General features: G+C 32.9%; 2 protein-coding genes across 4 annotated transcripts; one reads left to right on the top strand and one right to left on the bottom strand.

The window, feature by feature from the left end:
- The first annotated feature begins 26,593 nt into the window (after window positions 1-26,593).
- LOC127729343 (rho-related protein racA-like) lies at window positions 26,594-54,400 on the top strand. 3 transcript variants are annotated; one of them, XM_052237103.1, is made up of 11 exons: window positions 26,594-26,667; window positions 31,809-31,995; window positions 40,446-40,614; window positions 41,062-41,195; window positions 41,723-41,825; window positions 47,029-47,210; window positions 47,906-48,077; window positions 49,795-50,055; window positions 50,752-50,855; window positions 51,764-52,009; window positions 54,032-54,400. In XM_052237103.1, coding segments are annotated over exons 1-11 (1,767 nt in total). In that variant the 5' UTR covers window positions 26,594-26,665; the 3' UTR covers window positions 54,239-54,400. The 3 variants fall into 3 exon arrangements, with proteins under 3 accessions (XP_052093063.1, XP_052093065.1, XP_052093066.1); XM_052237105.1 differs by having other exon boundaries at window positions 26,602-26,667; window positions 49,822-50,055; XM_052237106.1 differs by lacking the exons at window positions 26,594-26,667; window positions 31,809-31,995 and adding an exon at window positions 32,929-33,015.
- Window positions 54,401-54,881: 481 nt separating this feature from the next.
- On the bottom strand, window positions 54,882-59,477 carry LOC127729342 (uncharacterized). The gene is made up of 3 exons (XM_052237102.1): window positions 58,793-59,477; window positions 57,962-58,111; window positions 54,882-55,621 (listed from the first exon to the last, which is right to left on the bottom strand). The coding sequence occupies exons 1-3, from the start codon at window positions 59,070-59,072 to the stop codon at window positions 55,425-55,427; spliced, it is 627 nt and encodes a 208-aa protein (XP_052093062.1). The 5' UTR covers window positions 59,073-59,477; the 3' UTR covers window positions 54,882-55,424.
- Window positions 59,478-72,089: the final 12,612 nt, after the last annotated feature.

Raw genomic sequence — 72,089 nt, 5'->3', positions numbered from 1 at the left:
TCAGGAAGACAATCATTTTCTATAATGCAACGAGGGGTATTTAAAGTTCGAAAAGAAATATGAGCTAAATACATTAAGAACTTGCTTTTATCGAAGATAAACTTATATATCTTTAAAAGTCATGTTGAAATGCCAACATTACCTTACTCCTAAATCGGTGGCAAAATTGAAATACCTGCGTTTAGCTTTCGCATGAAATTCACGAGCTAGAAATAATATAGCCGTGTGTTAGGTAGGTGCATCAATTTTATGATTAATCAGGTCACTGTGTCAACGTATATTTGTTCTGCTTTACACAAGTTCCAATTGAAATTTTGTTATATACTATGCCATAATATCTGTTCCAGTTGGAAAAAATATTCTATAACCTTTATTCCGTAAGGACCAAATTCTCTGAAATATGTTCCAGTGGAAAGGATATTACATAATATTACAGTCTATTTTTTCCACTTGAAACTTATGTTATGAAGGAACTTCTATTTCGTGACAACTCCACTATTATCGATAACTGACAGATTAATGTCTTTTGTACACCTGTGTATGAGATTAAACGGTAACTACACAAACCAAACAACAATAACAAACAAAAAGAAAACAATATAAAAAAACATCTAATGGTCAAGTTTATGTCAAAGATTAAAAGTTTCTTCGTTTCTTCGGATTAACGAAATCAAGGGCAATAACTGTTGCCTTTTCATGCTTATTCACTCCGCATTTTGATATTTGCAGGAGTTTTGTGAGACATGGGGAGGAAGATTGGCGACAGTTTCAAGTTTTTCCGAGAATGAATATATGATCAGACACCTTAGTGGTAAGTTAGATTAATCAGTGGGGTTTATAAAGTTTGTTGAATTTAACTTTCCATTTGTTTTTCTGTTTCCAAGGCTGATGTCTGCCCTTAACAACATGTGCATTTTTATTTCTTAGTTTTAATAACAAAGCATACAGGGAAATGCAAAGATGATTTTATATCTTCTGAATAGTATTGACAAATGTTTCGTCTGACTTTTTGACATACTAAATTGTTATCAAAATAGACAAAATCACATTTTTGAGAATCCATTACTAGTATATATTGAGACGTTTCACTCTCGTGGTCATCGATTAGTAACATGCAACAGATTTATCGAGAAAATATCATATAGATAATAAAGGAATTACACAATTTATGATTGAAACGTTGTATTTACATACATAAAATTTGAAGGATTCCAAACACGTTTTATTCTGATACTTTTAACTTTAATTATCAGTTACAATTATTCAAATGAACGTCGATTTTTCAGTGTAAGTCTTATAATCACATCATTTAATTCTAGAAAAAGGTATTGTACTTCAGTGTGTGAATTTAATGTTAAAGCATATCTTTTACATCTGGTTTTATAAACCATTCCAATCCCATCTTAATGTAATATAGATTATTCTAATGGTTAAAAATATATTGTTCGTTTATTCTTGACACTTTATCCCAAAAATGCACCAGAAAGAAAAAGCCTTCAATTGACATGACTGTTCTTCCTCTCAAAGTCCTATCGAGGACTTCTACACAGAGCAAACACCTACAGCAAACTGCAAGTTGAAAACCATGCAATACATCGGTTAGATCTGAATTCCCTGCAAGTTTTCGATAGTGCTATATTTATGCCATTTATAACGCAAATGCATTATAATACCAACAAATAACATGGTTTCGATAGGGCTATAAATATGTTATTAGGAACACAAATGCATGGTTATACAAACAATACAAACTATGATGAGCTATTAAATCTAACATATATTTTCATTATTTACAAAAAAGTTAAACGACGGAAATACCGAACTCAAGGGAAAATTCAAAATGGAAAGTCCCTTATCAAATGGCAAAATCAAAAGCTTTAACACATCAAACGAATGAAAAACAAATGTCATATTCCTGACTTGGTATAAATCTCACGGTAAAATATAGAACTAATAAAAAAGTAGACAAAATGATGCCCCCGTCTCCAGTCTGAGGTAACTGTATTATAACAAAGTCAATGTAGAACTTTCTTTGATAGAATTGTGTCTAGGAGACACAAATGATGCCCCGCAGATGCAAAGTGTTATTTTGAAATACACAAATTTGAGCATAGGAGCACATAGGTCTATGATTCACTGTAAGAGGAGTCATCCGGAAACGCTATGCACCTCTTAATCAAGTATATACTCAAAAAATGGCAAAGTTCAACTATCTCCCAAAAGAGCAAATATTATTAAAAATCAAAACCCTGACCACATGCACCTTCAATATATGTACAAACAGCCAGCAAAGTGAAAAATTCCTACATTGTAGCATTTAAACTGTAGGAGGAGTTATCCGGAAACACTCTACACCTCTTATGCAAGTAAATACTCCAAAAAATGACAAAGTTCAACTATCTCCCAAAAGAGCAAATATTAATAAAAATCATGCACACCTTCAATGTATGTACAAACAGCCAGCAAAGTGAAAACGTCGTAGCATTCAAACTGTAGGAGGAATTATCCGGAAACGCTGTGCATCACTTATGCAAGTATATACTCCAAAAATGACAAAGTTCAACTATCTCCAAAAAGAGCAAATATCAATAAAATCAAAACCCTGACCACATTCACACTTTCAATATATGTACAAACAGCCAGCAAAGTGAGAACTTACTAGCTTTTAAACTGTAAGAGGAGTTATCTGGAATATCTATATACCCATAATGGGACGGACGGACGGGCGGACGGACAGACGGACAGGGATATAATAATATGCCCCCAACTTTTAGTTGCGGGGGCATAAAAAAGCAAAACACCCAATGAATCATTTATGCACACAGTTGGACAATACTATATCTGAGCATTGACACACTCAGGTGCTAAGATATATGAAGATACAGCAGACTATTAATAACAATTCAACAAAGACTGTCATAATTTGTCCGACAGCCTAAATTCAAATTACAAAAACAGTTCAAGTATCAAGACTAGTAGGTCAGATGTGAACGGGAGAACTTTTTCGCTTTCCCTTTCCTGTGACATTACATGAAAAACTCAAAGCCTCATTTGTCTGGTTACGTCAACAAAGCCAAAGTTCGGTATACAATATGTAGGACAAACAGGACGGGTTTTTTTTTTTAGATGAACACAGGAACATCAATACTGCTTCCGAAAATCTAAGAAATTCAAAAGTATAATTTACCAACATTTAGGTAAACACAATCACAATATTAAATGTATAAGATTCCAACCACTCGAAACGATACAGGAACACCAAGGGCAATCGCATAAACAATTTGAAGATTCCCGTAAAATTAACGAACTGTCTTGGATTAAACGACTGCAGACAGCATATCCCCTGGGTCTTAATGACAATATACTGGGACAAGGGAACATATCTTAAACTTTTTCTGTCGGTATCATGAAATTAAAATTGTTGATAAACGACAACGTAATAATAGGTTTCATGGCAAACGTATCAATCGAAATCAATGAATTAAACATCGTATAAACTATACACTCTCCTATATATAGTTAAAAACAATGGTAGGCATTAATTATTATGTAAACTGGGTCAAATACCAGTTAGTAAACTACATGATATTTTCCAGGAGTGTGACACAATCTCGTTCTTCAGCCCAGTCTATGAATATTGGCGTATAATTACAGCTTTTTGCCACCATAGGCTGTTCCCGCGTTTCGATATTTTTACTTTAAATCATCGAGAATTTTCTAATTTTAATGCGGAAATTTACACAAAGGAACTTACTTTAAATGAATCTCACACAGACAGATGTTGATGAATGCAGTTTCACAGGGGAAAACCCTATACAAATATGTAATACAGAGACATAGGGGCATTATGTTTTTCGTTTTGTGCGTCCGATCGTTCGTTAGTCCGTCCTTCCGTCCGTCTGTCCGTCCGTCCGTTCGTTCGTTAGTCCGTCCGTCCGTCCGTCCGTCCGTCCGTCCGTTTGTTCGTTTGTTCGTCCGTCCGTCTGTCTGTCCAGCTTCAGGTTAAAGTTTTTGGTCAAGGTAGTTTTTGATGAAGTTGAAGTCCAATCAACTTTAAACTTAGTACACATGTTTCCTATGATATGATCTGCCAAATTAGAGTTTTGACCCCAATTTCACGGCCCACTGAACATAGAAATTGATAGTGCGAGTGGGGCATCCATGTACTATGGACACATTTTTGTTCGTTCTAGATTGTTAATTTTCCATTTCGGATGGAGATCTTCCTTTGCCTTCTTCTTACGGTGTGTATTATTTACAACTGTTCGCTATGCCCGTGTCTGTAGCCGTATGTAGATTTCAATGAACGTAATTTATATATGTACAACTGGTCCATTACAAAGACAGGGATTTCGTTACCACAAATTAATCAAATCTTTACCAAACGTTTTTCATAGATACATAGTTTGGTATGGATATTTGGCTGTGCCTGTAGAATTCTGATTACAAATAGGATATCACATCCTAATTTATACGGTGATGTTTTTCATAGAGCCCATAAATTTATATACGATCCGTGTAAACTAATTGATCCTTTGAATAAATTTATTCTTAAGAGTAATCATGCAACACAACAGTAAAATCTTCAAATATTGTTTTTATCGGTACTTATAAAAATAAAAAGATGTGGTATGATTGCCAATGAGACAAGTCTCCAAAAAGACCAAAATGACACAGAAATTAACAAAGATAGGTCACTGTACGGCCTTAAATAATGAGCAAAGTTTTGTTTTTGAAAAATTAAAACATAACTAAATATATATTGCTATATATGTACAATTATGAGAACTCATAATATTACCTCATGTCGATACTGTTTACTTATGTTTGGGCATTGCACAAAGTCGTGCGTTTCTCAGACTGTTTAAGACGTCTTTACACTAAATTTGTTGATGTGCACTGATTGCTCTTTAGACTGGGAAAACATGATTTATTCAAAAGTTGTAATTTGCTTTGAACTAGCTTTTAGTAACTGCGAGTACTCTTATCTCGGTGCTTTGCATTTTAAGTTTATATGTTAGTTGTGTTTGTGTCTCGAACTGATCGTTTGAGTTACGAAAATTGCAACTGATTTTTTTAGTTTGTTCTTATGTTGTGCTGTTACACCACTTTTCCGGGTTAGAGGGAGGTTTGAGAACTCACAAAACATGTTTTGTAATATCACACTACTGTCCCAGGTTCGGGTGAAGGTTGGCGCCTGTTAAAACGTTTAAACACGCTGCATTTTTATGCACTTGACCGAAGTCAGGAGCCTGTTGTTCAGTGGTTGTCGTTTGTTGTTGTGGTTCATAAGTGTTTCTCTTTTACGTTTTTTGTATAGATTAGACCGTTGGTTTTCCAGTTAGAATTGTTTTACACTAGTCATTTTTGGGCCCTTTATAGCTTGCTGTTCGGTGTGAGCCAAGGCTCCGTGTTGTAGGCCGTACTTTGACCTATAATCGTTTACTTTTTATACATTGTGACCTGGATGAAGTTGTCTCTTTGGCACTCATACCACATCTTCTTATTTATATTAACCCCGCCACATTCTGGATGTGCCTGTCCTAAATCAGGAGCCTGTAGTTCATTAGTTGTCATTGTTTCATGTCTGTCATATTTGTTTTTCGTAACTTTTTGTAATGAACTATGCCGTTAGTTTTCTCGTTTGAATTTTTTCACATTTTCATGTCGGGGTCTTGTATAATCGACTATACGGTATGGTTTTTTCTGCTTGTTAAAGTCCGTATGGTGGCTTATAATTGCTTATATCCACTTCATTTGAACTCTGATGGGTATACGTAGTTGTCTCATTGGCAACCACACCGCCTCTTCCTATTTGTATTATTCCTATTGACGTTACAGTAAAGGTTTGAGCGCATGGACTTCAAGCAAAGGGAACACTTTCTACAGCATCAACACAGCACGAGAGAAGAGAGCACATAACCACAAATCCACAAAGAAGGTTAACTTATCGAAAACACGAACAAATGTATTAGTTAACAATTTTAATAGACGATGGAACTTGTAACAGATTGCAACGAATGTTGATTGTTGTCTATTCCATTCGTTTTATACAACCAGAACAAAACCATTTTTGTGGGGGCTGCTATCAGCCGTTTGTTAATTTACATGTCCAACTCTGCCTTTAATGCATTACCTCTAAACTATTCACTTATTGTTTTGCCGTAGCCCATTATGCAAATGCATCCTTCGTTAGATAATTTAAATTAAGTCATCACACTCACAGTCCTTGCCCGATACATATGTACAAACAGTAATTACTACAACTAATGATATTAATTACATGTTGTGCTTACTGTTATTATATCGTATCAATACGAATGTCCCTTTTATAATCTTTTGAGAAAAGAGTTCTATAATACAATTTTGATAAGTAGTAAAAGTTTCGAAGTGTTAAACACAAGTTCGATTGGCTTTTTATTCAAGAGAACCTAGAGATATTGGAAAATATTGGAACTTATATAAATAAATGTTTTGAACTTGAATATATCAATATTGTACAAAAATGTTAATTTGTAATCAATTAAGTATATTTGCCTTATAATATTTTTTATGATCTGTTTTATTACTGCTTTTTAACGTACATGTTTATGGATCTGGTCCGACTGTGGTCTTAGATCATAAAATTATGTTGATTATATTCATTTTTATATATGATTGTATTTTGAAATCATTTGTGTCTCTAAATGATGAAAAATTCATTTTAATCAATTCCTTGCTCATCCTGAACCCTTTAATTGGAATAAAACTATTTTTTATCTTTATATATCATATTTCAGGTGCATATTCAGCATGGCTAGGAGCATCCGATTTGATATCTGAAGGTACTTGGGTATGGAACAATTATTCCCAAGAAGAAAAGCTGTTTCAACCAACTTTCTGGGGACCGAACCAACCAAACAATTATAACGATCAAGACTGCTTGCAATTCTATGATTTTTACGACGGCCTTGCATGGGATGATGAAGAATGCGAGTATCAAGGTCATTTTATGTGCGAAAAGTGAATATAATATATCATTGACTTGATCAATTTTCTGGTTATAATTTAATATCATGGATTTCACTTGATCTTTCTCTTGTATGAAAAAAACCATACACCGAAATGAAGTGCAGGACATGGTTCTTTTACAATTTGCCGTTGTCTAGTGATGTAAAAAATAAAAAGATTTCAAAAAGCAATTCTTTAAGTAACACACAAAAAAGTCTTAATACATGTATATATAAAAAAAAAAATGAAAACAACACGTTATAAGTTTTATGCGTCCGAAGCACTTTTCTGGATTTACCTTCATTAGGAACGCTCAAAGCCGAATATGAAAAAGCCAATCAAGGATGAATAAAACCCAAACAGTTGAAGTGCTATATACGTAAAATTACATACAAAAAAACTTATGTCAACTTTGCCTGAGGGATTGAAATCTTAGTTTCTTTAGAATTACAAAATTTATAAACGGACAATTTTAGAAAGGTTTGTTATAAATCATGTCAGTACCGAAGTACTGGCTATTGAGCTGATGATACCATCAAGGACTGATAGTCCCACAGCAGAGGTATTGACCCAGTGATGCAAAAACAATGAAAATTACTCGTTATAAGGTTGTACATAACACTACAGGGAGATAACTCTTTAAAATTCAGCTAAACATGTTAATCACGTTCTATTGTTAAAGAAATATTAAGCTTCTCAATGATCAAACTTAGTGTTTGTCAAACTGCTATATATCCAATGATTTTTTCCCGATAAAGTGTGTGGTTCAAGTTTTTTTTATTTTTTTTTTATTTTGTCAAAGGATCAAAGTAAATATTTTGTAAAAATTTTATGAAATTTAAACGAGTCAAATTAATTTTAGTTAAGGTGTTTGGTACCACCATAACTGTATGCGTCCGAAGTGCTTTTCAAGATTTACCTTCATAAGGAACGCTCAACGTCTAATACTCGAAAGCCAAAATACAAATACTAACAATAAGGCAGCTACATTTCCTCATTGTTATAAATCATTCAACCAATCAAAACGCTTTGTTTGTGTTTGCTCACCTCATGTTTCTCTTTTGTTGGTTCTCACATCTGCTTTATTGATTTATATTGTCTCGTTGGTACATCATTCTCTGGTTTTACATTCCATTTAACATAGATAATTTAATATATTAATATATTATTAATACCATGTCAGTACCGAAGATACTATTGAAGTTTAAGCAAGCTAAAGAGGAAGATAATGAAAATTGTTTTTTAATGTGGATTTCGGCTTTTTCAATACTTACAAATTCCGCCGGTTGAAACAACAGTTTATTATAATTCGGACGAAGTCATAACAGTCGGAAAATCAATGTAGTTTATTTTCGACTTATGAGTTTGAATGTCCCTTTGGTATCTTTCGCCTCTCTTTTGAAAATCGTTGACTTCGTTTTTTATGACAGTTGCGCCTGTGCATTACTCTGTCCTTGTTCTGTTGACGGCTTTTACCATGTTGTAAGTCATACGATTTCCAATGCTAATTTGTATATCTGATTACCAAAAAGAATAGTGACAACAATACAGTGAAAATAAAATTCGTAATACGGAAAAACCTTCCTCATTTTATTATCAATTCTGCATCTTTATATGTCTTTCTCCGTCAATCAGTATTGAATAGAACACTTAAAAAATAAACGACGGGTGCAACTAATGGGGCTTTTTTGCCATGGCGTCTAAAGTTTATCTCGACATAATTCTCATATGATTTGCATATTAGAGAATACGTTGATATGATTGGTTGAGAGGACTTCCGGTAGTTGTTCTTGACGTTGTTTATTTTTCGATAGACGACGTTGACCGAACTTCTTTTCGTAACCAATGTAAACAAGATGGCGGCGACAATGACACAATCCGGATCGACGTTAACAAAATTTATTTTCAATTCGCGTTAATAGGTCTTAATAGTTAAATTAAATAATAAACACAAAACATTCGTTTGAATGATAATAAGAGTTTTTGTAGTTAATTTTTTATCAGATTGCAAATTTCATGGAGTACATATTTTTGCGTTAACCAACAAATATATTTATGCGCCAGGCCTATTCAATGACACAAATATACAATTTACGTGTGATAGAGGTTATGAGTGTGGAAAAATAAATTCCTTATCTCCAATTTTAAAGAATTATAAGGATTAAACGCATTTTTAAAGGAATTTATTGGTGTATAAACTGTACCAAGTCACTCACAAACATATCATAAAAGTCCTTCGGACTTTTATTTGTTTATGAGTGAATTGGTCGAGTTTATACACCAATAAATTCCTTTAAAAAGGCGTTTAATCCTATATTATTAGTTTTGAATGCTCATTTCTGTCTCTTTATTTTACAAGTGATGCATGTAAAAATGGACAGTTTTCTCACATGGTCAGTGCTTCCAAAAAGTGTAATTAATTGTCATTACAGTCTTGCTTAACACCAGACGCTAACAAAACTCTCTAAAAGGGTAGTTATGATGGTAACAGACACTCAACCTCGACAACACAGTTTGAACTTTGATACTGAGGTCTAGCGACATTTCTTTGGTTTTTTCTATCTACTTGTACATTTTTACTTTACCATGATTGGTCATAATTATAATTATTTATTTACGATCTTAGGCTTTTCATACGGCAGTCTGTAACAAACACATATTTGAATTTCAGTGGATTTAAGGGTTAAAACCCGATTACCATCGGTTAAAAGAAAAAGTTAATATGCTTGTTCACTGACTAATATGTAGGAATAAAGTTCAACTTTATTATCTGACATTGGTGAAACTATATAGGTGCGATCTTGTGAAGATGTGAAGCAATTACTGTAAAATAGTAAAATAACGCTCCTTAGTACAGATTGAAGATCGATTGTTGGAATGATTATGACAAATATTTCATGCATATTCAAAACGACAAGAAGTTACCAATTCATTAACTAGCAGGCTCTGAAATGAGTTTGGAGCTAGAATACGCGTGGATAATATATAAAATAAGAAGATGTGGTATGATTGCCAATGAGACAACTCTCCATAAGAGACCAAATTACATAGAAGTTAACAACTGAAGGTCTCCGTACGCCCTTCAACAATAAGCAAAACCCATACCGCATAGTCAGCTATAAAGCCCCGAAATGACAAATGTAAAATAATTCAAACGAAAAAACTAACGGCCTGATCTATGTGCAAAACAATGAACTAAAAACAAATATGTTACACAAAAGACAACCACTGAATTCCAAGCTCCTGACTTGAGACAGGCACATACAGAATGTGGCCGGGTTAAAATAGTTTGCTGGCGCCAAACCCTCCCCATAACCTGGGATAGTGATGTAACATTACAACATAAGAACAAACTGTAAAAATCCTTTGCCAACATTGGAAAACAAGGGTAGTATAAATAATGTCTTAAATGTGAATTCAAAACATGTTAACTTAAAACCTTTCAACTGAAGTGGTTTTAACATGCAAGATCAACCCCGACACATTCTATATGTGCCTGTCTGAAGTCAGGAGCCTGTAATTGAGTGGTTGCAAGTTTTTGCTGTTTATCATATTTGTTTTTCGTTTATTGTTTTGCATAGTTTGTATTTATATTATGCCGTTACACCACGGTCCCAAGTTAGGGATTTTCATTTTTTCATTTTTTTCATTTCGGGGCGTTTTATAGCTGACTATGCGGTATGGGCTTTGCTTATTGTTGAATGCCGTACTGTGACCTATAGTTGTTAATTTCTGTGTCATTTTGTGTCTTGTGGAGAGTGGTCTCATTGGCAAACATACTTATAATTATTTGCCCACTTTAAACATTTGCTACATTTACAAATTGAATATCTATTCAAATCATTCACAACAACTCTTTTCCTTTTTTCTCACTCAATATTTTCTTCAATCGAGATAAATGCCTGTACCAAGTCAGAAATTGACGGTTGTTTTCCATTTGTTTGATGTGTTTGACCTTTTTATTTTGCCATTTGATAAAGGACTTTCCGTTTTGAAATTTCCTTGGAGTTCGGTATTTTTGTTCTTTTACGTTTTTCTTTAATCGACACATGACAATATACCATCGTATCAAGTAATGTGCTTATTAGAGATTTACAATAAATGTAGGACATCCACCCGAGTCCGAATACGAGTCAGAGTCAGACAGTTTAAATGACTGGGGCGATCTCAAAATAAAAAAATTATTGTAAACATTGTACTTTAATCATTTTAAAATTAATTGAAAAGTTGATTTAGGGGATTGCCAAAAACAATGACTATCACAATTTTTAACTATTGCTCTACGTGTGTGACGAGGAAGCCTCTAACGAGTTCCAATGACTTTATAACATTTCATTTGGCCAATAATATCTTCAACGGATACTCGGTATTTTGCAATGAGTCCGTTGTGTCTCCTACATTTTCTCTTTTTTTTTTGTGACCGGCTTTCTGGTTCTCTGTTGTCTGGTGTATGTCGTGTATGGCTGATGAAATATTTCAACCTCTTTCTCTCGACGAGGATCCGGAGCCACCTACCTCTGTATGAGCATTAAAGGAACCTGAACTTCAAAAATTGAATAATGGGCCTGACATCTGAAATATAAATGCAGGGAATGCTACAGCGAAAGCTGAAGAAATTACCACAGATAATACTACAGCCATAACTACAGATAACATTTATGATGTTCTTGGAAATAGTGAAGCTATAGCTACAAGACACCCACCGCTAATAAAAAGTAACAAAAAATCTTTAAATCAATTGCTTCGCAGTAATAATGAAAGATATGAAACATTTATTACATATAGGTTCCAAAATTGTTTAAAAGCCTCGGAGTTGATTTAGATCATTCTGGCACCCGTAAAACAATCATACAGAAAACTTAATGTCTATTCCAAAAATAAATTAACATTTTTTTTGCCTGTATGTACAATTCTTGCCAGGTTTTTATATAATTGATATCAAAGGTGTATATCAGGAGTGTCCCGGACACTTCGAAAATCAGTGTTGATCAACTACTTTTATAAGAAATATGTCTCTTGAAATGCAAATTTTATAGAAAATTGCATTGTAAATGCTCTCACGTGTACAATTCTTGCCAGATATTCATAAAATTTGGTATTGCCCTTGGATAGATAAAATATGTGAAACGTGGGGACATCGGAACTATGTTCTTTTATTCTCACCAAAACCAATGCTAACAGGAGTATGCATTACTACAAAGCCCCTTAAGTGCCATGTAAATATAAATATTTTCGTTTGACGGAGATTTAATCTGGTGCGTCCCAGTTTGAAAATCGTGCACACGACTTTAAAACTCGTACGCTTGACTATGAAACTCGTGCGTACTACTTTAAAACTCGTGCAAACGACTTTAAAACTCATGAGCATAACTTGCAAACAAAGTTTGACTGTCTCTATACGAACTTGCGCACGAGTTCGAAAGTTGTGTGCACCATTTTGAAAGTTGTGAGCAAGAGTTTCAAAGTTGTACGCACGAGTTTCAAAGTCGTGCGCACAATTTTCTATTTGGTGCGCACCAGATTAAATCTCCGGCGGAACATAAATATTTATATTCCCATAGCAATGAAGGGGCACCGTACTATTCTCTAAGACTTTACACAGATGAAACAACTAGCCCCAAAAATTATCATATAACTGGGGCAATAAATATTTGTTGTTATTTTTTTTTTTAATTCTGAACATATCTGTAAGCGAGCTTACACAAAAAAGCGCACTTTCTGTCCTTCAGTCAAAAAAAGTTAATTAATTTGATAAATGGTTTTGTCCTATCACCACACAGTAAAATCAATTAGCGTGCACATTATTTTGAGATCACCTCTATAGCTTACCTGTATAATTTGTAGTCGTACTCGTACTCGGTCTCCGAGTCTGACAGTTATTGTAAATATCTACTAGTTTAGGCTAAAATATAGTCTGTAATATTAAATTCAAACACGGAAATTAAAAATAGTAAGCTGATTATCATTGAAAAGAGGGAAAATCTATCAACATTATATAACGTACATACCAACATTTGAATAAAAGAAACTGATCCTTTAAAGATCTTTTGAATATTAGAATAACATACATCACACATATTTCCGACAAAGGCATTTAGTACATCACCTTTATATTAATACAAAATTAAAACCGGATTTGCAGAGGATCAAACGATATTCTATTTATATATTGTTTAGATGTTAGTTTTAACATTGATTTAATTCTGAGTATGTGAATTTATATCTTGAGCTTCTTAAAACACGCCGTAAAGTTCATAGACTTACATACCTGTACAAAATTAAAAATCATCTTTTCCCAGATTATCTCTGTAATTTTCATCCAATATCCCATCATATCACTATACTATACTATAATTCTTTCCTTCTAGCTACGATTAGAGACTGGAATAGCTTGTCAGCTGAACTAATTTCAGCAACATCTTTGGCGAGTTTCAAAAGGTTGTTAAAGAAGAATCTCAATTTGTGTAGTAAAAAAATATATTCATGAGGGCATGGTTATGAGAAAAAGATTCAAAAGATTCATACTAGAATACGCTTAGGGCTTAGTGCCCTTAATGACCACTTGTCCAAATATATTCTTACATTAAATAGGTTTTGCGGTTTCTGCCCAGGTAAACGTATTGAAAGCACTGAGCACTATTTAATTCATTGCGTCCGTTACACGAACTATCGGATTACTCTTCTACTTGGTATTAAGAATCTGATTTGTCCAGATATAGATATAGCAATGTTGCAGGCTCTATGTCCCAACTATCAAAGCAAAATTTTAATAGATGGTAGTGACGATTTGTGTGATGATACTAATTTAGAGCTGTTTGAGTGTGTGTTTCGATATATCAAATCTTCATACAGATTTTCTCGATAGCTCAATAACTTATTTGTACTATATTTTTCCTTGTAATAAAACATATTAGGTATGAAACACATACATACACTTATATTATATTATTTTCATTTATTATTTTTTTTCTTTCTTTCATTTGACCTGATTGTACTCAAAATCGTCTATCCATAAATATTATTCTATATTACTGAATCCAACATGTTTGTAAAGTCGTGCGCATGTGAGTAAGAATGACCGAGTGATTGGATGGGTGTGTAGTCAAATTACATTCGTATGTCTTGTCCTGTACATATTGTCTTGTCCTGTACATATTGTCTTGTCCTGTACATATTGTCTTGTCTTGTGTTAAACATGTTTGTAAACTAAAAAAAATCTTTGTTAATTGTGAATCTGTATATATCTATGTTGAGGAGACCCACACGTAGCCTCTGGCTGTTGGAAATCCTGTTTAGATAAATAAAGAATTAAATTATATTCTTCATATAAAATCTTGCAAATATATGAAAGATTGTAAACAATAAGTTTTCGTTGTAACATCACAATACTGTTAAAGTAGATATTCATGTAGAATAAAGTGTTAAAAATATATTGCTTTCCTCCCAACATTGAAAATGACTACTCGTGGTTGCAAAAAAATACTACTTACACCTCCCCCCCTTTCCACCCCCAAGAAAATGCATGATTATTTGAAGAAAACTTCCACTTAAACTTCACTTTACCAAAGTTTTCCATACCAAGCCTGATGCTGGTCATCAAATAAAACTATTAAAAAAAAACAATCTGAACCACTAATTAAATTGAATTCTTATGGAACATGCAGATCTATACACTATCAAAGGGAGAAAAGGGTGCAATTTCATCAATGTCATTCGTTTTGGAGAAATATACCTCATTTGGAGATATTTCATGAAATTGCAATCCAATCCAAGGGTGGATTCATTTTACACCTTAATTTATGTTTTGTTTTTTGCTTGACCCTTGTCCTATAACACAAACATTGTGTGGCGATATTTACATTTTCTTTAATTTTTCGTATTTTCTTTTTCATTCATTCTGCTATTTGCTATTTGCTATTTCAGCTTTTATAATCAAGCTTTCATGAGCTTCAAAATAAAAAAAAAACAAGAAATGAAAATATCAGCTTTAAAGGGGCATGAGCTACGAGATATGAAAAAAATTGAAATATATGTTTTTTTTTGTTCAATCATTAATGAAAGCAAAATCGTGAAATGATAATTCGCTTTTAGCAGCCAGTTTGGTTCAATTTTGTCAAAATAAGCTAAGAAACATCGCTGATTAATTATTCACTTGCAAGTGAATAATTCGACCTCACTGAATCCGTTTTTATGTGACCTTCAATTAAACCCCTTAGCTAGAGATTGATTAGGCATAAACTAGGCGTGTTCAGCTATTAAAAGGAAAAGAATGTCAACAATGAAAGTGAAACAAAAGTAAAACATTTGGTTGACTGATTCGATCCACAAAAACTCATTCTTACACAGGAAAAAAACGATGATTAACAATTTTTTTTACCTACAATATGTAATCAAACAGACCTAGAAAAATCCTATTGCACGTGTTTGCTATCTATATCTATGTTTATATCGGGTTATATGACCGTCGGCAGTCTTGGAGGTCACCTCGATGGTTAATTTGAGGCGTCTAGACTAAAATACACACGGAATTCTGATACATATTATCAAGTTCATACATCGCAAATTGTTTATTTAAAACTTTTTTAAAAGAGGGGCGAAAGATACGAAAGGGACATTCAAACTCATAAGTTGAAAATAAACTGACAACGCCATGGCTCAAAAAGAAAAAGACAAACAGACAAACAATAGTACACAAAACACAACATAGAAAACTATAGATCGAGCAACACGAACCCCACCAAAAACTGGGGGTGATCTCAGGTGCTCCAGAAGGGTAAGCAGATCTTGCTCCTCAGTAGGAGTAAAGTTAAAGGACATTGCTAACTTCTTATCTTTCTTCCTAAGAAGTTCCTGTATGAAGTCAGCCTCATAATAATAATAAAGAAACAAGTCGGCAAGAAGAGGGCACAATTGGTTTACATTGGAATGCCGACAGTCTGTTGAAAAACACGTCCTCCAAACGTAACAAGTATGGTGTCAATCAAGAAATCAAGCATCTTGATAATGGCAGTTTCAGAGAATTTTTTGTTTGAATTAGACTGATTCTTTACAAAGTAGGTTTTATCCCTAAAAGACAAGATACTTGTATCTACGTTTGCCATTCTTTTTAATGAAACAAAGTAATACCAACTCTTTCAATTTGTCTTTTAGTTTGGAATGGGGAATACTTGTGTAAAGTGTAGAAAAGTCAAATGTTTTAATACTATTGCAAGATGAGAGAGTCTTAGATTGTATGTACTCTAAAAGATCTTTGGAATTTTTTAGTATCCACATCTGATTCACGCCTCCTCTAGAATAGGCAGTTTCACAATAACTTTGGAGCCCGGCTTTGATTGCTGATAAAATAGATGTTACATGTAATAATTTCGAAAGAGGTTTCGTGGAGCACTTGGAAGACCCAGCAATATACCGTTGTTTGTAAGGACACTTATGTAGTTTAGGTATCCAATACAGTGATGGAAGATCCAGTTCTTCATCTTTGGTTGAAATTCCAAAGGATCATAGAACATACCTATGATTATCCAGGAACGTAAACGTCATTGTCATTCCATCTTTTATTTAATTGTTCATTTGTATAGACGTCTTTTTCTACTTTATATACACTAAACAACGCATTCTTCGATATACGATCACGAAATTGGTTCCGAATAATTTTGGCGGATTACCTCTATCAATCAATTTTGCTTAATCGTGTTGCCTTAAGAAGCGGGATAAGGCGAGAAAGGTTCCGAATAATTTTGGCGGGAAGAGGCTCGCGAGGGTAAAAAAGGAATGTCCAAAATGGTAAATACCACGGCACAGAGGGGAATTTGAGGCATAAAATTATTCACCGGCAGAGGTGAAAAACTGGCAAATTCGTTTGAAATGAGGGAAAAGGGTTAGAATATGTGAAAAATACACTGGCTACTAACCAATCAAAATCCGGCATTCTAATATAAGGAGCAATTATACAAAAATGTTAATATGTAACCAATTAAGAATGTTTGCCTGTTGATATTTTATATGATCTGTTTTATTACTGCTTTTTAGCGCACATGTTTATGGATCTGGTCCGACTGTGGTCTAAGATCAATTAATTTTATTATTCAATTATGTTGATTATATTCATATTTATATATGTTTGTATTTTGAAATTATTTATGTCTCTTAATGATGAAAAATTCATTTTAATAAATTCTTTTCGCATTCTGAACCCTTTAATTGGTATACAACTATTTCTATCTTTATGTATATTTTCTATATTTCAGGTGCACAATCAGTATGGCTAGGAGGATCGGATTTGATATCTGAAGGTACTTGGGTATGGAACAATTATTCCTAAGAAGAAAAGCTGAATCAATCAACTTTCTGGGGACCGAACCAACCAAACAATTATAACGATCAAGACTGCTTGCAATTCTATGACGGCCTCGGATTGGATGATGACGAATGCCAAATACAACATCATTTTATGTGCGAAAAGTGACATATGAATTTATCATATGACTACACATTTTCTGTTTTCTCATTGGCTTAAAGCATAGGAAATCCTCTTTGATGAAATAGTATATTCACCGCGGCAAAAATCACGAGCGGCTAATATAAGATTTGGAACAGCGTCCGTGTAGTTGTCCTCGGTGAATATCATATCTCTGGGGTTGATAAGTATAGATTATTACATGGCATTTTTCATATCAGACCCTTTATCGGCCCTAGGTCATGATATCAGCCCAAGAGCTGCAGGCTCGAGGGCTGATATCATGAATGAGGGCCGATAAAGGGTCTGATATGATAAATGACATGTAATTATCTTTTTTATCATATACTTCAACAGAAGAAATACAGACAAGAACTATTAATTAAAATTTTGTCTTTCCATGAATTTTTAGATAATAATTTACAGACAACCAAATACAAATGTCTTAACTTTTATTGTTTTTATTGATATTACAAGCATTTTATTTATCTTGTCACAACAATTAACATGTTCTTAGTTTGAAATTTGCTCCTCAACTATTTTGTGGAAAGTCTTAAATCACTTGCGGTTTTCCGTTTTCGAACAAATTTCCGGAAATGCACGACGTTGCATGCGATAAACGTCACGGAAATTAACGGAAAGGCATGTGATAACATTCCGGAAGCAGTCAATAAAGGTTCCTTTATCAGCCCGCTGAGGAAATTCTTAGAAATCTGACAAATAAACCTAGTAATCCTTTCATAGCCTTTTAATATTTTTAAATGTTATTGAACTGTAAAATTTTAGTAATATTTTATACAAGTATATGATAAACTGATTTATCATATACTTAGAGTAAATAATTTATAAATTTTCCTGTATGATAATAGCATTAAATTTCCGTGAATTACATATTTTCCGAAATGGTGTGTAACAGGCTGATATGAAAAATTTATCACATGCCTTTCCGTAACGTTATCGCATGGCATTCCGGCGTTATACTCGGCAAATTCCGGAAAATACACCTCAATGTAACGTTTTCAGTGAAAAACATAACAAAGTAGGGTACAAAACAATTATTAGGAAAGGAAAAGGAAAAATATATTATGAAAGATGTAAAAAAAACAAAGTTTCCAGAATAATTTAGAAAGTTACTTTACAAATTTTGACTTTTCCAAACAGAGTTCATTATGTTTCGTTGATTTTTTTTATCGTCACTATAAAAATATATTATACTGTTGTTATTCTCCTCTGTTGAGGCATATGATAGAAAGATTTCATATCGGATGTATTACATTTGGCGTCCGACGTCCGTAAACTTTTCGCTTTTAGAACTTCAACTTGAGAACCAGTTAAAAGGATCAATTAATATATTAAACTGTTATTTTTCTCCATTGTTGAAGCATATGATAAAAAGATCATCACATGTCATTTTTCATATCAGATGTATTATCAGCTCTCGATCAATATCAGCTCTCGAGCCTTCGGCTCTTGGGCTCATATCGAACCTTGCCCTTATAATACATCTGATATGAAAAATGCCATGTAATAATCTGATAGTATCAACTTCATCAAAAGTCAATAATTGTATAATGTTATATCATTGACTTTATCAATTTCCTGGTTATAATGTACTATTATGGATTTCACTTTGGATCTTTCTTTTGTATAAAATAAAACCATACACCGAAATAAAAATTAAAATAAAGTGCAGGACTTAGTTCTTTTACATTTTGCCGATGTCTAGTGATCTAAAAAATAGAATTTAAAAAGCAAGCCTTCAAGTAACACACAAAAAATTCTTAATATATAGAAAAAAAATGAAAACAACACGTTATAATTTTATGCGTCCGAAGCGCTTTTCTAGATTTACCTTCATTAGGAACGCTCAAAGCCGAATATGAGAAAGCCAAGGATGAATCAAACTAAAACAGTTGAAGAGCTATACAAGTAAAATTACCTAAAAAATGACCAAATCTATCTAATGCCGACTTTTGCCTCAGGGATATGAAACCTTAGTTTCTTTAGAATTTCAAAATTTATAAACGGACAATTTTAGAAAGGTTTGTTATTGCTGTCTATGTACTGTCATTTGTTTTCTAATGGTGTTGCCGGTTTGTCAAATATAATTTTCTTGACAACCACTGCAAGTGATGATATATAGAAGATTTTCCGATGCACATGTCAAACTGTTCTTGATTTTAAAAATGTGTCCGGATTTAAAAACGAATTCTGTTCCTTCTGATAAACAAGATTCACAATTTGCATTTGGTCGTCCACATTTTTGTACCTTTGGTTGACTATTTTCAGTTTGGAATGTGGCGCGGGTCAACAACTTTTTTAACGATTTCGGTTGCCGTTTGCTTTTAATTACTTTATGTGAATTAAATAATTTCAACATCCTCTGATCGCTCTGTAAAAATGGTAAAATTGTTATGTATAGTGTTGAAAGCTTCATTATTTCTGAGGTTGTGAGTTGAAATGTACGGTAAAACGATTTCTTTTGAATGCATGTGATTTAGTTTTCCTTAATTCCTGTAAGACAGAAGATTTTGCTCTGGTTATACCGTCATCAATTATTCTCTTCGGATATTTTCGGTCCAAGAGCATGTATCTTAATTCATTTAATCTTGTATTCCTTAATTCTGGATTTGAAATGATAGTACATATGCGTTTAGCTAGGTTATATGGTATATTTACTCTCAGGGAATATAAACTCTAATCTGTCTCTCTTATCTGTGAAACAGTGAAACCAGTAGGAAACTATATATATATAAGGTATATAGTTTATCGGAATTAGGTGTAGAATACAAAATAAAAAAACGCGTACTGAATAGTTATACTGCATGTTGAATGTTAAACAAATACCTGGTACTGGAAGAACAGTAGAGCAGGGGGAATCCATAATGTAAAAGTACTTCAGGTTTAATTAGGCAATGTGCACTGTGACGTTCACTGCTCAGGGAATATAAACCCCAAACAGGCAATGTACACTGCGACATTCACGGTTCAGGAAATATAAACCCTATTCAGGCAATGTACAATTTGACGATCACGGCTCAGGGAATATAAACCATAATCAGGCAATGTACACTTTGACGTTCACGGCTCAGGGAATATAAACCATAATCAGGCAGTGTACACTGTGACGTTCACGGCTCAGGGAATATAAACCCTAATCAGGCAGTATACACTGATACGTTTACGGCCCAGGGAATAGAAACCATAATCGGGCAATGTTCACTGTGGCGTTCACGGCTCAGAGAGTATAAACCCTAATCAGGCAATGTACACTGTGACGTTCACGGCTCAGGGAATATAAACTCTAATCTGTCTCTCTTATCTGTGAAACAGTGAAACCGGTAGGAAACTATGGAGAACATTTTTGAACAATTTGATGTTTTAATAGACAAAATGTGAATATTCATATTGAATTTAAATATTTGGTGCATTTTCAGTCTTATTTTTTCCCTATTTAATGCACAGCGTGGACTAAATTTATAACTTTTCAATATATATATAAATAAGGACACCAATGTTAAATCTGCAAATTTGCGGAAGCAAATTTTTGTTCTTCCCTCGAGGGGATTCGAACTCATGCTATTGGGATATCTAGACAACACTGCCTGCACCGTGTCCAGCGCTCTAGACCACTCGGCCACCTAGACTAAACTATAAAATTCAGCTTTCAGTGGCCTAGTGTTACCTTTCCTCGTCAGTGCAATCTAGAGTTGTAACACAGTACATGATATATTAGGCATGAAGATGGAATTGATTGAAGATTAGCTAACTATCTGTCGTAAACACTACAAAAGTCTAAAAGTCTGAAAAGACCAGTTTTTGTCTTAATTTGCATGAACTTTTACTCGACATTCTCCAAAAGTATGACTTGTGTCTTAATTTTTCTTGACAAATTCTCATTTATATTAAATTTGTATGAAATTTACTCGACATATTCTCGACATTCTGAATATGGTCTTAAAATTTCTTGACAAATTCTTGACATTTGAATACTGTCTTGAAATTTCTCGACATATTCTCGATATTCTTATTTTTTCTTTGTATGGCTTGACATATTCTGAACATTTTGAATCATGTCTTAAATTTACTTGACAGTTCTGAGTTTTACAAATCATGACCAATATTCATGATATAACTTTAATCTTTATTTCTCTTTATATGATATACTGTTGTTTCAAGTTACACTTCTTTACAACAAAAATAAAAGTTGGGCATGTAAAATAATTGAAAATTTGGGTATATAAATATTTTTACAAATGCAAATATGGCTATGAAATCTAAAATATAAAATAATTCAAATGTGGGTGTGTTGATATAAAACAATTTCAATGTGGGTTTTTAAATAATTACAAATTTTGATTCCTAAATCTTATAAATTAAATGATTCAAACCAATCATACTGTAGACATATTTCATTCTACATTCATAATATTCAATGTTGATATGGTAAATAATTATTATACCAAAATGTGGTTTATATAAATAGCAAATTATGATGATATACAAATCATTAATTTAACAGAAGAAAAATTTGTGTAATGTCATCTGTTGGAATATATTAAGTATTACACATGGACAGGATGTTCCCCATAAAATTAAGGTATTCCACACCCTAGAGTACACACAACTGTCAAATAGAAGTTATTGCTTTACCTGTAATCAGCCATACAACTTATCAGTTGACCGACCATGCCACTACAATTTAAAAAGTTTGTTGATAGATGAAAATAAAAATCATCATTTTGATGAAAAAAAATTGAATTTTCTTCATCAAAATTACGAAGTTAATTATTTTAACATAAAAAAAATTGAATAATTCCCAAAGATTAAAAGAAAATTATTATCTACTCCAGGAATAATAACAAAAATGTATTTATAATGGGTCTCATCAATGATTTCTATAGAAATCATCGGTCTTATGAAATGGTTCTCACGCAGACTTGCATAATATAGATCTAAACATTTTTTTCTTTTCAGGAAGGAGTTATCACAAATATTTATTTTTGATAAAAAATTATAAAATTCAACACTCAAATTTGAATAAAAAATGTTTTTGGGTTGTTCTAAAAAAAAGAATAAGGTTTTTGAATCAAGATGGGAACAAATTCTTTGACCTAAACGAAAGCCCCCCTCTTTTTTTAACCTCACAAACCCAAAAGATGAATTGTGGGGTCCAAAAGAGATACAAGACACCTATTTTAGTAAAGCAAATTTGACTGGCAGTTTTGCGAACAGCAAAAATCTAAATGCTGTTTGTCAATACCTTCGACTTATATTCCAAGTGAAAACAATTACTTAAATGTTTAATAAAAATAAATCAAAATTAAACTACATGGGGGATTATTCAGGGTATTCCAACTTAGTTGCACCAAAAGGGTATCTTACTATACCAAATTAATCCTTGATTCTTCAAAGTTTAGTTTAGCCATAATAAAAAGGAGTATACAACAGCAATAGAATGTCATAAAAAGTGTAGAATAAGTCTGTTTACATTTCAGGCGAAATTTATACTGTTGAGATAGTGTCAAGACATATTTAAGACTGTCAAGAATGTGTCGAGACATATTCAGACATTATTTAGAATGTCAAGAATATGTCGAGACATATTCAGACATTATTAAGAATTTCAAGAATATGTCAAGACAGATCGAGACAAATTTAAGACAGTCAAGAATTGGTCGAGACTAATCCAGACTCTTATCAGATGATACAGGAAGTGTCGAGAAATTTTAAGACAATGTTCATACTGTCAAGACACTTGTCAAGAAAAATCAAGAACCTTATTAGACAAATTCATACTATGTCAAGAATTTTTAAAAATTATTCAGACAAATTAAGAATGTCGAGTAAAAATTCATGCAAATTCAGACAAAAACTGGTCTTTTCAGACTTTTTGACATTTGTAGTGAAAGGATCGTAGGATGCAGTCACAGAAATAATTATTTGATAAGTACGTCTAAAGAAATGACAACTCTACGACAGATCCATCCATTGGATCACCAGTGAATATCTCAGTGGCGGATCCAGAAATTTTCATAAGGGGGGGGGGGGGGGGGGGGGGCACTGACTGCCTAAGAGGGGGCCCGCTCCAGTCATGCTTCAGTGATTCCCTATATAATCAACAAAATTTTTCCCACAAAAGGTGGGGCCCGGGCCCCCTGAAAAACCGTCTAAATCCGCCTCTGTATCTGTTTTCAACCGTGTATCACCTTCACCGGTGATCCAATGGATGGGTCTGTCATAGAGTTGTCACTTGTTTAGACGTACTTATATATTATATATATATATAAGGTATATAGTTTATCGGAATTAGGTGTAGAATACAAAATAAAAAAAAAAAACGCGTACTGAATATTTATACTGCATGTTGAATGTTAAACAAATACCTGGTACTGGAAGAACAGTAGAGCAGGGGAATCCATAATGTAAAAGTACGTCAAGTTTCAGCCAGGGTATATAATGTGACATTCACTGCTAAGGAAATATAAACCCCAAACAGGCAATGTACACTGCGACATTCACGGTTCAGGAAATATAAACCCTAATCAGGCAATGTACACTGTTACGTTTACGGCTCAGGGAATATGAACCCTAAACAGGCAATGTACACTGTGACGTTTACGGGTAAGGGAATATAAACCCGAATCAGGCAATGAACACTGTGACGTTCACGGCTCAGGGAATATAAACTCTAATCAGGCAATGTACACTCCGACGTTTACGGCTCAGGGGAAATAAACCCTGAACAGGCAATGTACACTGTGACGTTCGCGGCTCAGGGAACATAAACCCTTATCAGGCAATGTACACTGTGACGTTCACGGCTCAGCGAATATAAACCCTAATCATGCAATGTACACTGTGAAGTTCACGACTAATGGAATATAAACCCTAATCAGGCAATGTACACTTTGACGTTCACGGCTCAGGGAATATAAACCATAATCAGGCAATGTACACTGTAACGTTCACAGCTCAGGGAATATAAACCCTAATCAGGCAATGTACACTGTGACGTTCACGGCTAATGGAATATAAACCCTAATCAGGCAATGTACACTGTGACGTCCACGGCTCAGCGAATTTAAACCTTAATCAGGCAATGTACACTATGATGTTCACGGCTCAGGGAATATAAACCATAATCAGGCAATGTACACTTTGACGTTCACGGCTCAGGAAATATAAACCATAATCAGGTAGTGTACACTGATACGTTCACGGCTCAGGAAATAGAAACCCTAATCAGGCAATGTACACTGTAACGTTCACGGCTCAGAGAGTATAAACCCTAATCAGGCAATGAACACTGTGACGTTCACGGCTCAGGGAATATAAACTCTAATCAGGCAACGTATATTGTGACGTTCACGGCTAATGGAATATAAACCATAATCAGGCAATGTACACTTTGACTTTCACGGCTCAGGGAATATAAACCCTTATCAGGCAATGTACACTTTGACGTTCACGGCTCAGGGAATATAAACCCTAATCAGGCAATGTACACTGTGACGTTCACGGCTCAGGGAATATAAACTCTAATCAGGCAATGCATACTGTGACGTTCACGTCTCGGGGAATATAAACCCTAATCAGGCAATGTACACTTTGACGTTCATGGCTCAGGGAATATAAACCCTAATCAAGGCAATGTACACTTTGACGTTCACGTCTCGGGGAATATAAACCCTAATCAGGCAATGTCCACTGTGACGTTCACGGCTCAAAGAATATAAATCTTAACAGGCAATGTACCCTGTGACGTTCACGGCACAGGGAATATAAACCCTAAGCAGGCAATCTACACTTTGACGTTCACGGCTCAGAGAATATAAACCTTATCAGGCAATGTACACTGTGACGTTCACGGCTCATGGAATATAAACCCTTTCAGGCAATGTACACTGTGACGTTCACAGCTCAGGGAATATAAACCCTTATCAGGCAATGTACACTGTGATGTTTGCGGCTCAGGAAATATTAACTCTCATCAGGAAATGAACACTGTGACATCGACGGCTCAGGGAATATAAACCCTAATCAGGCAATGTACACTGTGGCGTTCACGGCTCAGAGAGTATAAACCCTTATCAGGCAATGTACACTGTGACGTTCACGGCTCAGGCAATAGAAACCCTAATCAGGCAATGTACACTGTGACGTTCACGGCTAATGGAATATAAACCCTAATCAGGCAATGTGGACTGTGACGTTCACTGCTAATGAAATATAAAACCTAATCAGGCAATGTACACTTTGACGTTCACGGCTAATGAAATATAAACCATAATCAGGCAATGTACACTTTGACGTTCACGGCTCAGGGAATATAAACCCTAAACAGGCAATGTACACCGTGACATTCACGGCTCAGGGAGTATAAACTATAATCAGGCAATGTACACGGTCTGAGACCTCAATAACATATAATATTCAAAATAGACATGTAATAAAAACTTATCATAGTAGGTGTTATATACATTCTTCTCAAATATAACAAGTATCATGTTAGTAAAGGCCAAAGTGCACCAGGAAAGTGAATTTTGACAAATATACAGAAAGGCACAATATGACCAAGAGATTGTACCTTCAGGAGAAATATCTACTTAATTTTTGTAGCCAATGCAGATGAGACAATATTATGTTGTGCTCTTATACCATAATAATTAGAAGGAGGAGGGGCACTTATTAAGCGCTCACAGACATGTTTAATCAACGCAACATTATTAGGGAACGACAAGTTGATATTTCGGGGGGAATTTTAAGGAGGAGGATAATAGATTTTTTCGGATAGAATATTCAGTTTCCCCTTTTTGCGAGTCTCGCTATTTTTTGTGCTCAGTTCGGGCTTTGATTACGCCCACTGCAGTAGAGGCAAAGTGGTGTTAACAAATTACTTGTTGCAGATTGTGTATTGAATATAAATCATTATGTGTCTTGTCCGAAATATTTGCAGATGGTCGTTAAGCAAATAAAAATAAATCAATTATTATTCATAATCCAAACTAATCTATAGTAAGAATTCAAAGAGTGTAAATATTCGAATTTTAGACATGATTTTGATATACTTTGGATCGATCCCTCTCTCTTGTATCACATTTAAAAATAGACAGTATGACTTTATAAATATTCTATTTATATCACGATTATACGATCAATACAACATGTACACAACACGTATATGTGTGTATTGTACGATAAGTGATATGTTCTGAAATGTATGTATATTTACTTTATCAATTGATTTATTTGTGTTTTAATGAAATAGTCATTATTTTTTTCTATAATCTTTCGTCTTTCTGCCTTACTCATGTATAATTCTGCTGGCAGTTGTACTATTTTTTCGGATGAAATACTTTTCTAATATTCACTTGACCAGTACACAGGTATTTATTTTAATATGATCCTGTATTTAGACATTATACATACACATGGAAGAATTATTTGTTTTTAAGATTCAGATATGGGTCATTTTCTAAAAATGTCAAATTTTCAGTACACCTATATGTTATTTTTATTTATTTTTTAATGGAAAATGCAATTGTAAGTGTTTTAAGTTTGTAGGAATTATGAGGGTAGGAATGCCCTTTACCGTCAGGCGTCAGACGGTCATTTTCGTCTACCGTTAGATTCAAATTGGTTAAGATATTATCGTGATTCGTCAAAATATCCTTATCGTGATTCGTCAGAGGTCTCAAATAATTATTAACCGTTACCGTTAAATGTTATGAAACTTATACACAATGCTTATTACCTCCAAATACAGATCAAGTTTGATTTTTTGTAGCATCACTCTAACCGTTCTAGAGTTATGCCCTTTATAAATGGAAAAATTGCAAAATTTTTAGTTTCCTATCTCTAACTTAAGTTTGCCTCTACCAAATGTTATGAAACTTATATACAATGCTAATTACCACAAACCACAGATCAAGTTTGAATTTGTGTAGCGTCACTCTAACTGTTTTAGAGTTATGCCCCTTTATAAATGGAAAAATTGCAAAATTATTAGTTTCCGTTCTCTAACTTAAGTTTGCCTCAACCAAATGTTATGAAACTTATACACAATGCTTATTACCACAAAACACAGATCAAGTTTGAATTTTGGTAGCGTCACTCTAACTGTTCTAGAGTTATGCCCCTTTATAAATGGAAAAATTGCAAATTTTTTAGTTTCCGTTCTCCATGGAAAATAAATAAAACGAACGAGACCGAAAGACGAACTTGGCAAACAACAATTTACAAAACACAACATAGAACACTGAAGACTGAGCAACACTGCAACACGAACCCGGCCAAAAACCGAGGGGTGATCTTGTATACTCTGGAAAGGTGAGCAGATCCTGCTCAACATGTGGCACCCGTCGTGTTGCTCATTCGATTAATCACATTCCGGGAAAAGTCGAAGGGATTGTAGTTACGAAAACTGGAACATATCCATCGTTATCATATCTGTGAAACGGATATTCCATAACGGTCAACCAGGTCGTGATGGCGTCCGTAAGTTTTACTAAGGGATGACTTAAACTTCACCACTTGGAACTCTTGGTGTAATAGCTTCATTTTGAGCAGCAATCTTCTATCAAGGAAATCATGATAGAAAACGCATGCATTGGAATATCATTTGAACTGGGATGTATATATTCAAATTGAAGGCGCTGCTGGAATGTTACTACATAGAAATGGAAAGTTTACAATTGAGAAGCTGAAATCATCTCTTTTGTCATTACGTTTTGTTCTCAACCGATCGACCCTCATTGTCAATTTCTGGATGTAAGTCAAGATATGAGGCAGACTTAACTGTATCTGTTGTATCCTTTCTTTCAAGTTCGATGTGATAAATACGTTCAACATATTTACCAAACTTTGAATTGTTTAGTGAGAGGACATCAGCTATATAGCAGAGTAAAGTTAAGGATAGTGCTAGCTTTTTTTTCATTTTTCTGTATGAAGTCAGCTTCATATGAATAAAGGATTAAGTCGGCAAGAAGAGGAAGTTTGTTCCCTTACGATTGCCCATTGTTTGTTGAAAAATGCGTTCTCCAAACGTAACAAATATGTTGTCAATCAAGAAACGAAGCATCTTGATAGTGCCAGTTTCAGAGAATGTTTTGAATACCAGAACGGTAAAACCTATTAAGACTTACCAATTGGTATTTGCTACTTTACCGTCAAGCACGAGACATATAATGTACCTGTTGAAAATTCTACTCACTAGTCAGTTTTTTGTTAGTGATATAAAGGAACACGAGAGAACTTGTTAAGAAGTCACATCAAATGTAGTATTGTAAAATAAAAGTTTTAATACATGTAATATGTGGAAACCTTACCGTACCGTTCGGTAAAATATCTCCAATTGGATAACCGAAAGTAAATATCGATGTAATAACATATTCATTAACCCATGTGCGAACAACATTTAAAGGTTGCAATTTTTGTCCTAGTCCTTATCAGAAACCCTAAAAGATTCTAAATTAGATATGTCGGTATAATTCAAATGATAAGGTATCATATAGTTTGTTTTCAGTGGGTCACAATTTTAAAAACAGATATATTTACTTCCCAGATTCAAACAATTGTTAATTTATAAATTTCTGATAACTACTTCAATTAAAATAGCTAAAACAAGAGAAAATCTTGTTGGAAAAGATTAAAGTCTCGAAGTAGCGGGGTCATTTATTAGATACCCTGTCGGGTCAAACAAAAAACTTGAAAATTAGTGTAAAGAGAAACGACTGGTCAGCTCGGAGGCAGAAAATATAGGGGTAGGATGACAATGTCATCCCGTTGACTGTAGTATAAATCAGGGTTCATAACCATATCTCATTAACATATCCTGACGTGCAATTCTGAAGTGTTTGTCATGAACAAAAGTACTTTTTGACTGTTTAAACAAAAGTTTGTAACATTAGAGCTTTCGAATTATGTGCTTCAGAGGTGACATTCGATTTAATTGAAGTTTTCACAATTTTTGGTCCGCCCGATAAACTGCAAAGTGACAATGATCGTGAATTTACAGCTTTGGTTATATCCGAGTTAAAACTATTAAAGTGGCCAGAACTAGTGACTTTATTTCAGGTAGTTGACATTTTAAACTTCAGTTCTTATCATGTTATAATGTACCAATGTATGTTAACTTTGATAAAATGTCTTTTTAATATTTACTTGCATTTACATTTTACACATTAAGATTAATGCCTGGACACATTTTTCAGGATTTAAGCTTAAATCCTAGGATTTAAGAATAATGCCTAACATCATTTAGGCAACAGACTTACTGCCTAGGCATTAGCTTATTGCCTAGGATTTAAGCTTAATGCCTAATTTCACTTATTGCCGCTAACATATACAGTAAAAGTTAGTTTGTACGTAGCAAGAGACTAAGGCAAGTCCTATACATTTAATCTGTAAACAAACTACCAGCAAAATCAAATTAAACATTGTTTTAATCATGAAAATTCGATTTAACAACGGACCGAGAATAACATGTCTACTAATAGTTTTCAAATTCAGTCATTGACATGTATGCTAATGATACAACACTTCATACCCATAGTATAAATAAGGAAGAGATAGAGAGAAAACTAAACCATGATGCCAACGCTATAAATAATTGGTGTTTAAACAACAAAATGGTAATAAATCCTTTAAAAACAACTTCTATGCTGGTTAGAACGAATCAAACACGAGCTTTGATAGGTCATTAACTAAATATATCAATACAAGATAACCCAATAATATCTGTAACAAAAGCTTCTAGGTATATATATTGACAAAAAATTGGACTGGAAATTTCAAATTGATCATGTATGTAAAAAGCATAAGTTCTCGTATTGCACTGTTATCCAGAACTAAGAAATATCTAGATATGAGTAGTAGAAAATTATTTTATAATGCTTATATTCTGCCCATATTTGATTTTTGTTGCTCAATATGGGGAAATTGTGATGCAGAAAAGAGCTGCCAGAATTAGACTGGATGCACCGGTACTTTTAAAAGAAAATTAGTCGATTTTTATGCCCCCGCCGTTGTGGACTCGGCATTAAGTTTTACCCTTGTCCGTCTGTACGTCAATCCGTCCGTCCGTCCGTACGTCCCAAAATTGGTTTCCGTTCTCTAACTTTAGTTTGCCTCAACTAAATGTTATGAAACTTATCCACAATGATTATTATAACAAAAAACAGTTCGAGTTTGAATTTTAATGGCATCACTTTTACCGTTTGAGAGTTATGCCCCTTTATAAATGGAAACATTGCTGATTTTTTCGTTTCCGTTCTCTAACTTTAGTTTGCCTCAACCAAATGTTATGAAACTTATGCACAATGTTAATTACCACAAAACACAGATCAAGTTTGAATTTTGGTGGCGTCACTTTTACCGTTCTAAAGTTATGCCCCTTTACAAATGGAAAAATTGCTGAAATATTAGTATTTGTTCTCTAACTTTAGTTTGCCTCAACCAAATGTTATGAAACTTATGCACAATGGTAATTACCACAATACACAGATCAAGTTTGAATTTTGTTGACGTCACTTTTACCGTTCTAGAGTTATGCCCCTTTACAAATCTCAAAATTGTTGAAATATTTGTTTCTGTTCTCTAACTTTAGTTTGCTTCAACCAAATGTTATGAAACTTATGCACAATGCTAATTACCACAAAGCACAGATATAGATTGAATTTTGGTGGCGTCACTTCTACGGTTCTAAAGTTATGCCCTTTTAAAATTGAAAAAATTGCTGAATTTTTCGTTTCTGTTCTCTAATTTAAGTTTACTTCAACTAAATGTTATGAAACTAATAAACAATGCTTATTACCACAAAACTCAGATCAAGTTCAAATTTCGGTAATGTCACTTTTACAGTTCTTGAGTTATGGCCCTTTGTAACGTTATATGCAAGTGGGGGCATCATCTGTATCCGATGGACACATTCCCCATTTATTTAACTATAAATGAAATGTAACAACTAAGTAACTCTATCATGTCTTTTTAATGTTTGTGTATAATGTATAATTTTGTTTTTCTTGTTCTTCAGACAATCATTTAGCGTGAAAGTTTAATTATATGTTCAAAAATTGTAATATTTGTAATACTTGTTCTTTATGTTTTTTGTGAGGGCCTCAAGGTAGATTAGTGAATGCTAATTGAGTCAACCTCTTTAAATAAAGTTATTATTTAATTTATTATTATTATTATTATTATTATTATTATTATTATTATTATTATGTTCCTTTAAATTTAAGTTAAGTTTATCATATTACATCCACTTCATTTGAACGATAGTTGTCTCATTGTCAATCATCTCGTACTTACACTGCAAACATAAAATCCTAATTCATTACATGTTGTTATAAATTTTCAGGTCAGATAACGTTCAAATATTGGTTGTAGGCGATGGCGGTGTTGGAAAAACATCACTTCTCATTACATATGTTACCGACTCCTTTCCTCACCCGTATATTCCATCTTTAGCAGATTTTTACGACCCGGTCATTAGAAAAGTGGAAGGACAGAATATTAGGTTAACATTAATGGACACAGGCGGTGGTGTAAGTATGGTCACATTTAACACACGCGGTGGTGTAAGTATGGTTACATTTAATATAATGGGACACACGCGGTTGTGTAAGTATGGTTATATTTAATATAATGGGACACAGGCGGTGGTGTAAGTATGGTTACATTTAATAAAATGGGACACACACGGTTGTGTACGTATGGTTATATTTAATATAATGGGACACACACGGTTGTGTAAGTATGGTTACATTTAATATAATGGGACACACGCGGTTGTGTAAGTATGGTTATATTTAATATAATGGGACACAGGCGGTGGTGTAAGTATGCTCACATTAATTATAATGGGACACACGCGGTGGTGTTAGTATGGTTACAGTTAATATAATGGGACACACACGGTTGTGTCAGTAAGGTTATATTTGATATAATAGGACACAGGTGGTGGTGTAAGTATGCTCACATTAATTATAATGGGACACACGCGGTGGTGTAAGTATGGTTACATTTAATATAATGGGACACACACGGTTGTGTAAGTATGGTTATATTTAATATAATGGGACACAGGCGGTGGTGTAAGTATGGTTACATTTAATAAAATGGGACACACACGGTTGTGTAAGTATGGTTATATTTAATATAATGGGACACACTCGGTTGTGTAAGTATGGTTACATTTAATATAATGGGACACACGCGGTGGTGTAAGTATGGTTACATTTAATATAATGGGACACACATGGTTGTGTAAGTATGGTTACATTTAATTTAATGGGACACAGGCGGTGGTGTAAGTATGGTCACATTTAATATAATTGGACACACTAGGTGGTGTAAGTATGCTAACATTTATTATAATGGGACACACGCGGTGGTGTAAGAGTGATCACATTTAATATAATGGGACACACTCAGTGGTGTAAGTATGGTCACATTTAACATTATGGGACACACGCGGCGGTGTAAGTATGATCACATTTAGTATAATGGACACAAGTGGCGGTATAAATATGGTCACATTTAATTTAATGGACACAGGCGGTGGTGTAAGTGTTGTCACATTTAACATAATGGGACACATGCGGTGGTGTAAGTATGGTCACAATTAACATTAAGGGACACAGGCGGCAGTGTAAGTATGGTCACATTTAATATAATGGACACAGGCGGCGGTGTAAGTATGGTCACATTTAATATAATGGGACACAGGCGGCAGTGTAAGTATGGTCACATTTAACATTATGGGACACACGTTGTGGTGTAAGTATAGTCACATTTAACATAATGGGACACACGCAGTAGTGTAAGTATGGTTACATTTAATATTATGGGACACAGGCGGCGGTGTAAGTATGGTTACATTTAATATTATTGGACACCGGCGGCGGTGTAAGTTTGGTTACATTTAATATTATGGGACACAGACGGCAGTATGGTTACATTACGAAAAACTCTAATCATTTGAAATGAGGATTTACCAGTGAGACTTTGCGTCCTCATTATTAGATTGATGATAATACGCTTCGATAATTCTAGTAGTTAAAGGTTTTGAAAGTATTTTATCTAAGAACTAAAAAGTTTGATGTAAACTATATTGCACATTTTGCAAAAGAGTAATTATGTTGATATAAAGTTATCTATATGTATGTACGACTCTAAAATGCGATGGTACTCTAAAATGTGATGGTATAACAAGCTAAAGTGCAATGGTACTCTAAAGTGTGATGGTATAGCACGCTAAAGTGCAATGGTACTCTAAAGTGTGATGGTATAACACGCTAAAATGCAACGGTTATTTTGTTGATTCATGAGAATACGATGATATGACACGATAAAGTGCTATATCACTAAAGTGTGGCAGTTAGACCCACTAATTTAAAAGTACTACTATGGTCACGTGGCATTGGACATTTTGCTAGGATATGATGGTATATCATTCATGATGGTTCTGCTTCTTGATGCAGGTCGTCATGAGAGTAAATGATATGAATTTCATTATTTAAAATGTGTTCCTGAATTTTATTCTTGCGGGGTGAATACTTTGATAATCTATGAAGTTTGCTATTCTTACAGTCTCTAACAGTGAACATCTTTCTCTTACTATCGTCAATTTCAATGTTAACTATGAGACCCTTTTTCTATCATATATTAAGTCTTTGACAGTAATTAGGTATTACTTGTTGTGTTGATTTGGATAGAATGTTAAACCTAAATCATGCTCCTCGAATCCAAGAAATGGAAACTATTATACAAAAATGATCAAACAGTCGCTTACCCCATTTGGTAATATAACTATTATAAAGTCTTTAACCATCTCAAAATTGAGTCATCTGTTCCTATTCATCCAAAGTCCAGATGACAATGTACTACGTCAACTCAATAGTAAAATGTATGCATTCGGTTGGGATGGTAAACCTGACAAGGTAAATGGGGAGCTTTTATGTCAAGAAAGCTGCAGAGGGGGTTTAAAAATGATTAATTTGAGAAATATTAAGGGCTAAAATTGACTTGGGTTAGAAGATTATTTAATTCAAATTCAAAGTGGATTCAATTATTTACTTCTACACAAAATATAAATTTTACAGAGTACAGAGGCTTATTTTGGAACAACCAAAGAATTAGATAACCACAGGCACAACATGGACTGTATTATATTTGATTCAAAAAGGTCGTTATAAAGAAAGGAAGCGGAACATCGCAGCTATGTTAAAATTACACTCAATTTCCGCGGACCATACATGAAATGCCTAGGTACAGTCTTTGTTTCGTATGAATTATTCAACAAAGAGCGTTAGATAGGGTATAAAGTGTACGGATAAAATTATCAAATTTGTTCCATTCTATGATACACGAAGGAATAAATGAAGAATTTGTTAAGGACAGTATACAAAGGGGGTATATAAAGTCATTGCCATTCCGCAGTGGATAAATAGTTGTACTTTGTATAGTTGGGGGAATTAAATCACACAAATATTGTTTTACTACGGGAAAATAAAATCTCTTAAGTTTCTCATGAATACATGTAACATCAATTTAACGGTGGTCCACTTTGTTATTCTTTTATCAGTTATCTTTTTTATACTTCTCTCCCATAAGTAAATTTAATGCTTTTTCAATTCTTTTGGCACCCAAGATGTTTTGAATACATTTCAGCTTACAATGTACAAATGAACATCAAATTTTCCATTACAGAGAAAAAATGTTCCGGATTTGTGTAATTTTTTCTCTTCTCTTTTTCTCTTTTTATCAATCACAAATCCTTCATTCGAATAACGTTTTCTTAGTACTTCTTAGTACGGCAAGTCCATGTTTACTTGTTTATACGGCCGTTAATGGCATAATGCAGGTCTGCAGACGAACTCACTTAGCGCAATGAGCCTCCAGGCTTTAATATAGACTATTGAAAAGCATATCCCCATCGTACTTTAGCGTGTTAAACTATCGTACTTTAGTTCATGCAATCGTACTTTAGTTTGATCATCGCATTTAAGCGCCGCCACTATCGCACTTTGGAACTCTAAATTTATACATATCATAACAATTAGATATGGTATAATTGCCAATGAGACAACTTTCCACCAGAGGACATATGACGTAGATAGTAGCAACTATAAGTAACTGTATGGCCTCCAAAATGAGCAATACCCATACCTGTACCATCAGAGATATGATTAACCATCAGATATATGACTAACCGTCAGAGATAATGAATAACCATCAGAAATATGACTAACCATCAGAGATATGACTAACTATCAAAGATATGACTAATCATCAGAGATATGATTAATCATCAGATATATGACTCATCATCAGAGATATGACTAATCATCAGATATATGATCAACATCAGAGATATGACCAACCACCAGAGATTTGACTTATCATTAGAAATATGATTAATCATAAGATATATGACTAATCATCAGAGATATGACTAATCATCAGAGATATGAGTAACCATTAGAGATATGACTAACCATCAGAAATATGACTAATCATCAGAGATATGACTCATCATCAGAGATATGACTAATCATCAGATATATGATAAACATCAGAGATATGACCAACCACCAGAGATTTGACTTATCATTAGATATATGATTAATCATCAGATATATGACTAACATTACGAGATATGATTTACCATCAGATATATAACTAATCATCAGAGATATGACAAGTCATCAGAGATATGACTTACCATCAGACATATGACTAACCATCAGAGATATGACTTACCATCAGAGATATGACTAATCGTCAGACATATGACTAACCATAAGAGATATGACTAACAATCAGAGATATGACTAATCATCAGAGATATGACAAATCATCAGATATATGACTCACCATCAGAGATATAACTAACCATCAGAGATATGATTAATCATCAGATATATGACTAACCTTACGAGATATGATTTACCATCAGATATATAACTAATCATCAGAGATATGACAAGTTATCAGAGATATGACTTACCATCAGACATATGACTAACCATAAGAGATATGACTAACAATCAGAGATATGACTAATCATCAGAGATATGACAAATCATCAGATATATGACTCACCATCAGAGATATGACTGACCATCAGAGATAGGACTTCATCAGAGTTATGAATAACCATCATAGATATAACTCACCATCATAGGTATGACTAACCATTAGATATATGACTTACCATCGGAGATATGACTAACCATCATAGATGTGACTCACCATCATATATATGACTACATCAGAGATATGACTTACCATCATAGATATGACTAACCATCATAGATATGACTAACCATCATAGATATGACTAATATTCATAGATATGAATAACCATTAGAAATATGACTAATCATCAGATATATGATAATCATCAGAGGTATGACCAACCACCAGAGATTTGACTTATCATCAGAAATATAATTAATCATCAGATATATAACTAACCTTACGAGATATGATTTACCATCAGCTATATAACTAATCATCAGAGATATGACTAATCATCAGATATATGATCAACATCAGAGATATGACCAACCACCAGAGATTTGACTTATCATTAGAAATATGATTAATCATCAGATATATGACTCATCATCATATATATGACTAATCATCAGATATATGATAAACATCAGAGATATGACCAACCACCAGAGATTTGACTTATCATTAGAAATATGATTAATCATCAGATATATGACTAACATTACGAGATATGATTTACCATCAGATATATAACTAATCATCAGAGATATGACAAGTCATCAGAGATATGACTTACCATCAGACATATGACTAACCATCAGAGATATGACTTACCATCAGAGATATGACTAATCGTCAGACATATGACTAACCATAAGAGATATGACTAACAATCAGAGATATGATTAATCATCAGATATATGACTAACCTAACGAGATATGATTTACCATCAGATATATAACTAATCATCAGAGATATGACAAGTCATCAGAGATATGACTTACCATCAGACATATGACTAACCATCAGAGATATGACTTACCATCAGAGATATGACTAATCTTCAGACATATGACTAACTATAAGAGATATGACTAACAATCAGAGATATGACTAATCATCAGAGATATGACAAATCATCAGATATATGACTCACCATCAGAGATATGACTGACCATCAGAGATAGGACTTCATCAGAGTTATGAATAACCATCATAGATATAACTCACCATCATAGGTATGACTAACCATCAGATATATGACTTACCATCGGAGATATGACTAACCATCATAGATGTGACTCACCATCATATATATGACTACATCAGAGATATGACTTACCATCATAGATATGACTAACCATCATAGATATGACTAATATTCATAGATATGACTAACCATTAGAAATATGACTAATCATCAGATATATGATAAACATCAGAGGTATGACCAACCACCAGAGATTTGACTTATCATCAGAAATATAATTAATCATCAGATATATAACTAACCTTACGAGATATGATTTACCATCAGCTATATAACTAATCATCAGAGATATGACTAATCATCAGATATATGATAAACATCAGAGATATGACCAACCACCAGAGATTTGACTTATCATTAGAAATATGATTAATCATCAGATATATGACTCATCATCAGAGATATGACTAATCATCAGATATATGATAAACATCAGAGATATGACCAACCACCAGAGATTTGACTTATCATTAGAAATATGATTAATCATCAGATATATGACTAACATTACGAGATATGATTTACCATCAGATATATAACTAATCATCAGAGATATGACAAGTCATCAGAGATATGACTTACCATCAGACATATGACTAACCATCAGAGATATGACTTACCATCAGAGATATGACTAATCGTCAGACATATGACTAACCATAAGAGATATGACTAACAATCAGAGATATGACTAATCATCAGAGATATGACAAATCATCAGATATATGACTCACCATCAGAGATATAACTAACCATCAGAGATATGATTAATCATCAGATATATGACTAACCTTACGAGATATGATTTACCATCAGATATATAACTAATCATCAGAGATATGACAAGTCATCAGAGATATGACTTACCATCAGACATATGACTAACCATCAGAGATATGACTTACCATCAGAGATATGACTAATCGTCAGACATGTGACTAACCATAAGAGATATGACTAACAATCAGAGATATGACTAATCATCAGAGATATGACAAATCATCAGATATATGACTCACCATCAGAGATATGACTGACCATCAGAGATATGACTTCATCAGAGTTATGAATAACCATCATAGATATAACTCACCATCATAGGTATGACTAACCATCAGATATATGACTTACCATCGGAGATATGACTAACCATCATAGATGTGACTCACCATCATATATATGACTACATCAGAGATATGACTTACCATCATAGATATAACTAACCATCATAGATATGACTAATATTCATAGATATGACTAACCATTAGAAATATGACTAATCATCAGATATATGATAAACATCAGAGGTATGACCAACCACCAGAGATTTGACTTATCATCAGAAATATAATTAATCATCAGATATATAACTAACCTTACGAGATATGATTTACCATCAGCTATATAACTAATCATCAGAGATATGACTAACCATCAGCTATGTAACTAATCAGCAGAGATATGACAAGTCATCAGAGATATGACTAACCATCAGACATATGACTACATCAGAGATATGACTAACCATCATAGATATGACTCACCATCATATATGTGACTACTTCAGAGATATGACTAACCATCATAGATATGATTAACATTCATAGATATGACTAACCATCAGAAATATGACTTACCATCAGAGATATGACTAATCATCAGAAATATGACTTACCATCAGATATATGACTAACATCAGAGATATGACTAATCGTCAGAGATATGAGTAATCATAAGAGATATGACAAACCCCTTAGAAATATGACTCATCATCAGATATATGATCAACATCAGATATATGACCAACCACCAGAGATTTGACTTATCATCAGAAATATGATTAATCATCAGATATTTGACTAACCTTAAGTGATATGATCAACCATCAGATATATGACTAACCGGCAGAGATAATGAATAACCATCAGAAATATGACTAACCCTCAGAGATATGACTAACTATCAAAGATATGACTAATCATCAGAGATATGACTAATCATCAGAGATATGACTCACCATCAGAGATATGACTAATCATCAGAGATATAACTAACCCTCAGAAATATGAGAAATCACCAGATATAAGATAAACATCAGAGATTTGACTTATCATCAGAAATATGATTAATCATCAGCTTTATGACTAACCTTAAGAGATATGATTAACCATCAGAGATATGACTTACCATCCTACATATTTCAATCATCAGAGATATGAGTAATCATCAGATATATGACTAATCATCAGAAATATGACTAATCATCAGAGATATGACTAATCATCAGAGATATGACTAACCATCATAGATATGACTAATCATCAGAGATATGACTTACCATCAGAGATATGACCAACCATCAGAGATATGACTAACTATCAGAGATATGACTAATGATCAGCGATATGACTTACCATCAGAGATATGACTAACCATCAGAAATATGACTCACCATCAGAGATATGACTACATCAGAGATATGACTTACCATCAGATATATGACTCACCATCAGATATATGACTAACCATCAGAGATATGACTTACCATCAGAGGTATGACTCATCATCAGATATATGACTAACCATCAGAGATATTACTAACCATCACATATATGACTCATCATTAGCGATATGAATTACCATCAGAGAGATTACTAACCATCAGAAATATGACTAACCAATTCTTTGATTTATTTCAGGAAGATTACGATCGACTCCGACCTTTAAGCTACTATGGAAGAGATATCATATTGCTGTGTTTTGACATTAGAAATGAGTCAACACTTCTTCGTGTGAAAGAAAAATATATACCTGATCTTGATTACCATGTACCTACCATTCCTCGAATACTTGTAGGCTGTAAATCAGGTAATGTATACATGATATACACAAACATGTATGAATCATTCCTCAAGTACCCGTATACTGTGACATAGGTAATATATACCTGCTCTTTAAAAGTAAATCATCAAAGATACCAGCTTGCTTTTAATTTTAGTACGCCAAACGTGCGTTTCCTCTAGATAAGATTCATCAGTGGTGCTCAAATCAAAACAGTTGAAAATCCAAATAAACAACGAAATTGGAAAACATTAAAAACCCAAATATTTGAAAAAAAAGTTCCAAAATCACACGAAAGTTATGTATGCCAATGGTGAGAAAACCTTAATGCTTCGAATGCTTTAAGTATTTTATAAACAGTTATTTTAGAGAAAATTACTCTACCAATAATGTTTCATGTCGGCGCAGGATTCCTAACTACTGTGCTGGTGATACCTTCACAGACTTTAATTTAATTTATTGAAATTTTTGTAGATCTTCGGATAACAGAACCGAATTCGTGTGTTGATAAAGATCAAACAGAAAGGTCTGCAAATGCATTGGGACTGCATTATTTTGAAACTAGTTCAATAAAGGGACATGGGCTGCAAACGTGCTTTGACAAAGCTGTATGTAATTTAGTATAACTTAGTATCATTGTTATTCTTGAGACACTGATTCTACCCCTCTCCCTTTCATCGGTAAGGAAAATATTGCCCTTACCGGTGTTTGGGGGAAGGGCTGTAATATTTGTCTTTCTTCTTGAGACGGCTAAAATATGGGTATATGTATGACAAATTCTTGAATGGAATAACTATTTACCAAATAATTTTGTTGGGGAATTTTTGTTATTTCCCTCTTTATGGGGAATAGTTAGAGAACGATTCACAAACTAGGCAAAGAAAAACAACAAAAGAAAGGAAAACACAGTAAATCGGAATTCAGGTCTAGATAATTATTTACAAACAAGACAACGGTAAAACATATCAGAGTACTGCAGACTGTGTGTGGTTATAGAAAGAAGCGGTGTGTATTCATATCTCACTCACATATTATTGTCTGAATATGCATGTTATATTTCCCGTTAAGCATTATAAAGCCATCAATCAATCAAGAAATCTTTTAGAAAAAATAATAATGTTTATTTACAATATAGATGCGTTTAGGTCTAGACTACAGTAGATTGCCCAAGAAGAAAAAACAAGAATTTTACAAAAGACCCCCTAAGAAGATGATTGCTCCTGTAAAACCCATTAAAGGTAACCTTATATTTAAAACATAAATATGATAAAATTTGAACGATTTTTAAATACATTAAAGAATGTGCATACGAATTTTGAGAGGGATAGAAGATGCAGAACTGACTGCATTAGTTGAATGATTAATTGATTGGTGTTGAATGCCTCTTTCAGCACTGTTGCGTTATTTCATGGTTGTAAGTTTTTATTGGTAGGAAAACTGACACTCCTAGTCAATTAAGATTGGAGTCGAGCGCACCTACCACGTGCGGCTGAATGTATAAATGGTTGAACATAAATCTGAATGCATTAAAAGTCGTTTTTTATCATTTTTAACCGGATTTTCGAAGGAAAAATCGGTAATTGATTTGGGGATGTACTGCGGGCGGATTTTGATATGTTGTTTCCTGTGACTAAATGAAGGTCAAGTTCAATTTTCCCGATTTTAGCTTCTCTCGTTTAATATATACTTATTATATGATTGCGGTATTTCCCTTTGAACATAAATTGTGATTTGCAAATATTATTTCATTTAAGAATTGAATGCTTCTTTTTGTATCTTCATTGGGGTGTAAAAGTGTTGACCGAAGTACATTTTGTATGAAGCGCGGAAGCGCTTCATTCTAAAAACTAAAAATGTGCGCACGGTCAACGCTTTTACAACCCTATGAAGTTACAAAAAGAAGCATTTAATACTTATAATTACATTTTTTAGCTAGGATCATGAAATCACGTTTTTATCAAGTTTTTATTTAATTTACCTGTGCACTTTATTTGGGACCTCGTGTCATCATGAATGATAAATTTCATTGTGTAATGAAGTTGATTAAGGAATAACGCGAGATTGCAGTTAGCCAATCAGAATAACGTATTATAATGAAACGTACATCTAATGAAATTATAAGTTAATAATCTATTTTTATTAAAGGATATATTTCATTACATTACATTGTGTAGATAAGTTGTTGACATTGATAGATAAGTTGCAGATCTATATTAGTTTGTGACAAATGAAAGAAAAAATATAGGGAACTATTAATTATATATATAAAGTTTGATTACAAGTGTTTTTAAATAATTTTCACCTGTTAATAGATAACAAAACATCTGGTAAATATCGTATCACACAATTATAATTGGAATGACAGATTTATTTGAAAATTTTTTGTTTCCTAAGTGTTGATGATAAGATCTGTAGGACAGTATAAATAAAGTTTGAAATTTACTGTTCATTATTAGACATTTTGAAGATAATTACAGATAACTTTTATAGATTTTTAATTGATTATAATTTGAAAATTGATATAACATCGTATCTAATTTTAGAAAACTATTTTTTAGTGGTTAAATCATAGCTAATTTTAGAGAACTATTTGTATATTATTTATTCAGTTTGAGTTATTTCCCTTTGAACAGAAATTTATATAAATTCATAAAGTATATGGATAAAATTAAACTGTGTTTCATTTCAACATAAATTAAATATATATAGGGTTCTTTCAAATGCTGAATCTAAACCTGTATTTAAATATTGGATTTTGGGGCCCAGTTTTAAAGTTGGTCCAAATCAGGGTCCAAAATTAAACTTTGTTTGATTTCAACAAAAATTGAATTTATGGGGTTCTTTGAAATGCTGAATCTAACCATGTATTTAGAAATTTTGGATTTTGAGTTCCTTTATCAAACTGGTCCACCCTGAGGTCCAAAGGGTCATAAATTAAACTTTTGTTTGATTTCATCAAACATTGAATTCTTGGGGTCCTTTGATATGCTGATTCTAACAATGTACTTAGATTTTTTATATTGGACCATGATAGGTAAATGTCCAATTTCCAATTTTTCAGTTTTTCGACCACATTCATTTTGTGATACAAACCTATGCTGTGTCAAATATTCAATCACAATCCAAATTCAGAGCTGTTTTAAGCTTGAATGTAGTGTCCATACTTGCTCAACTGTTCAGGGTTCGACCTCTGCAGGAAATCCGGTTTGCTGTCACTCTGACAGCCTCTTGTTTATCCATGGTTTTGTGTGTTTTTTGTTGGACCTATAATTGTTTATTGTTCTTTCGATTTCCTCCCATTCGTTTAAAAGAAATATGGATTAAATAGGGTATAGGGTAAAATAGTCCCTGCTCATTTAACTGGTTGTGAATCGGCTTTGCCAGTATGCACTTTCTATGATACGCGACATTATAATTACAGAGATTGACAGGGTCGACAGGTTGACAAGGATAAACAGGTTGACAGGATCGATAGGTTGACAGGGTTGACACAGTAAAAAAGTTGAAAGGGGTCGACAGGTTGATAGGGTTGACAAGTAGAGTTGACACGGTTGACAGGGTTGACAAGGTCGACAGGGTTGACATATACGACTTTTAAGTTTAGTGTGACTGTTTTTAAAATATTAAGAACTACAAACGTCAGCTGAAAACTACAATCTAATTATTATATTTAAAGACTATAATATGGCAAATATTGTATAACATTGAAGTTGTGTCTATACTTTCACCTTATCTTTAAGTGAAACCCTTTCACCCTTGTCAATCATGTCTAGCCTTGTAATCCCTATCATCTTTGTCGCTATCAACCCTGTCGACCCAGTCAATCCTGTAAACCAGTCGTCCCAGTCAACATGTCGATCCAGTCAGCTGTCGTCCTAGTCAACCTGTCAACCCTGTCAACCCGACAACCCGTCAACCTGGTCATTCCATCGACTTTTGCAACCAGAAGGCCCATCTCTGAAAAATGTGCATAAGATCAGATATGAATGATGTCACATTACAAGAAGAGATGAAGATGGATTTAGAGGAGGAATCTGCAACCAATGTTGCCCGTTTACCCACGAGAGAAACGATAATCGAAAACCTCGATCTGACACTGACTTCATGTTTTACTGATTTAGTGATAATTACTGTTAAATAACATGCTTATCTCTAGAGTAACTTTTTATTTATCCACTGATGTTACAAACGCTTACTTATAATTGGTTATTCCAGAGACATGTAGATTAAAATTTAAAGGTCTCTGGTTAATTCTGAATGATTAACTTTTCTCTGTGAAAAAGCCCACATCCTTACTACAACGCATACAACATGTATTTACGAATGTTGTATACAAAAACGGGTTTGGGAATGAATTAATGATTCTTTGGGATATTTCAAAATAGTTTCAGGGATACGGGATATTTGTAAAAAAATATTTATTGGGATATTAGAGGTAAACATTATAGGGATATGGGATATTGGGACAAAAACTTAATGGGATATGGGATATTAATACCCCCCCTAAACAAGCCTCATCTCTATGTCTAAATATACTATAAAATCTCTTTAAGATAAGTGGCGTAGTAATCTAATGTGATATTCCGGAACTATTTTCCCTATACCCTACTTAAGCCATAAATATGAGATAAACAATGACATTATAAAATCAAAGACCATTAATAGTTAAATTATATGTGTTGTGCCACAAGAAGTGATATCTAACGCCTGGGAAGTGTATAAATATATTTCTCTAATTCTTCGTCAATTTATCCCTTTCTGCACCCATTGTATAAAAAAAATTTAATCAACGTGTGGTTCGTTTGATCTCAGTTCTTCATTGGTTAAAATCCGATTATGACGTCGAATTTTCTTGCTTTCCTCTGAATTTCCTATTGTGACGGCATGAAAAAAGGCGACCATGCCTGATGACGTCACATAGAAAGAACACATCTTTTTGCAGATCTTTCGAAGAGAAGGGATAAATTTGCCTGCGTATTGTTTGAAAATCATTAGAGAAACAGATTCCACCACCAAATTTCGTGTAATACGATATTTATCCACTCTCGACAGTTAAATTTTAAATATTTAAAACGCTCGGCGAGCCTCGCGTTTTAAATTTGAAAATTTAACTGTCTCGAGTGGATAAATATCGTATCACACTCGATGCAGTGGTAGAATCTATATTGATAACATGCATCAATCTTGGTATTAAATAGTAAACAAAACCTTTCAAAGTGAAAAATCGACGCTTTGAGTACACACCCGTGGTTAAATCTGAATATATTGATATGTCAGCTGATCGTCAACGTCATGGATTGTTTGGGCTGTTCCAATCTTACCCCCACATCGTTTGCTTTTAATGAATGAATTACCCGAGGTCAGACGGTGTAAATGATGTCATTGAACGATGACGTCAGAATATAAGCTATCTACGGGAAAATGCACGATTTTGAAACTGAAAGTCGTAAAAACATGAAAACAAAAAACAAACGATGATAAGAATTTGTTGAACGCCTAGGTAGGAGAAACGAATGAGTCAAATTTGATCAATATACAAAGAGGATTTTGAAATATCTCTTCTGACCTTTAATTAATTGGAAATTCGTAAACCACTCTTAAAAAACCAACAAAAATAAAAACATAGTCCATAAACCACAGCACGTTTAAAGTCTTATCATCCTCAAAAAGAACACCGAAAAAATCCGAAGGAGCACTCACGTGCTTCAGAAGGTTCAATAGTTCCTGCTCTTACAGGTACAACCGTATAGATACTTCTTTTTAAAGAACGTCGACCAGTCATATCAATACAAAGCAGGTTGTGAAATATCTCTTTTGACCTTGACACATTGGCAATCCATAACTTGAACCAACCCTTAAACCAGATGAAAGTTTGGAATGAAACACGAGAGAGATAACACAAACATTGAAAATAATATAGCACCAAATACAGCAAAAAAATATTGATGCTGTTAAACCACCGGCTCGTTGGGCGGCCACAACCATGTTTAACCCCGCCACACTCTGTATGTGCCCGTCCCAAGTCAGGAGCCTGTAATTCAGTGATTATCATTTGTTGCTGTATATCATACTCGTTTTTCGTTTGTCATTTTGTAATAATTCAGGCTGTTGATTTTCTCGTTTGAATTGATTTACAATTTGTCATGTCGGGGCCTTTTATAGCTTGCTATACGGTGTAGGTATTGTTGAAGGTCGCACTGGTATATACAATTGCATTTACATTTACGTCTTCTTGATTCTGATGGATAGTTATCTCATTGACTATTATACAACATTTCCTTACTTTTATAGATTCAAAATGATATCTAGATGACTTCTCTTGCCAACAGCCGCTAACAGCCTAAAATTCGATCAGATGTTTTTCTAACGGAAGGATGTTCAAAATTATCTCTGATCTTCATTCGAAGTAAAATGATATTACCAAAATAATTTTCTATTTAGAAAAACCACCAACAAGCTCTGTGGAAGAATCTACTTTTGCTGAGGACTGGCTACAAATGTTGAACAATCCTAAATATCCAGATGTTATTTTTCTGATTGAAGGGGGACAACAAGAATGTAAAGCTCATAGTATAGTTCTTTCCTCGGCGTCAGAATTATTTTGTAGGATAATCAGAGATCAGGTTAGTGCACAAAACGCTGACGCTGTTTACATTATTTGTGATAAGCTAGGTACACATTTTAATGTTTGAAATTGAAGGTATTTACTTAGTAAATGAATCAAAAAGCCCAACAAATACGCAGAAAAATAATTAGACGTAGAGTGTATTTGAAATTTAACATCAAGAATACATATTGACAACATTTCATCATTAACGCAGAAACACTCTGAAGACGGTTTCAATGTCATCAGAATCGGACAATACGCAAGATAAAGTGTCAACAGAATGAGAATAAATAATCTCAAGAAAAAGGATGACTGTTGTATCTGTCAACACCTTTATTTGCATGGTAAAAAATTGTGAAGTGGTTGAAATGATTTTGCAACATAAGAAACTGAGCTATAAGTTTCATTTAAACGTTTAATTATAAATGTGGATACTCTCCTATTGTAACAACTAAACTATTACAGTTGATATACTGAATATATACTAAGTACTATACAATATAGTTATCTTAAGGGTAAGCCATTCATCGAATTTGTTTTCTTTTTGTAAGACATTTTAAAGTAAAAGAATAAACTACCTATTGATTAGTTGTTGCTTGATTAACGTCCAGTGGCAAATATTTCACACACAACTATACATAGGACGACGATAGGTATCTTAACAGTCACATTTTTCAAGAATTGTTGTTATTCATTTGTTTTTGTTTTAAGAAATATTCTGGTTTGGTGGGAACATCGGAAGATACGAGTTCTGATAAAGTAGAAGGCATAGATACAATATGCTGCTCAAAGAACAATGATGGTAGAAATATAATTACAATTGAGATCAATCATACGTTTGAAGTTGTTACATTTAGACAATTGCTAAAATTTTTGTATACAGGTGAGTAATTCATCATGCTCCAGAATTTTAACCAATATGTTTCTTAACCCGACTGAAAACGAGGACGTGCAAAAAATGTATGTTTTCTGATTGGTCGAAATAATGTATTTTTTAATGACTTTTCATCGCAGTTTTGCATGATTATGTATCATAAACTGAGATACAAACACATGTCGTCATGCATACGCAGTACACATCCTATCTTGTGAATTCAAGTCAAGCATACATAGAACTGAATAAACTTTAAAAGCAAGCAATCTTTTGTAGAGGCATTACCTGTCAAATTCATGGTCACCGATTTGATCCAAATTCTCATTTTAATATATAACATATTAAATCGTATATCCCAATTGCAAACAAGTCCCGAAGAAACGACTAACAATTCATGAACTCATTATAATTTTATTTATTAACATATTTATTCGTATTTTCGGCATCTAATTATCCTTCGAGATGACTACCGATGGTCATATAACACAATACACATAAATATGATATATAAATAGACAGACAAGCACGTGCAATCGTATAATGACGATTTATTTAACTGTCTGTTTGATCAAGGAATTGTATATTTAAAGATACAATTCCTTGGTTTGATTTAAAAATATTTGTAAATCATCATTTTACCTGTATAACAATGATTTTTGTGGCCCGAAATGGTTACTCCTGTTGTTTTTCCTTGTTTCACTTTTTAATGATGTCATTTTTCCTTTTTAAAGAATGATCATGCTGATGACATACTTAACACATGCGCAACCCATCTCCACTAAAGTTCAAATTTATGGTTGCATGAATACGGATTGAAATGAGGATGAATCACTAAATTTCAAGCCGATGATAGAGTGGGTGACGCATATTCGCCCCAAAATTCGTTCATTTCCACCTACATCCGACCTACATTCGAATATTTGAAACTTTTTATGTAGGTTTCAGAAATTTACTATATGAATAAAATGTTTGATAAAGGAATTCTCTTCAAAACATTGGTTAAATGTTTTAAAAATGAACACAAACCTAGGAGGAAATCAATTTGTTCTTGTACCATGGGGGACACATTTTCGCCGCAATGTATGATATGACCATCCTCATTATCATTGTATATTATAAAAACAATTGTTTGCAATTACATGAATTAGCTTGAGAGATCATTCCTATACGATTTTTCTAACAAATATTTACTTTATGACTGCGCATGCGTGCCATATAAATCTTACATAATTGCCAAAATTGTTCAAAAACAGGTGCGTATTTCTTTATATGTGCGAATAACATTGGAAATGGGGTAAAGAGGAATATCAACAGTTCGAACATTACAAACAGCGTTTAGCATCTATTTAGGCATGTATTTGGGTAGAGGCACACGAAATTTACAGAAAAAATTGCAAAAACGGCGAAAATGTGTCCACGGCGAATATGCGCCACCCACTCTACATAAGCGATTTTTTTATAAGATTATGTTGTCGAAATATGAACTAAATTGATTGCATATAGTCAAATATTATTTCTTTATCCCGCATTTATAAATGTTTGAAACAAAAACAAAAATAAGTTTTATTTCGTTGTCTTATTCGTAGCTTATCCCGCTTTAAGAAGTTAAGAACTTCCAGACCAGAGTTGGTAAAGATATTTTAAAGTAAAACTGCTTAATTTCAATTCAAACGATTTAAAAAAAATTAAGGTGAACATCCTTAAACAGCAATGATCTTTATTTTAGGTCACCTCGGTATCATCTTTATTTTAGGTCACCCCGGTACCATTCTAGAGACAAACAAAATAGAACAATTGACAGAATTACGAAGAGCAGCGAACACATTTAAACTACCATACCTAAATGATATATGTTACAATATTGAAAATAGTGAAGAGTGTTTGAATCAAAGTATTGGTACATACTTGAACATGGAAACTGGTAAAAAAATGAAGGAATTCTATTTTAATCAAACAACTGACTGTGATGTTAAATTTGAAGTAGAAGGTTGGTTTATAGTATGAGATAATTTGAATTTCATACACAAAAGTACAATAACAAAAATACCGAAAATTCAAAACGGAAAATCCCTTATCAAATGGCAAAATCAAAAGCTCAAACATATCAAACGAATGGATAACAACTGTCATATTCCTGACTTGGTACAGGCAAATATTGTATTGTGATGGGAAGAACAACTTACATGACGGGTGCCACATGTGAAGCAGGATTTGTGTACCCTTCCGGAGCACCTGAGATCAACCCTGGTTTTTGGTGGGGTTCGTGTTGCTCAGTCTTTAGTTTTTTTCTATGTTGTGTTTTGTATATTGTTGTTTATTTTTTGGTCTTTTTCATGGCGTTGTCAATTTATTTCGACTTATTAGTTTGAATGTCCCTTTTGTATCTTTCGCCTCTCTTTTACTATTTAAACTATAGTAAAAGAAAAACAATCAGCTATTTTGCATTTTTTTTAAGGTAGATAAAGAACCATCTTGGCGCGCCAAGACGAGATACTCAACCTTTATATCACCTTCAATAGCAAAATACAGATATAAGCAAAAATAATAAAGCCTTATAGATATATAAGACAAAAGTGAACAAATCGTTGTACTAAAATAACTACAAAAAAGACACACACACACATATACATCCATACTTAAACAATACATTTGTAATGAACTAACAAATATGTTTTTATGTTAGGTGAACATATTACTGCCAGTGCAGTAGTATTGTATAGCAGATGTCCAGTATTTGCTGATATGCTATCGATTGAACCTGAAAGTGAAAAAATCGAATCTTCAGAGGTATGGGGTTTATTTTATTCCATAGATTTTACAAAACTGTTTTTCGTATCTTTCTCGTATTATATTTCTGTATAGACCCTGTGACAACTCTGATTAACTCTTTACGACAGACCATCGGAATCCATAACCTAGGACCATATGTCGATAATACTAAATTAAAAAAGTCATTTTGATGTGTGTCGTTGCCCAAACTTCCTGATTGTATAAATCAGTGTTACTCAGTTTGGATGTATGTCAACACCTTTGCATCACTTATAAGCATATTACAAGTAAAGATAACACAAGGACTAAAACTAAAGATATACAAATTACAACGAACAACAACGAATCTAAATGAATTAAAAAACCAAGAAAGAATTTCAAACAAAAACACACTATTTATTATTTAATGAAAATTAAATTACTTTTAAGACTAGTACGGTTGATTCAGGTACAAATAGAATACTAAGTAAAGCAATTGAACTTGATTCAACTCTTTCAACATTATCAATAAATACATGTTCTTCGCCAGATGGGATTCATTTTTAATTAAAAAAAAACCAATAAGCTTATTCACATGCCCGATTCATTTCATGCATGGCTTTACAATATAACTTTTGGGTTGTGTTCTTTTAAGAGTTTCCCCTTAAACAATAGACTTACAGAAGTAAACAATCGTTAGATCAGTTATCTTAAAGATACATGCATATACATAAACAAATTGATGATCAAATCATTTCCTGGGTATCGAAAAACAACGAACTGAAATGTTCCATGAAGTGCAAACTTTCTATATGCTTGAATGCAGACATTGCTAAAACCACAAAATCAAATACAACATGTATCCACCAAAATAATGTTTTTTTCCCAAATCCACGAAAAATTTATCCACAGAACTTCATGATGACAAATATTGTTATATGTTACAGATACAGCTGCCTAACACCCAACAAGATAGTTTTCTTGCTCTCTTAGAATTCCTTTATACTGACCACGCTCCGATCCATGATGCCAACTGTACTGAACTGCTGCTTACTGCAGATAAATATGGAATATTAAAACTGGTCAACTATTGTGAAATTTATATCATTAATATGTTAGATAAACTGACCAAATCTTCTAGTGAGAATGGGAATGCTGTACAGGATGTTATTGACGCTCTTTTGACAGCTCAGGTAAAATATATAAATATCACTAAAGTAGAGAGGCATGCTGGGTCATCTTCTGCAATATCAAAACGTGTGAAGGTCATTATTGTTTTATAAGCTCTTTCATAAAAATATTAATATTACTAAATAAATATAACACAGAATATCAAAAACATAGAGGTAAAAACCACAAAATCTACACAGTGATTAAGTTTTATTTTCATTTATTATATAGAGGGGTATATTTCATGATCACAATAGTCATTCCTTTGTCACTCACATTAACATTCACTGACAAAGACACTCGAACAAGATTAATTTCTTTTTCATTTAAAGTGTGTCGTATGGACTTGTAAATAGAACACCTGACCAGTTGCTGTTAGAGTCAATTCATTCACCCCTTTATTTACATTGATAATACGTTTGTATACGCCCGTTTACGGGATGTATTATAGTATACCGTTGACCGTCTGTCCGTCCGTTTGTCCGTCCGTCCGTCGTCAACATGTCGGACATTAACTCAAAAACGCTTTAACCAATATGCATGAAACTTTGGTGAATTGTTTATATCTATTGACGTGAGCTCCCTTTCGTTTTTTATAAATTTTGGATTTACCTTTTTCGAGTTTTGGGGTTTTATTCATTAAAAAAGGGGTGGTTTTCCAGTTTGTGGACATTAACTCGAAAACAATTTCACCAATTTGCAAGAAACTTTGGTGAATTGTTTATTTCTATCGACATGAGCTCCCTTTTGATTTTTATAAATTTTAGACCATACGTTTCCGACTTATGGGGTTTTATTCATTACAAAAAGGGGGATTTTCCAGTTTTCGGACAATAACTCAAAAAAGATTTTTTTATGAAACTTTGGTGAATTGTTTACATGTATATCTATTCAGTATTGATGTAAGCTCCCTTTAGAAATTTTAGATCTTACATTTCCGAGTTATGGGGTTTTATTCATTAAAATAGGGGGGATTTTCCAGTTTTTGGACAATATCTCAAAAACGTTTTCACTAATTTGCAAGAAACTTTGGTGAATTGTTTATTTCTATCGACATGAGCTCCCTTTTGATTTTTTTAAAATTTTAGACTATACGTTTCTGATTTATGGGGTTTTATTCATTACAAAAAGGGGAATTTTCCAGTTTTCAGACAATAACTCAAAAATGCTTTCAGGATTTTTTATGAAACTTTGGTAAATTGTTTATATCTATTGTTGTAAGCTCCCTTTTGATTTTTATAAATTTAAGATTTTACGTTTCCGAGTTATAAGATTTTATTCATAAAAAAGGGTTGATTTTCAAGTTTTTGGACAATATCCTTAAAGTGCTTAGAGCAGTTTTCATTAAACGTTGATGACTGATTTATATCTATTAAGATAACCTCCCTTTAGTTTTTTATAATTTTCTGATGTAACATTGAGAAGTTATTGTTTGTCTATAGTCTGACAACAGATTTACTAAGTATTGCGCAACAGCGCAGTGTATTGCACAACAGCAAGAAATCTTTAATTGAATATGAATTCAATTCATATAACCAATTTCAAGTTCTTTGACTACATTTATTCAGAAACCTATAATATGTCAAATATTTAATACAATCCAAATTCAGACCTGTATCAAGCTTGAATATTGTGTCCATTTTTTTCAGGGTTGGACCTCTGCGGGCGTATCCAGCTGCGCTTAGCGAAGCAGTTTATTTGATATTTCCAACAAAATTGTGAAAGCTACTCTTGGTGGTTAACAATTACACAAAGCATTATTGATGATAAATAATGTAGAACGATTATAAAAGTGAGGCGGACATACGAACTCATAAGTCGAAAACAGACTGACAACGCCATGGCAAAAAATGAAAAAGACCATAAGACAAACAACAGTACACAAAACACGACATAGAAAACTAGAGACTAAGCAACACGAACATCACCATAAACTTGACCCTATAGTATGTGCATACAACGTATGCATGTACAATACAATCAGTACAGTATTGCTTTTTTTATGTCTAATTAATTTTACTCAAATAGATTATTTCTTTTCATAGGTTTACAATGCAGAACAGTTGACAAGATGGTGCTTACACACTATTTCAACAAATTATGATAAATTTAATAACACGGAACAGTTTTCTCAACTCAGTGACAAAACCAAGAAACACATTGAAACACATCGCTGGCCACCATTGTCTTATTTACAAGAAATGGAGAAATTTGAACGTCGGAGGACACGAAGAAAATGCTCAATTTTATAAATGATGTGCAATATAAATTGTCAAATCTATTTATGGCGCTATAATTCTGATCAAAATAATAAGTAAATCTATGTATGACTTTATGTATGCCTTATTATTTATATTTTCATTTACTATCTCATAAAAGCCCAAATATCTCTTATTAAAATTAACGTAATTTGATCGTTTTGTTTTAAATTTATTTTTCACTGGACACAATTAATTTGTATGACTTAAAAGATAATGCTATTAATATAAGCGTTCGCAACATTTCTATCTAGAAAAATTCAACTACGCGTAAAGGTTGTTCGAAACCAAAGGTTCGGAGACCGAAATGCACAAAACATTTAGATATTCGAAACCTAAAAGGACTCAACTACACCGTAAGTGTGAATCATGATAGCTAGGTTGTCAAAGGCGAAAACAACACTCAGTAGAAGTTGTTATACATGATAGCCAGTGTTATGAAGCTTTGATTAATTTACACTATATTTCTTATTTAGAAGAATTGCACATAAGTGAATGTAAATGTATGTCATGGACATGTACAGAAGCATTATAAACAAATATCCATTCAAGACATGGATATAGTGTCCAAACAATTATCAATCATGCGTAAAATATGGACATTCAGACTTCGCATAATGAAATCACATAAACTTCCAAAGTTGATAAATTTTTAATACAAAATAAAAATTGCCATATTGTATTTCCAACATAAAAGTAAGTTTTACATATTTAGAAAAAGATGAGATTTCCAGACTTATACGCTTATATTTTAAACCCGAATAATCCAGTCGTTATCTTGCTATATCCGTTTAACTATATACACAAAGATATATGTTTCTGAATAGTTCAAGCTTATGTAGCGCACACTATACCGACTTAAACCTACACAGAAGACGCGTATATCAATTGATACTCATCTTACTTTATTCTGAAGAAAGCAACAAATATTGGATTTTAAATTGCAACATTAAGTGTAGTTTGATGTGAAGCATTTGTGATTACGCCAGTGTCTGATATTTTTACATTTATATGATGTTTTATCTCTTAAAAAAATTGAAAAATTTGTCAATGAAAATTTGAAGAAATTAGCATACTTAACAAAGTACCTAAGCTCTCCAATACGTTTTTGTACGTCTATAACCAAGCACATAAATCCAGGACATTTGATAAAACAGACGCCGTTACTTGTATTTCATTCTCATTCAATCATTCTGGGTTTTCTGGCAAACCCCATTATGACTCCACTTATTACAAACAAAATGGCGGCAATGATGCTTAGTGCAAATGACCAGGAAAGTACATACTGCACGTCACCAACTGGACTGTATGGTAATGGAGCCTTCCCTTGGCTAACAGATGCACCATAAACGATAGCGCCAATAAGAACTAAAACTCCTACAAAATATAATTAAAAATGATAGATCCTATGGTGATATCGTTGTATACATATGATAGAGTAAACGGCAGAATTTCATTGTGCGTATCATTCATTTTTTGACTGTTCAGATGGTGAACATGCAATTAGAAAATGTTTGATTTCTTTGTAAAAAACAATTTGATTGGATAGATCTGTTGGCATAGTTTGTAAGAAACAATTTTATTGGATCGATCTGTTGGTATACTATGTAATGATACATTAAACTGTCAATTTAAGTTTTTTTTTTTGTCTAACAGTTTTGATAAAATTCATTTGCAAAAATAACTGATCTATCGAAACATGCGTCAGTAAAAGTTCATTCCCGGTTTTAAGTGGGGTTCTTGTTGCTATTGCATCTTTTGTTTTCATTGCGGTGCTTTGTAGGCTCGTTTTTTTTCTTTTGGTTTGCTGTTGTCTGTGTTTTCGACGAATGGTATTTGATTGCCCCATTGGTATCTTCTCCTGTTTTTACATTTTCTCATCCACATAAGCAAATCTACTAGAATAAGTACGTGTTATGAATTATTAACATTGTTGTCACGTTAAGAGCCAATGATAAATCAATTTTGGAATGTCTACACTACTTATGTGTGAAAAACAGATGAATATACTTATACATGAACAAAACATCATTAAGATTGGGACGATGTTTGTTTCAGTTTATTATACATGCACTGTTATATGACATTGCTGTGGACTATACAGTTAAACACTAAAATCTATAAGATGCGTATTGCTTGCGTATCCATGGTAAAAAGGGAAAATATGATAATAATTAGGGTCCCGCCGAATGGCGGGCGCCCTATAGTGATCAGTCTGTCCGTCCGTCCGTCCGTAACAAATTGTGTCCGCTCTATATCTAGAGAACCGTTATGATTTCAAAGTTTATACTTGACATGTATATTAACCAACACCAAAGGGTTGGTCATAATGTATGTACAACTTCCTAGGTCAAAGGTCAGGGTCAAAAACTTTGAGTTTAGTTGACAACCCAATGTCCTATGGTAAAGATCGTGTCCGCTCTATATCTTGAGAACCGTTATGATTTCAAAGTTTATACTTGACATGTATATAAACCAACACCAGAGGGTGTGTCATAATTTATGTACAACTTCCTAGGTCAAAGGTCAAGGTCAAAAACTTTGGTTTCAGTTGACAACCCCATGTCCAATGATAAAGATACAAATTATTTACCACACATTATTCACAGTGGGGCCCACAGAGATGGCTCCCATCTCAATGATATCTAGTTATTTCATTGATTTGTCCATTTGGTAGGAACAGGGCTTTTACATTGATACTATACTGATCTCACTATACTATAGAGATGCAGGAACAGGGCTTTTACATTGATACTATACTGATCTCACTATACTATAGAGATGCCTATACATATACAATGTATCTTCAAACATATTAAAAGATGTCACTTTATAAGCGACGCAGTTGTGAAATTTTATAACGAAAATACTTGTACCGCGATTGGATTTAACGTACCGTTTCACGGCGTGGCTACGTATTTATACATCCCGCGCAACCAAACGGCCACCCGACTTTAGCTAGCGTTTCACTGCCGGATGGGAAGAGGTCTGGGAATACAATATTTCTATACCCCAGTCAACTCTTTGGATCTGGTGTTATAAAAAAGACTGAGTCCCGGATATATACTTTAATGTAAAAAACGGCATATTGAGGTCGTGACAATTTGTATGAATCCACATGAAAGAAAAGTATATAATACTAATATATATCAGTAGTTATGTATAGACTAAATAGATTGCTAAACGTCCACTCACTGTGACAATTATTCCAGGTTAACGAAGCTCGAATGTCCTCGAATCATTATACACAAACTATTGCAATTAATGAAATGACTTAACGTCTCTTGGCAAATTACCAAACTACAAATAATGTAATTACAGTATACTATGACGGATAAGACAAACATTACAAAGATCGAACCCGTGTATTTATTGCATTAAGTCTAATCTGAACTCTGAGTAATGTTGATTGTTTAAGTGAATATTATACTTTAGCCCAGAGTCACTTAGTCTTGGTTTCTCCGGTTGAGAGGAATGACAGGTCCTCCTCAAATTAATTGATTGGTGTATCAAATAGACATCCCCGTCTTTCGAAGGACTCCGATTGGGAACATGACCCTCTTCTAGCACGAGAAAAGGTTTTTTCAGCGTCTTTCCTCAAAAGTAGGTCCATTTCTGTAATTTTGCTGAGACTATACCTATCTCTTCATATATTTTTAATGGTACAACATGTAGTCAATATTCGTCCCCCTATTAAATGCATTCAGTCAAACTTACCTGATAGAATAGCACTACTTAAAGCTGAGGATTTGAAAATTCTGTTCCATCTTTCTGAATGGAGAAATGTGAATAGTCCCATAAATACAAGAGCGCCACTCCCGAACATCATCCCTATAACGTTTAATGCCCTCACTGCCACTAGCCATCCTAAAAATGCAAAATAGGGAGCTTTTTAGAATAGCGATGTAATGTATAGTTTATCAATGTATTGTATTTAAACAAGAATAATAAATGCAGTATTAGGTACGATTACATAGAATATATATCATCAAAATCGGAAGGAAAATGTAAATATCCAGGTTTGAAATAGGCTTTGCTGGGAAGAAGGTTCTTTTAACATGTCTTAATCTTTCATATATAAATTAACTCATCATAGATACCCCCGCTCTCCATATATTCATGTTTTTCTTTAAGAAACTGTTCATCATTTTATAGTTTGATATAGAGAACAAACGTGCGACTATATAAGACTTAGTATTTACTGATTGATCTATGATATTTGAACCAAATACAATAGACGTACGCGTGTAGATTTAAGAAACTTATCAGCCATTTTTTGAAAAATATTCAAAAGGCAATGTTTTTCTATAGCAAACTCCAAAACATTCCAATTAAAAGCAACTGCATTAAAATTAGCAATCCGCAATGTAATTATTCATTGACTAATGTGCGACAGTTTAATATAAAGACATGCAGTTTAAATACTTCTTATTGATATGACTGGGATGGACAGACGAGCAGACACCCCTTTCATTTCTTTTCATCTGCTGCCACTTGTAGACGTCAAAAACCTGTCTATATCTATTTATTTCACTCTTAAATACTAACCAGGACTATGCTCACATCTTACAAACAATCCAATAAACTTGGAACAATACTTCCACAAACCATGGGCCTCTGTAATAGTAAGACGTCTTTGTTGAGTGTCCACAGTTAACCAAGTAAACACAGCCCAATAAGTGGTAGTTATCGCCACTAGTTCTACTATCCATCCAAGAAACATAACAACCATTGCCACGGCTCCAACTTTTGACGGACGTTTTGACGGTGATAATCCATATCCATCTTCGGAATGAGGTCCGAATCCGAACCAAATTGGAATGCACATTTTGAATGAATATAATCCACTATAACTATGTATCTACTAAGTACGTAATGACTACAGCTTCAGAAGAAAACTAATTGTATTTTCATGTTTACCATGTTACACAAGTCAAACTGCTGATGAAAGTAAGTTACCTGCAAACATTGAGGCTCTGGACGGGGAAACCGCTGGCAAAATTAACTGTATTCCTTGGAAATCTAAGACGAAGTATTCTCATAAATACTTTACGTTTGTATATGCAGTCTAAAGAATGGAAATATAATAAATCGCATACGATGCTAATAAAATTAATGTACAGTTATTGTCCCCCTTAATTAATCTTTCCATTTCCTCAATCATATAAGAAGTTACTGTCGGGGATAGTTAGTTATACATTGATCATCACATTCCGCCTCAGCTCAAAGGCTTTACATGACAACGTATAGTAGAAAGGTAAAATTATTCTCCGTTACACCCCCGCATACTTACATTCTTAAAGTATGATACAGAATTAAGCGCTCTCTTTAGTTTCCAAAATAGAATCAAATTAACTAAAAATATCTACTGTACTATATAACGATAAATGAATTTTTATTTCTATTGTATAAACATGCAGATTGTATATAAATGTACAGAATACAGGGCATGCATATATATTTTAAACAGAATATTTAAGAATTTTGAGAGGATATTTGTTTCGATACTTCAAATATACTTTCATATAGTTGTTATTGGCTGTTTTCAAATACATATAAATTAATTTCATTTACACATAACATATCGCTTCTTCGAGTAAGTTCTATTGTTAAATTTATTTCAAATTTATAAATATCAAATATAAATTATCAAGTAAGCGTCTTATTTATGATGTCGGTGTCAACCATATTCAAAGTATTTACATATTATTTTATATTAGTATACAATTTATATATGTTTATTAATAAAATAAGATGATTAAAAGATTGCCCGTTTGACATATTAAGTGTTCATCCGTCGATCCATTGTTTTAGTATTGTTCATTTCTAATCATTAAGGAAGACAAATCTTTCTGGTATAATATATATATATGTTGTGTACAAGATGTAATGTTGTACAAATTATAATTTGTACAGATTTTTTGTACAAGTTATCAGTGTTTTATGAACCGCTTAACACAAATGGATGATGCAAGCACACAGTCTTTTGTTTCGCATATTTCTGTCATATTTCCACAACTACATGATACAATCTAATACTGAGCATTGATACAAAAACATTATAAGAACACAAAAAGACTTTTTATGGATATGATTTTGGTATAAGGAGAAAAATAAAATTAGAATTTAAACCATTCATGTATCCTCATTTCCAGTTTGAGGACAAAGAGAATAGCACTAAATGTTAGGTTGAAGTATATAAATTTTAATTTAAGACATTAAACTGATACATTTTAGAAGATAAACTTTTATCACCTGGTGCAAGAAGGTATGTGTCAAAAAACTTATAACTTGTACAAAAACCCTGTACAAATTATAATTTGTACAAACTTACATCTTGTACACAACATATATATATATCATTCTTGAGATTTATGAAAAATTGGATACACCCTTTTGCATTATATTGCTTAGTTTCCGGTCAAATTATACTAATCTAAAATATCAATGTCAAATAAATTTTCATAACTTGTACATGATATAAAACAAATTTGTGTTAGATATTTCAAAGCAAAACATTATGATATGAACACGAATTATTTGAATGAATGTCGATGTCAATATCAGAAATCCATTTTCAGCTGACATGACTCATCAACTGACGTCTGCCGACTTTGTCGTTCATCGTCGGAAATATTTTCAACTCTGCAATCACGGCTTTTTGGCTATTTAACTTCATTGTAGATATTGTCGTGCAAGTAAGGATACAAATCGTCATTTAACGGCAATGAGTCGTATACAAATTCGACTGACGATTTCAGCCATTTTAATTATTTGTAGATCGTGTTTTGTTGATCTTTAATTGTTTGCTTTTTTAAAATTTTCTATATTATAGCTTTCAAGATAGTAGACAAAATTCGAAAAATGGTTAGAATCGTCATTCAAGGGCGACAACTTCTATGGGGATAATTCTGACATTTTTTGTGTAAATAAACAGAATATAGTTCTTAACATGATAAACATTTCTGGCAGTGCCAGGTTAGACTTTCCCTATAACGATTTCAAGATAATAGATAATACTTGCATTCCCCCTCCCAATGTTCTTTTTTTTTTACCATGACGGCCTTGCTGATTGACAGTTGTGATTATCAGACACATCTGTTAAAATAGATACTATGTTGATTGTGGCCAAGTTTGGTTCAAATTGGCCAAGACGTTTGTAAAATTTAAAGCCAGGTGAATTAAAATAAGTCACATGCAAACAACTGTCAACTGACTGTTTATTTGAACGTACTTTTGCAACCAATGAAACTTGTCATGATGATAAAGACGGTGCCAACGATTTCATAGATTTCACCCCTTGTTTTTCTGTTGATAATGATACATGAAAGGTCTTTTTGAAGGCTTGTAGATGTTTTGAAAAAGAACTATATATTTGTAAAAGAACAAGTAACGGAAAGAAGGCAACGAACAATTTACGGTAAGCCCATATGATTATTAATTCCTGTTAATATCTTTTGAATGCATGTTTTGTATAATTGTATAAATACTCAATGCCATGTAAAATAATAGTTTTTACTTCGGCATGTCAGAAATATTAAAAAAACCCGTTTCATATTTAAAAAAGAATAATGAAAAAAGCGGATGGGGGGGTGGGGGGGGGGGGGGGGGGGGTGGTGGGGAGGTCCGTTTTGCAGAAGGTTTTGCATCCATTATCGTTTTTAGTTAATTTTTAAATTTAATGATCCTATAATTTATTGTAGTCTGGGTCAACACTTTTTTATAATCACATACTATGAAATGAATCAGTTTAAGGTTATAAGGAAGTAATCCTTTCTTATTAACGATCCTTGTTAGTGTTGTTAAAACACACGGACCTTGCAGAACACACCTATTGATTTTTAAAAGGGTTATATCAGAACCATATTGGATTTGACATACAGCAAATGTTTATTTTATTATCAAAATCAATCATCATGATCATTGCCAACAACACTGTATGGGACGCAGACCATTTTATTATTGCAGGCTCGCGAATATTATCGGAGGCTGGCCTCATGAATATTAACGTCAGCTGTTATCGCTGGCTAATTTCACACTATACATTTAATAGTTGGATATATCCCCTTGTCACGCCCTTTCTTTTAACTATGACGAATGCATGCTGGTCTCTTTTTTGTCTCATGCAATACCTTTATCTAAATCAAGTAGAAATATAGTTTTGCTAAATTATGACAGTCGCACAAAGAAGGAAGAGTTTAATGAACGTATCCACTAAACCTAAAATATCAGATCGCTTGGTAAGAGATAGTGCTAGACAACATAATAATACAATTTATTCCATATTAGTATTATATTAGTAGGTTTCTCTATATGAATTGGATTTTAAATAAAAAAGCATATTCACCTGGAGAAAAGTGTTATTCACCGCGCTAAACGTCACGCGCTTTTACATGTAACGTTATGGTAAAATGTTTGATGTACAATTGGTAAATATTTGTCATTAAATACATTGTTTTCTCTCGGAATATGGAATAAAACAATTACTGTCTTTTGTTTCGGTAAATATTTGGCTTAATTGACTTTTGAAAAACTGATATTCACTTCGGCCGTCGGCCTCAGTGAATATCATTTTTTCAAAAGTCAATAAAACCGCATATTTACCTCATCAAAAGACAGTAATTGTATAGTATTAATCATTATGATATTATTGTTATTTTTTTTTATTCATTTGTTTATTTTATTTCTGTACTAGTTGTTTTATTTTTTTAATTTTGGACATTATGTTGTATGAAATGTACTTTGCAGTACAGTCACCGATATTAGAATGTGATATGGCATGATATCAAATCAGCCGGTTAATTAGTTGCTTTCAATAACGGCATGACATTTCTTTATACGTTATTGTTAATTATTTTTGTAGCTGTCTTCCTGTTATCTATACCGTTATTATAGAGATAAGTGCCTTTTCTGTACTTTTGGTGTAGAAGACATATTCTATAGTCTCTGTTTTATTCAATACTAGGTATGAATTAAAAATTTTATCCTCTTGGTGTATAAACTTATGTTTTTTGGTGTTGATTGATAGCTTTTTCATTACTGTATACCCCCAAAGGTCCTTTCATTAATATTGCATGTAGAATTTAATAGTATTTCAACTGAATAAGAACTAATAATTTTGCAGCAATTTTCTCAAAATTAATTTTATGCAATGAGTAATGTATATATCATGACAGATAAACGATCTGTAAAAGTTTATGTTACGCCAATGAGCTACGCATGAAACACTTCATTGATGTTATTTCCCTATAGATACATTTAAAGATTGTGGTCTTGTAGCGTTATTTTCAAAAATCTATACTTTTGTATGATTTTATGATTATAAATATGGTTCGTTTAAAACTTTCCGATTGTAATTAATCGAATTTTGTTTTATATATTTTTTGAATGGACACGGTTCGAATGATTGAAGATGCTACATTTAGTGAGTGCTATTTTGAATTAAATGTTTTAATAATAAACCTACCCTTCGTTTTAAATTGCCATTTTCCATAGAAATGGTAATAGGTATCAGACCACCAATTCAAAATCCCTATCTATTCAACCGAATTTTGCAATTTTCATAGCTTTCTAAATATTTTACCTTATTAATAAAGTCATATGATACTTCAAATTTAAAAAAAAAATTGTTGTACATGTTTTATATACTAGAATGGCTAAGTTTTACCTTTAAACAAATTCTTGTAATTTTAAGAAAATTATCTTATCCAAATCTTCAGAAATGTACATAAATGTAAGTGCTATTGAATCATTTTCTCCCCGTACTATAATTCGCCGATATATTTCCGTATGCAGTTACCTTAACTAACAGACCTCTCGTTAGAGCTTCTGCCACCGCACAGCGCAAGTGCTAAGGAAAAAAACGTGATGAAAGAATGTAAAACAAACGTGCACTGGAAGGTAACTAGTTATAATTGATTCTTAAATAACAAACCAAATACACAAAATCATTTAACAACTGTTCAGTAGGGAAAAGTTAAATCAACAAATGGGAACCCATGGAAAATATAAAAAAATATTAACATCGCTCTTTCAATTCACATTTATTTCACGGGCTCTAAGATTCTGTGTTGATAGTTTACTATGGTCACTATCCGGTAAACTTCGGCAATAAACTCGAAAGTGAATTAGCTAGCGATCAACAATCACTGAATGAAATATTAGTTGTCAATAATATGTTATAGTTAAATTCGTAATAAATGTCAAAAACGTGCATAGAGAACTATGTTTAGTATATGCCTGCATTGGTTCAATAATTTCCTTAACATTATAATCACAAGAAACTCGTTTAATATAACTTTAAGTTTAACTTCATAGAAATAAGATCTATCCTGAATTGTACAAATATAACCTAGTGAAACACGACAGTTCGGAAGTCATCAACTGCTAAAAATAACCCCTGGTTTTCGGTAAATCTTAAATACGTATACTATGGAGCGCATTATATTAATCATCAATTTTTAATGCAAAATCGTGGACGAGTAAATTTAGCTAAAAATAGTCCAAATATATTTCTCTTTCACCAAACGTTTCATTTCTTCAAATTTGTTTGTTAGTTAAAGTAAACAATGACATCAAAAACACTATTTTTGTCAGAGTAATGGAACGCCACAGCTGTCTTATGTGGAACTCTGATATTACGTCATGTTGTTCTATTATTACTTGATGATAGTTTGTCTTTACATAATATGGTTTTGACATTACGTAATGATGTTTTGATATAACTCAATATGGAATAGTCATTACATAATGATATTTCGATATTACATGATATGGTTTCGTATTGACTTGATATAGTTTTGTCATTACTTAATATGGTTCTGTCATTACTCGATGTGGTTTCACCATTATTTGATGTGGTTATGTCATTAGGCAATGTGGTTTTAACATGTAGTTGTTTCATTACATGATGTGGTTTTTTTATTTCGTAATAATGATTTGTCAATTCTTTATATGGCTTTAACATTACGTAATGATGTTTCAAAATTTGACGATTTTCACTACATAATGTGTTTGTTTCAGTATTTGATGTGGTCCATGTCATTCTTTGATGTGGTTAACTTATCCCATTACTACTACGACGTAAAACCACGTGACCATTTTGGAAAAAATATGTTCTATTTTTAGACCGATTTTCATATGTCGTTTGTGTAATGCAGACAAAATTAAGAAAAAAGTACTAAAACATTTACATTAATTCGGACATAAGGGGGATATCCCAAAACCACTTGCCGGTTTTTCCTTAGTTCTCAAATGGAAGCAGTATTATAATAAATTCGTAAATGATTTCAAGGAACACTGCTTTATCTTGGTCCTGAAGAATAACTCCTATACAAGTTTTATTACTATTCATGGAGGTTTACAAATTTATCATGTCAAAACAGTTTAATTCGGTAATATTCAATGCCAAAAAAAAAACCTTACAAAGAAATTAAAAAAAACCTTACATAGAAATAAAAAAAAATGTGGTATGATTGCCAATGAGACAACTCTCAACCACATACCAAATGACGTAGAAGTTAACATATATGTGTGACTGCATGGTCTTTAAGAATGAGCACCACATAGTAATTTTAAAAAGGTCTCGAAATGAAAAATATAAAAACAGTTCAAACTAGAAACCTAACAACCTAAATGATGAAGACGCCGACGATACTACCGACGACAGGTTTTTATTAGCGTGTATGTTCATTTGAACATATGAATATTAAACTTTTTTTTATTAATTGCAGTTTCTGATATACCACGCACTAATTGAAATTTTTTTTTTTTTTGAAATATCTGTTAATTCCCTCCACTCCCATTTCGATGTAAGTAAAACAAAACTCAACACATAAGTAATGATAATCATATTTTGGCATAAATAAACATTTACAATCATACATATGTCATAAATAATTTTTCATTTAAAGTCCATATTAATTATAAATATTAACTTCCAAAATATATAAATGCACCAGTCACATCCCATATTAAAGACATCAAATTCAGCAATCTGCATTATCTGAAAAAGACTAACATCTTCGATTTAAGTAGTAGAGAATTGATAAGAAGTAGTGGATTCGTAAACGATAATCAACGAGCGACTTTAGTCGCAAGTTGATTATCGTTTCCGAATCCACTACTTCTTATCAATTCTCTAGCTTAACCCATTTCTAGTAAAACGACTGTCTGTTTTATGTTTTGACAATGAATCAACGGAATTTCATAAAAATAATTTCGTATTTTGTCTTTTTTATTTTATAATAGCTGGAAATGATTATATCCACACGGTTCACGTCTATATTTAAGTTAACATACGTTTAATATAACTTAAATGGGTTGTTAGCTCCCCTTTTTATTACCAGATTTCATACTTGTATATTTATATTTCATTTAATGCTTTATCATTACAAAGTATTTAAATTATATAGATTTTGGTATTTATGGTTTATTCAAAAAGACATATATAAATATACAGAATTTATTTATCTTTTTTTGAATAGTTAAAAAATTGTAATTACCAAAATTTAGAAACCTTTGAAATTTACATATATAGTATTTAGCAATCTGCTGTTGTTGACAGCTGATTACGGATTGTCTTCCATTTTAACCGTACTAAGTCAAATACATATATTTAGCGTAGTTGCCATAATACTACAATTTCATGATGCTCCAGTTAATGATGCTTTCCGAAATAAATAAAATAATTGCTTAAGGTCTTTTTTGAACAATTATACATGAATTTTGTTTAAACTGTTTCCCTTTCATTAAGTTTAGATTATTTTTAACGTTATTACATTTGGCATCCATCGTAAACCAGTCAATAAACTAGTATTATCTGTGGTACGCATTCTGAATCTCCAGCAGAATTGCTCTTGCTACAGATGTACAATGTATAATTATGTAAATTTTTAACTTTTACATTCAAGCTGTTCATAGCCGTGATCGTCTAGTCGTTGGTACCGAAAAACATAACTGTGACATTAACAGTGCCAAGTTCAAACCTTGTACCCGAATTGAAATTTTTTCATTGTAATTTTTTTCTCAACAAAAATATTGTTTTAATCATAGAGGTATTATATACTTCATTTTCATTTAAAGGCGATAATTTTGTTTCTGGTTTTACAATCAAAGAAGTAGTTTTACGGTCGTAGCTTATATATCACACTTTATTCAAGTTAGAGTCCGTTCAATGTTGACGTGATGTATATTTGGACCATTTATAATCAAACAAAGAAAAAAATATTGATAGTACGATATCATTATAAGACTAAAACCATAAGTAAGTATTTGCTATGATAAAAAGGAAAAGTCCTTGTACGTTAAAAGTGACAAGTGTAATGGGCATATGAATGTTTATTTTATCAAGGAATTGCACTAATATATACAATTCCTTGATTCTCTAGTGTTTAGAACTAGTGTGTAATAGCCACAATCGTATAAAGACCCATCGGTTCATTATAACGATGTTGAAAATCGACCAATGTTCAAACCTGACATCGTGAATAAACTCTGTTTTAAGATATTTCCATACTGCTATATAACTATAATCAAGAACGTTCAAATGTAGAACATAATCTTCCTTAAAAAATAACGTCCAAAATAAAACAATTTAAATAAATTTGAAAAGAACATGAACAAATCCAGACATAGTATATATATTTTATTAGATAACAAAAGCGAATTATCTCTGAGACAGACATACAGTTTATTGACATGTATTGACAGTTGTGCGCTTTATGAGTGTTATTTAAATATTGATTTATGTCAGCACTCGTGGTATAGTGGTATCATGCATAGACTGAAGACTCTACTGATTATGAAGAAAATACGCGCGAGTTCGAACCCTTCATATGCCACTCGTTTTTGAGAGGATAAAAAATCGTAAGTTAAAAGTTTAAAGTTATAATATAAGTTATCTTAAGTTAACGAAGTGGTCAGTGGATTCTTGAAAAATAATCTACTGTAAGAACAATAGACTGACGTCAGAGAAATGGGTTAAAAGGAAGTAATCCTTTCTTATTAACGATCCTTGTTAGTGTTGTTAAAACACACGGACCTTGCAGAACACACCTATTGATTTTTAAAAGGGTTATATAAGAACCATATTGGATTTGACATACAGCAAATGTTTATTTTATTATCAAAATCAATCATCATGATCATTGCCAACAACACTGTATGGGACGCAGACCATTTTATTATTGCAGGCTCGCGAATATTATCGGAGGCTGGCCTCATGAATATTAACGTCAGCTGTTATCGCTGGCTAGTTTCACGCTATACATTTAATAGTTGGATATATCCCCTTGTCACGCCCTTTCTTTTAACTATGACGAATGCATGCTGGTCTCTTTTTTGTCTCATGCAATACCTTTATCTAAATCAAGTAGAAATGTAGTTTTGCTAAATTATGACAGTCGCACAAAGAAGGAAGAGTTTAATGAACGTATCCACTAAACCTAAAATATCAGATCGCTTGGTAAGAGATAGTGCTAGACAACATAATAATACAATTTATTCCATATTAGTATTATATTAGTAGGTTTCTCTATATGAATTGGATTTTAAATAAAAAAGCATATTCACCTGGAGAAAAGTGTTATTCACCGCGCTAAACGTCACGCGCTTTTACATGTAACGTTATGGTAAAATGTTTGATGTACAATTGGTAAATATTTGTCATTAAATACATTGTTTTCTCTCGGAATATGGAATAAAACAATTACTGTCTTTTGTTTCGGTAAATATTTGGTTTAATTGACTTTTGAAAAACTGGTATTCACTTCGGCCGTCGGCCTCAGTGAATATCAGTTTTTCAAAAGTCAATAAAACTGCATATTTACCTCATCAAAAGACAGTAATTGTATAGTATTAATCATTATGATATCATTGTTATTTTTTTATTCATTTGTTTATTTTATTTCTGTACTAGTTGTTTATTTTTTTCTTAATTTTGGACATTATGTTGTATGAAGTCTACTTTGCAGTACAGTCACCGATATTAGAATGTGATATGGCATGATATCAAATCAGCCGGTTAATTAGTTGCTTTCAATAACGGTATGACATTTCTTGATACGTTATTGTTAATAATTTTTGTAGCTGTCTTTCTGTTATCTATACCGTTATTATAGAGATAAGTGCCTTTTCTGTACTTTTGGTGTGGAAGACATATTCTATATTCTCTGTTTTATTCAATACTAGGTATGAATTAAAAATTTTAACGGCTTTGTATTATCCTCTTGGTGTATAAACTTATGTTTTTTGGTGTTGATTGATAGCTTTTTCATTAGTGTATACCCCACAGGTCCTTTCATTAATATTGCACGTAGAATTTAATAGTAAGAACTAATAATTTTGCAGCAATTTTCTCAAAATTAATTTTATGCAATGAGTAATGTATATATCATGACAGATAAACGATCTGTAAAAGTTTATGTTACGCCAATGAGCTACGCATGAAACACTTCATTGATGTTATTTCCCTATAGATGTATTTAAAGATTGGGGTCTTGTAGCGTTATTTTCCAAAATCTATACTTTTGTATGATTTTATGATTATAAATATGGTTCGTTTAAAACTTTCCGATTGTAATTAATCGAATTTTGTTTCATATATTTTTTGAATGGACACGGTTCGAATGAAGGATTGAAGATGCTACATTTAGTGGGTGCTATTTTGAATTAAATGTTTTAATAATAAACCTACCCTTCGTTTTAAATTGCCATTTTCCATAGAAATGGTAATAGGTATCAGACCACAAATTCAAAATCCCTATCTATTCAACCGAATTTTGCAATTTTCATAGCTTTCTAAATATTTTACCTTATTAATAAAGTCATATGATACTTCAAATTAAAAAAAAAAAAAAATTGTACATGTTTTATATACTAGAATAATTTAATTTTGGATGTAACGCGTCTTCTGATTGGCTGACGTTGTTTTGTTTATCAGCTCATAGACATAATTTTGTCATGTGACCGTGACGTCATCAACGTTTTTTCATGGTTTACTCCGGTTTAAAATGAAATTTAGAATTAAATTATAAGAAAGGACTGTAATATTTTTTCTGTCTATGCGAAATAACATAAAAAATGTGGTGCACACTTTAAAATAAACCGCTACGCGGGTTATTCAGTGTGCACCACATTTTTGATGTTATTTCTTCATAGACAGACATAATATTACAGTCATTCCTTACATGGCTAAGTTTTACCTTTAAACAAATTCTTGTAATTTTAAGAAAATTATCTTATCAAAATCTTCAGAAATGTACATAAATGTACTGCTATCATTGAATCATTTTCTCCCCGTACTATAATTCGCCGATATATGTCCGTATGCAGTTACCTTATTAATTAACAGACCTCTCGTTAGAGCTTCTGCCACCGCACAGCGCAAGTGCTAAGGAAAAAACGTGATGAAAGAATGTACACAAACGTGCACTGGAAGGTAACTAGTTATAATTGATTCTTAAATAACAAACCAAATACACAAAATCATTTAACAACTGTTAGGGAAAAGTTAAATCAATAAATGGGAACCCATGGAAAATATAAAAAATATTAACATCGCTCTTTCAATTCACTTATATTTCACGGGCTCTAAGATTCTGTGTTGATAGTTTACTAAGGTCACTATCCGGTAAACTTCGGCAATAAACTCGAAAGTGAATTAGCTAGCGATCAACAATCACTGAATGAAATATTATTTGTCAATAATATGTTACAGTTAAATTCGTAATAAATGTCAAAAACGTGCATAGAGAACTTAGTTAAGTATATGCCTGCATTGGTTCAATAATTTACTTAACATTATAATCACAAGAAACTCGTTTAATATAACTTTAAGTTTAACTTCATAGAAATAAGATATATCCTGAATTGTACAAGTATAACCTCGTGAAACACGACAGTTCGGAAGTCATCAACTGCTAAAAATAACCCTTGGTTTTCGGGAAATCTTAAATACGTATACTATGGAGCGCATTACCGGTATATTAATCATCAATTTTTAATGCAAAATCATGGACGAGTAAATTTGGCTAAAAATGGTCCAAATATATTTCTCTTTCACCAAACGTTTCATTTCTTCAAATTTGTTTGTTAGTTAAAGTAAATAATAACGTCAAAAACACTATTTTTGTCAGAGTAATGGAACGCCACAGCTGTCTTCTGTGGGACTCTGATATTACGTTATGTTGTTCTATTATTACTTGATGATAGTTTGTCTTTACATAATATGGTTTTGACATTACGTAATGATGTTTTGATATAACTCAATATGGAATAGTCATTACATAATGATATTTCGATATTACATGATATGGTTTCGTATTGACTTGATATAGTTTTGTCATTACTTAATATGGTTCTGTCATTACTCGATGTGGTTTCACCATTATTTGATGTGGTTATGTCATTAGGCAATGTGGTTTTAACATTACTTGATGTGTATGTGACATAACGTAATGTAGTTGTTTCATTACATGATGTGGTTTTGTAATAATGATTTGTCAATTCTTTATATGGCTTTAACATTACGTAATGATGTTTCAAAATTTGACGATTTTACACTACATAATGTGTTTGTTTCAGTATTTGATGTGGTCATGTCATTCTTTGATGTGGTTAACTTATCCCATTACTACTAGCAGGTGGAAGAAAGGTCCGCTGATGTAGGCTCTGAGGTATATGTGCCCTCAGGTATCCGGGGGAATTGGTCATCGATTAATTCGCCCTGTAATGAATGAATAATAATAGATACATTGCTAGGGTATATAATTATTCTGTAATGAATTAAATTCTTCATTTTAAAATGTAGGATTCATGGACGTTGTATTGTTTGTGTAATGTATTT

This window comes from Mytilus californianus, unplaced genomic scaffold, assembly GCF_021869535.1.
Source record: "Mytilus californianus isolate M0D057914Y unplaced genomic scaffold, xbMytCali1.0.p SCAF_2, whole genome shotgun sequence".
NCBI classification, from domain to species: Eukaryota; Metazoa; Mollusca; class Bivalvia; order Mytilida; family Mytilidae; genus Mytilus; species Mytilus californianus.
The sequence above is the reverse complement of the archived record's forward strand: the minus strand, read 5'-3'. Positions and strand labels throughout refer to the sequence as shown.

Coding starts and splice junctions, on each gene's coding strand:
- LOC127729342 (XM_052237102.1), bottom strand. CDS start 59,072: ATGTGCATTCCAATTTGGTTCGGATTCGGACCTCATTCCGAAGATGGA. Junction 58,112..58,792: donor AAGATGTGAGCATAGTCCTG/GTTAGTATTTAA, acceptor TTGCATTTTTAG/GATGGCTAGTGGCAGTGAGG. Junction 55,622..57,961: donor AAGTAGTGCTATTCTATCAG/GTAAGTTTGACT, acceptor TATATTTTGTAG/GAGTTTTAGTTCTTATTGGC.
- LOC127729343 (XM_052237103.1), top strand. Junction 41,826..47,028: donor TCCTGTAAAACCCATTAAAG/GTAACCTTATAT, acceptor TTTTCTATTTAG/AAAAACCACCAACAAGCTCT. Junction 47,211..47,905: donor GTAGGATAATCAGAGATCAG/GTTAGTGCACAA, acceptor TTTTGTTTTAAG/AAATATTCTGGTTTGGTGGG.